General features: G+C 45.8%; 1 long non-coding RNA gene across 1 annotated transcript; it reads left to right on the forward strand.

The window, feature by feature from the left end:
• The first annotated feature begins 21,270 nt into the window (after positions 1–21,270).
• Positions 21,271–32,834, forward strand: LOC310850179. The gene is made up of 4 exons (XR_014567252.1): positions 21,271–22,506; positions 25,765–25,964; positions 31,966–32,088; positions 32,535–32,834. It is a non-coding gene; the product is annotated as an uncharacterized lncRNA (long non-coding RNA).
• Positions 32,835–72,089: the final 39,255 nt, after the last annotated feature.

Below are 72,089 nucleotides of genomic sequence, written 5' to 3' on the forward strand. Positions count from 1 at the left end.
ACTAACTTAGTTGGTCTTTAAGGTGCTACTGGAAGGATTTTTGTTTTGTTTTGACTATGGCAGACCAACACGGCTACCTATCTGTAACTAAATCTGAGAAGTGAATAAGTTGTCGTGCAATGGAAGCCATACAAGGTACCTGGTTTGATGGCATCATTATCATCTACTTATTTATAAACCGTATAAACCATCACCCTGCATCTGAACAGAGAGGCATATGCAAAATTGTAAATTACAAGAACAGAGCAGTGAGACTAAGCTGAATAAAGCTGTCCAACCAGCTGAAAACACGATCTAAAATGCCAGGGCAAACAAAAAGGTGTTAGCCTGAATGCAGCGCTTGTGCCAGGGGAAGCACCTCCCTTGGGACAGAGGGCATTTCAGAGCTGGTGCACCACCTCTCCTTTGCAGATGCATGAGGAACGTCTTCTAAACATGGAACACCCAGAGGTGTCTCCTCACCTGACAATCGTAATGCACAGCTTGGTACAGGAAGAAGGGATCCTTCAGGTATCCTTTAGGGCTTTCAGGCAAAGGACGCTCACCTTGAACTGGGCTCAGGAGCATACAAGGAGAAAACATAATTCCTTTAGAACTGGTGTCACATAGCATCAAATGGCTCACATGACTCCACCTTGGGAAGCCGTTCCCAGGATGCAGGAGGAGACTAAGGACTCATCCACACTTCCCTTTGTCCCACAATTTCTTCCTTTTGGTCCATGGCTTCTAAGCACGGCTCCAAGACGTTTTTCTTTCGTCCCACTCGTTTCCCCAGAAAACTAGCTATTTACTGCTGAATCAGAACAAACGGCAGTTCTCAGAAAACTCAGTTGATATTTGCTCCAATTAAGCAGTAAATAGTGGGTTTTCCCTGGGAAACAAAGCAAAACTTCTTAAACCCATGCTCAGAAGTCAGGGACCAAACAGAAGTTTGGACTAGCCCTAAGTCATTTTGTCCTCTCCTGCTCTGTTTGGTTGTGAGAATCTCAGTGGTGCTGCTCACCTCTTGCAAAGCTTATCTCAGTTCCCGGGCAGAGCTCCTCTAATCACTCAATGACTTGATTCAGCAGCTCAGCTCTTGCGATTCAGATCTTGCGAGAATTTGCACATGACTGCTGGCCTGATGGTTTTAGAGAAGGAGAGAGTTGCTCTACAGCAATTTAAATGGAGCGGAAATGAAAGCAAGTGACAAATTCGTCAGGAGGGTAGCTGAACAATTGTATCAATAATGTAATATCCAAAGAGGTCAGCTTAACAGGTCTCCCATACATAATACATTTTTCAGTGCCTGCGTGATTCTGGGATGCAAGCCGCAGCCTTGAAGAGAAAACCCTGAGGGAGAAGTTTCATGGCAGCTTTCTTAAAAGTGTGGCATTTGCGCAACCAGGAGCCTCCTTCTCTCTGCTCTGTTTAAATTAGTAGGAAGTAATTTAGAGTGAGGAAAATAAACCCTCTGGATGCTATAAATTAAGAAAGCAAGCGTTCCACATTTCCCAACATAACTTTAAATAAAAGCAAACCCTCCCTCAACCCCACACCAGCCTTTTGTGCATGTTGCCAAGAGATTTTAGCAGGAGAAGGACTTTATAGTCGAAAATCCCATATAACGTACTCCAAATTACCTAGCACTCATTTAAAACAATTACAGTTTTTATCCTTGGATATTTTTTTAAAAAAGATTGTTCACTGTGGTTTAAAGAAAAAACAAAAACTGGAGGCTTAGAAAAACCCACTGTTTAATTTTTATAGCTCTAAGGGGGAGAGTGTTGCTGCATGATATGGAACGTTGACTACTACCTCAAACAATGCAGGCGATGGAGAGGGTCTGAGTAAGTTCCACTGAACAGGAATTGGACCTGGGAACCTGGGTGTCCAGAGGGGGAGGCACCCCCAGAATAAATAATGTTCCCCAGATATCCAGCTTCATTTCTTTTTTCAAAGAGTTAGTTTCTTAGCATTTGTAGAAGAATTATTCTTCTGGTTCCCCCCCCCCTTTTTTGGTTGTGATACTAGCCAGCTTCCCCTTTCAGTATTTTCCCTTGCCCTCCCTCCCTGGGGAAATCCCTGCAGATGTCCAGAAATTCGTCCATTGATCAGCTCAGCAATTGACACACATTATTTTGTAAATTTGGCAACAACACTGTAGAGTAGGGCAGTGTTATTACTCCCGCACAACAGGATTTGAAACAGGGGTTTTCCAATTTGTGTCAGACTTTTATATAATAATAATAATAATAATAATAATAATAATAATAATAATTTATTATTTATACCACGCCTATCTGGCTGGGTTTCCCCAGCCACTCTGGGCGGCTTCCGACAACATATTAAAATACAATAGTGTGTCAAACATTAAAAGTTTCCCTAAACAGGGCTGCCTTCAGATGTCTTTGGGGGTGCTTTTTTTGATGTAAAACCATGAACATCTGGAGGGGACTGTACCAGGATCCCTTCCAAAGACACAGAAGATGTAAGCTGGGGATACACTTCTGGGATTCCCACTTTGGGTTAGATCAGCTTTCCTCAACCTGGTAACCTTCTGGCTGTTCTGGATTACAACTACGACCCGGCCTCAGACAGCACAGCTGATGGGAGTTCAAAACAGCGAGAGGGTTCTGGGTTGGGGAAGCCTGGCTTACACTATAACAAAATGTGCTGGTCCTTAGGGTGCCATATGACTCTTGGTAATTTCAGAACAGGGATGGGGAACCCCAGTCCTCAGGTGGAATGTGGTCCTCTAAGCCTCTCTATTTGGCCCTTGGGAATATTTCTAGGTCACAACTCCTCCCAGGCCACCTCCTCTTGTCTGCAGGCCCCACCCCTCACTGTCCCTGCTTCGCACCTTCTTTGTGTGCTTTTGCCTGGCTGGGATGTGGCCTTGAAGACTGACAATGTCTCTTCATTGCCTGGATGGAGAATGGAGAGGTGTGTATCTATCAATCAATCAATCAATCAATCAATCTACGGTACAAAGTTAAAACTCGCACCCATTGCTCTGCCCATTTTGACTACTAACCCCGCCCACCATGGCATGTGGCCCTTGGCATGAGAAAGGGGACCCCACCCCTGTTTTGGAGCAAGAGAGTCTAACAGCTGCATATCAAGCACCAGCCTCCAACTGCCCCACTTGGCTTCAGTGCCCTTTGACCGGGAGATCCATTTGGTTAGGCTGCCCACCGCCTCACCCTGGAGAGCAGTGCTGCCAGAGCCCTCCAATCCCTCTATTTGCCCATCCCCAGACGGCTTCTGTCCTGCCGGCTGTTACTCTTCTAATCTTGAGTAATTGGATTTACAGGGAGTGCTGTATCCAATTACGGAATCCTAATTAAAGGACCAAAGTTACAAGTGTGATGTGTCTTGCTTTCAGCAATTATGATTAATTTTGCCAGAATACACACGCAGACGTTGATTATGGGATCTGCAGGCAAACAGGAGCTGAATGCTGATAATTGAGCCATCAGCAGGGGGAAGAAAAGTACTCTGGCACCCAGGGGGATGATGGCATTTCTGTATAGGCCTCTGTTTCTGTGGGGTGGGAGGAGGAGGGGGAAGAGAGCCCCCCCTGATGCTGTCAACATGGATGGTGCAAAGGGACAAAGTGGTGGTGCAGCTCAAGCAGCTGACTTCTTGAAACATCACGTCTCCTTTTCACAGACTTTGCAATGTGGCAACTGGAAAAGCCTGAGGGGGAAAGGGTCACGGAAAAGAAGATTTGGCAAATGGGTTTTCCACATGCTCACAGGCTGACAGTCTTCCACCATCTCAGTCTGGCTAATAGCTTTGGTGTTTGGTGTTGTGGTTTTGCCTCTGCCTGCCCCATGGAGAGCCACTTCTAGTCAGTGTGGACAGTACTGAGCTAGATGGACTGTTGGTCTGACTCAGTATAAGGCAGCTTCCTATATTCCCATGCAAAATAAGCTTGGGCTATTGGCATGAAAAAGCATCTTAAAAAGCAGAGACATCACCTTTTAGTTAAAGCTATGGTTTTCCCAGTAGTGATGTATGGAAGTGAGAGCTGGACCATCAAGAAGGCTGATCGCCGAAGAATTGATGCTTTTGAATTATGGTGCTGGAGGAGACTCTTGAGAGTCCCATGGACTGCAAGAAGATCAAACCTATCCATTCTGAAGGAAATCAGCCCTGAGTGCTCACTGGAAAGACAGAACCTGAAGCTGAGGCTCCAGTACTTTGGCCACCTCATGAGAAGACCCTGGAAAAGACCCTGATGTTGGGAAAGATGGAGGGCACAAGGAGAAGGGGACGACAGAGGATGAGATGGTTGGATAGTGTTCTTGAAGCTACCAGCATGAGTTTGACCAAACTGCGGGAGGCAGTGGAAGACAGGAGTGCCTGGCGTGCTCTGGTCCATGGGGTCACGAAGAGTCGGACACGACTAAACGACTAAATAACAACATTGGCATGAAGGATATAAGCAGAACCTTCCTGCTTATGACACATCCTGGAACGGACAGTGCAGGTGGTTATTGTAAAGGTCTTCTGACTCCTATCTGCATCTTCAGTCCAGCAGTCTCCTCACATGTGATTCCTTTTTTTATGGGTTTCCTATTTCATGCTAGCAATTTTAAATGGTAACACTTTTAGAGCATGTACTTCTAATGAAAAGCTAAAGGCTGCCTCAGAGATATTTTCAAGCTCATTGTGCTTTACCAGTTGAACTTCTGCAGCCAGAAGAAAGGACCACTTATTCCCAGGAAACCATGCATAACATTGCAGCCAATTTGGTTCTAATAAACTGGCTGTTGTGCTCTGTTCATCTGCTGTTTGGTGTGGATACCAACACAGCTGCTTTTCTGGCCTCTACTTGGAGACAGAGAGATAAGATTTGTCCTGATGAGCTCCAGCACTTCAGAATTTGCCACTATCCCCCTGTGATTCTGAAAGGAGCCATGTTGAACCAGCAGTTCCAAAGGTTGCATTTTTTAGAGATGGGAATGGAAGAGAAGAAACCATGGACAGCTCTCTTGTGTCAAAACAGTCTGGTGTTGCTCAACATATTCTGCACCATTTCTTTCTAGTGTAAAGAGAGAGGCCTAGTGCGTAAGCAGAAGGCACAACAGCTTCCTCACCCTTGATGCAAACCCAGCAACTCCTGACCACCATAATTTACATGTCAGGAAGAAGAAAAAAGCTGGTTCAGCCACCATTCTTGCCAGCTTGCCGCCCCCCAATACTTCAGGCATATTCAAAAAATATGCTTTTGGAACCAGCACATGAATGTTTATCACCACCCACCATATGCATGTTTAAAAGAAACATTTTTTAAAGGAGCTGCAAAAACTGATCCAGGGATTTCAAGGCGGATGGTTGGTTGGTGACATCATGGGCACCAGCCAGTTGGAACTGTTCACAGCCTCCTTCTGCTATAAACTTGCAGAACAGAAGGCATATTTGAAATAGTGAAGCTGCTTCCTAACCACCCCCAGATGTTACACCTGCCTTCTCCCGAGATGTACATGTAAGGCCAACCCTCTCCTTGCCATAATTATACCTGTGTATATGTGCATTTAGAGGGTTTAGCCATCTGGCATTTACCTTTATTCTCTATAAAAAACCCCAGCCTGCTTCTGAAGCGGAAGGGTGGGTTGCAACATCTCAAAGCAATCATGTTTTCAAGAGCCCCCGTGGCCCCGACGGCATCTTCTCCCAGAATCAGTCCCAGGTATTGTGTGATCCTGGCAAAAGGATTACAAGTGAAGTGGGTTGCTGAGGGATTTCGGTGCTGGAGAAGAAAGGGCAGTGCAGGCGTTGGGTGCCTTGAAACATTTGTTTGGGGGAGGTGGGGAAGGGGTAGGCATGCGAGATGGTTCACCAACGTCTCAATAATGGATGTAAAATAAAAAGGATGGGAGAGGAAGAACACCCCCACATTTTATCTGTTTTCTCCTCCCCTTCCCCCTGTTTTCAAATAGACAATTTGATCGAAACAAAGGAGCAGGCAGAGCCTTTGGATGCAGGCAGGTAATTATAGTTCTTGCCTGGTCTGATTTGGGTAAGCGCTGCCTTCATCAAAGGAAGGGAACTTTGGGGAGTTGGGGAGGGGGGAATCTTTTGTTCTTCATAGCAGGCTAGGATCAGGCGGGATGGGCTGTGGGGAGCAAACAGCAACACAAAGCAAAATGAAGGCTCAAAACGATGTCTTCTAGCTCACAAAAGAAATAAGGAATGAAGTGGGGGCACCCAGGAAAAAAACCAGGAACCTCAGTGGAATACAGAACAGCGGAGGACAGGATTCTGGCAGGAGAATGAGCAGCTCCTCAGAAGGTCTGAAATAGAAAACAAGGAGGTGAAGGTGGGGGAGAGTGTTTTAGAGGCACAATTTGAATTACTGCAGTGTGGTGTAGTGGTTAGAGCAATCTGCCCCAACGTAGTGTTTTGGACTACAACTCCCACCAACCCCAGACAGCAAATGGGGAGTGGTCACTCAAAACATCTAGAAGGCACCTGGATGGGGAGGGCTGGGTTAGAGTGTTGGATAAAAGCAAGGGAGAACCTTGTTCAGATCCATGCTCAGTCATGAAGCTCAGCAGACAATGTTGGGTCAATTGCTCTTTCCCAAACTCATCCACCTTGCAGGGTTGTTGTGAGAATAATGTGCAGAAATTGTAGGAGAAAAAGGATAATAATATATACTTGGTTGTTGTCTCACAACCCAATCCTATGCATATTTACTCATAAGTTAAGACCAACTGAATTCAATGGGGCTTACTCCCAACTAAATGTGCATAGGGATTGCAGCCTTGATGGCTGTTTCTGCCACCCCCGCTATCACTCCCCTGCAACATAACTTTGTTCCAACTCTCTGACTCCAGATCTTATTATATACTTACCTGTGACCTTTACTTGCTCTTAGCCACCCAGGGGTCTCCTGCTCTAATAAATTACTCCATTCATTCCTCCTTATTGCTCCTACCTATTGCCTAAAATACTCTCCCAGTTTCTCGATGCAGTGCAAATCAGGTCACCCTGGAAGTCATTGCACCTTCACACTCTCCGTCTGGGCAATTTCTTGCTGAATAAAGGCACAAGCTACCCCTTTGCCCTTCCTGCAGGGCCTGTCCTACTGTTAGGCAGAATGAGGTGGCAACATGTCTTGGTCTGCCCCTGACTTCCAGACAGCTTGCCTGCCTGGCTCAATAGGGGAAGGGCCACACCTCTGGCATCTCTGTATAGGACTGAGAGAGCCCCTTGTCTCAAATCCTGGAGGGTAGCTCCAATATTGTGCTTGATGAACCAATGGTTCCAATTCTGTATAAGGCAGCTTCCTAGATTCCTGCTCCTTTGCTCCACATATGAGCTGCTTTCCCAGAAACTGGAAAACTGTCGCGTGCCTGTACTTGGACCTGGACGCTTACTAGAATGCTTCACAGAAAACCATCCACACACACCCCAACCCAGCCTAGGAAAAGACACTTCAAGAAACAATTGATGCTGCTTTTTATTTATCGAAACAATTGGTGCCTAATTTTATTTATTGAGACAATTGAGGCTTAATTTTATTTATTGAAACAATTGGTGCTTAATTTTATTTATTGATGTAAGATTGCATATAACCCCCTCCCTTTCTATTTGCAAAAGTCCCAGGGTGACTGTCAAATGGAAGATAAAACAATTACAAATACCATAGAAATCCATACGGATAAACCAAAGAAACAGTAAAAATAGATCTGTAGGAGAAGCAGCGTAATCAATACAACCACCAGCTAGATGATGTACCGGGAAGCCTGGACAGATAAGATACATTCACTGGGCATCAGAAAGGCATTAGGTTCAGTGCCAGGTGAGCCACCCTGGGGAGGGCACTCCATTGCATGTGGTGTGTGTGCCACAAATTAGAAGCCCCTTCCCTGGGCACCACTTGCCTAACTTCAGAAAGCTTGAAAAAGGCTCTCTAAAGGCAAGTGTAACATACAGACTGGATTCAGCAGCCTAGTCTTGAGGTTACCACTGTAAGCATGACCAAGATCAAGGGCTTGAGCAGCATTCCCCAAGTTGCTGCCCTCCAGGTGTTTTGGACTACAGCTCCCATCAGCTGTGACAACCAGGGCTGATGGGAATTGTAGTCCAAAACATCAGGAGGGTTTCAGCTTGGGGAAGGCTGCGTATGAGGTCTCTGAAGTTGTCGGTCCACACTGCAGTCTGGAATGTTTGAGTTGACCTGTGAGGATTGGTGGAGATGGTCTTAGCTTTGTGGGTGAGCAAACTGAGATAGATGGCCTTTTGGTCTTTATGAGTTCTTAGCAGTGGCAGCTGGTACCCGCTGGACTGAGCAGGGCTGCCAGGAAGTCACTGGGGCCTGGCCAGTTGTTTGGTTTTCTCTCCATCCCCTTCCCTTCCAAAGACACCATGGACACTTAATTACAGTAAAGGGACCCCTGACCATTAGGTCCAGTCGTGACTGACTCTGGGGTTGTGACGCTCATCTCGCTTTATTGGCCGAGGGAGCTGGCGTACAGCTTCTGGGTCATGTGGCCAGCATGACTAAGCCGCTTCTGGCAAACCAGAGCAGCACACGGAAACACCGTTTACCTTCCTGCCGGAACGGTACCTATTTATCTACTTGCGCTTTGACGTGCTTTCAAACTGCTAGGTTGGCAGGAGCAGGGACCGAGCAACTGGAGCTCACCCCGTTGTGGGGATTCGAACCGCTGACCTTCTGATCGGCAAGTCCTAGGCACTGTGGTTTAACCCACAGCGCCACCCGTGTGCTGTTGTACAAATACTTAGCACCTTAAAAACTCAACAAATTTATTATGACATAAGCTTTCTTGGGCTACAGGTCGTTTCTCAGATGCACCATTCTCGCTAATCCATGAAATCTGACATAATTATACATTTGGTAATAATCATTTTGCTTCTGCTGTAAGCCATAGTTAGTTGGCTACCCCTTTGATTGAAAGTGTACCACAGTAATATACCTCATACCATACAAGGAGACTGTGGCAGAGGGGAGGAATCTTAAATTGGGCCTCTAGATCTTCCAGTGGGCTGGCTTTTTTAAAAAATGTTAAAAGTAAAGACTTTTCTAATTGGCTTACCGAGAAGGAAAATGTGTAGACATGATTAGGAATTATGAACCTTGAAAATAAATTAGCCTTCTACCTGTAGATCTTCTGGTGGGCTCCAATTTTTTTAAGCAACCAATCTCACCTTTCGCCACCATCCCATTGGCTTTTCCTTTTGTTCCTCCAGGCCTACTAAACTGGGTCAGCATATTTTCCTCATGAACCACATCCCATGTGTATTCTTACCTGCTTGCCTTTCCTGTCAATCTCCCTCTCTCCCCTCTGGAGACTAGTTTTCCACCAGTTGAGCCTTGGACCTGTCACACGTGCAGACCACCACCTTGGGGTACCCTTCATTGCACTGGCCAGCCCTTCAAGACTCCAGCTCCCAAAGGGAGGCCCTTTCCTCTGCCCAGGATAACATATTCTGCTTTTGACATCTGCTGCAACCCTCCGGGAAGCCTGACACAAGAGGGAACGGTGGTTGTTGTTTTAACCTGCCTGGAATGAATCTTAAACAGGCACCCTTTGGATATGGACCATGCGCAAAAAAGTTTGGAGGCTTTGAGAAGCTGAGCCCCTGCTGCTGATACTTCCTTACATGCCCCGGCACAGGGAGGGGGCCACTGAGCTACTACCCTGAGGATTTTGGAAGGAGCTTCTCACCTTCGTTTTCCTAGAGCAAGGGCTTTAGAAGATACTCCGGATTTTTCACAGCCTGCTTAGTGGTTTCAGATGATGCTCAGTGCTGGAGCTTATAAGGCGATTAAACTCCTTGATTTATTTAATTCCACTTTGGAGTTTTAGTCAGGGAGATGAGCAACCAATTGCATGTGTCGACATAGGTGCAAATGTGCAAGAGCTGAAGCAAATGGGATACATTCCCAGCGGAGGCGGCGGCTGCTGTATTAGCATTTAGTATTTTAGAGAACCAGGGAGTGTTGTTCAGAGACTCACAAGGACAGCCTCTGGCTTACTAGCATAACACTCAGGGCAGCGGTGATAGCTCCTGGGCTGCTGCTACCTCCTTAAAAGCTTATGCTTTTGGTCAGTCTGGTGAATAAGCAGTCTCCAGATCTGCCTTCATCTATCAGGTGCCCTCCAGATGTTTTAGCCAACAAGCCCCATCAGTCTCAAAAAGCAGAGCTGTGCTCCCATTACCCCCAGCATCATATGGCTGCACTGCCTAGAGTTGTAGACCAAAATTTCCAGAAGGCACCAGGCTGGCAATGGGTGCTCTAGACCAGTGTTCCCCAACCTTGGGCCTCCAGCTGTTTTTGGACTACAACTCCCATCATCCCTTGCTAGCAAGACCAGTGGTCAAGGATGATGGGAGTTGTAGTCCAAAAACAGCTGGAGGCCCAAGGTTGGGGAACACTGCTCTAGACAATCAGGTGGGGGAAGCATGAAAAAAGTAAGTTCTTTTAGTAAAGGGACCCCGACCATTAGGTCCAGTCGTGTCTGACTCTGGGGTTGCAGCGCTCATCTCGCTTTATTGGCCGAGGGAGCCGGCGTACAGCTTCTGGGTCATGCGGCCAGCAGCGCACAGAAATGTCGTTTACCTTCCTGCCAGAGCGATACCTATTTATCTATTTGCACTTTGACGTGCTTTTGAACTGCTAGGTTGGAAGGAGCAGGGACTGAGCAACAGGAGCTCACCCCGTCACAGGGATTCGAACCGCCGACCTTCTGATCGGCAAGTCCTAGGCTCTGTGATTTAACCCACAGCGCCACCCATGTCCCAAGTTCTTTGTAGGTGTCTTTAAAACCAGAAATGACTAACAGGTATACAGCAGTTCTGCAGGGCAGTAACTTATTCAGAGGCCGGCAGATTTCATGTTTGCCAGATCAGCCAAAATAAGTGGGGTGCATAAGACATACGGCAGAGTGCCTCTGAGCCTGTTCTTAGCCTAGGAAATCCACAAGGATCAGAAGGAAGGAGCAATGGTCAGTGGGGTTAATAAGACTTGGCAGCTTCTCTATCACATCTTCAACATATCTGTCAACTATCCTGGGAAAACCAGGATATCCCATTTTTGTGTGTGCAAGAGCACAACAGCCATTTCGGGCAGCATCATCTTGCCCCAAGACCTTGCACCCCCAAGCTCTTTTTCCTGGGGCTGCAACCTCACACAGTGTCCCAAAACATGCACTTTCAGGTGCTGTTCTCTCGTGTCAGAGCATGCCCCTGAAAAAGCACTTTTATTCAGGGCTGCAATCTCACGAGGGTCATGTGACTCACCTGGGAGCATGGTCCAGAAGACATGCATCCCAGTTTTTGGCCTGGACATGTTGGAGAGCGTGCTTTCAGAAAGAAATGCTAATACCAAAATCAGAGGCGACTCCTCCATGCATTCTGAGACTTAAGATCTGGCATTGCAGATAGGGGCCTTGCCGTGAACTTCAGCAGATAGATGGATAGGTCTGTGAAAGAACCTGGTGAAGGCAATCATATAGCTCTGCTCCTCAGTCCTCATGCAAAGAACCACCTGTCTTTTCCTTGATCAGGCCCTTGCAGTTAATTTCCTTAATTTGCCCCCTCCCCCCCAAAAAGCTGGCAAGTGCCCACAAGGCTAAATAACTGTTTCCACACAGAGGAGAAAGGCAGGGTGGAAGGAAAGGCTTCCAAATTAGTGAAAATGGAGAGGGAGAGGATGCCTGGAGCTGATGGACTCACTTTTACTAATAAGGCCACTTGATAGAATTGAGCAAGATTCTCCCTTTTGACTTTGACCTTTAACTCTCACTGGCTAATTAGTCTCCAAGATGACAAAACCTGATGAGGCGCGTTGCCTCCATGGTCTTGCTCTGAGACAGCTCTTTGACAAATGTTGAAGCTAGACGGCACTGAAGGAAACAGGCAGAATGACCCCCTTGAAGGCTTGCCTGCCCCTTGCTCTTCTCTTGATAGAAACAGAAATGCATTTCATTCACCCAGATTACTTTGGCTAATGCCGAGGTTGCCATTTTGTTCTCCCTCCTCCTTTGTGACTACTTTGGTTCCTTATTGCACGATCCCAAATTGTGCTACTTCAGATATAAGCTGGCAGGCAAATGTTTGTTTTTTTGTGGGGTGCTGGTAGCATCCTTTGTTCTCCTCACCGGTCCTCTGCTCATTGCTCCAGCTTCTATAACCTCAGATGGGTCTTACTGTCCACATTGAACATGGCCGGGTTTCTGAGCCTTTGAAAACCAGGACAGAAAGCTTATCCAAGCACAAAGTCATTTAAAATAAAAATTAGATGCACTTTGTTTTTCTGAAGAAATAGCTCTTTCATCTGTAGATTTATCTTATTTCCTGATGGGTGGCAAAATAGTGACTCCAGACAACATCTTGATTGAGATACCTTGTGAGTCCTGAAGTGGACACATTTGTTCCTTGACTTTGGTGTGCTTTCCTCCTTCTGCACCCCTGGAAAATGCCAAAATCTGCATGAAATTGCTCTCCAAACAAGCCAGGGAAGGAAATCTGTAGCTATCAGGCTTCTTGGATGGAAAGCACGGCATCCGTCAGCAGAGGAATGAAGGGAAGCAAAAGCAATCATGGCCTTTGTCAGCTCCAGCTTGCTAAAATGATGTTGCTTTGCGGCGTGTGATGGCTTGTTGGGATTGCTAGTGGAACTGTATGAGATTGCGTCGGAGTGAGTTTGCACAGAGCAGTAATAGAGCTGCTGAGGAGAGAGGAGGAGAAGAACAAAAAGTACAGCAGGTGCAAGTTCCGAGAACACAGATCTTCTCCTGGGTTGCCTCTGATGTTAGGGCTGCAAAAGGAAAGCCACTGTGTGGCGCAATATAAGGGTAACCTGAGTTCAAGTCTCACCTCAGCCCTTAGATTCTGAAGCAAGTGTCGTGTTATGGTCAGCATACTTTGAAAGCAGCATGCTTGGAACATTCACTTCCAGTTTGAAGAAAGAGAAGTTGTTTCGGGTGAGAAGAGATGAATGAGGAGCACATGGCAACCTTGCCTTCTTTTTTCTGCTCTGCAGCAGAGGCTGGAAAAGGGGTGGGGAGAGGGATCCACTGGCCAGAAGTTTTCTGGGTAGCATCTCCCACTGACCAGGCAGTGCGTTGATCTAGGCTTAGGCTTAGGGCTTCCTGAATTGGCAAGTTGGTTCCCACATTTAAAAAGATCCTGAAGGGATTTACAAGGTACAGTAATAAAAATATTCAAAACATAGAATAAAAACAACCAATCACTGGTTGCCCAAATGCCCAGGCAAACAGAAGCATCTATGCCTACCATCAGAATGATGACAAAGTTGGCTCCCCAAGGACAGCACCCCACAGACAGGCAGCATCCCTAAAACAGAGAAGGCTTGTTCTCTCATCACCCCCCTAGAAGAACCTCAGATGCAGATTTCAAGAGTCCAGGTACGAGAAAGGCAGTCCTGAGCTGCATCGGCTTTTAATTGGGCCCAGAAATGCATTTGCAGATACAATCATTCATGTTCTGCACTAGCTGTAGTTTCCGAATCAACTTCAAGGGCAGCCCCAGGTACAAAGCATTTCAGTAGTCTAACCTGGAGGCGTGGACAATGCAAGCCAGGTGGAGATTCAGCCCAGTGAGCCAAATCTTCTCTGCTGTGGCATGAAAGCGAGAGAGCTTCTTCCAGTCTTTCTTGTGCTGCCTGGGCAAGTGATGTTTGCCACTGTTCTTGGAGGGTCTCCTACCGTCTCCGACCTCTGAACAACCCCCTATGCTGTGTCACCCTCAGAAACAGAGTAGGTGACCAGGCAGAGGGGGCTGCTCATAATTTCTCTCCATGCAGCACCAGGGTCCCAATCCTTCCTTTTGCAGTGCCTAGAAAGGGTGAGCAAGAGAGAGGAGGAAGATGCAGGGGCTGCATTCACTTGTTGTCACCTTTCCCCTCCTCTCCCCACAGCAGAACTCAGAGGCAAAGGCTCCATTGGTCTTAACAAAATGTATTTGGCCTTCAGACTGGATAAGATAACCCTGAGCAAATTTCTCTGAAGGCACCTCTAGCTGGCCCGTTTATTGAGCATTCATCCTGATTTGTTTGTGGGGAGGTTATGCCATTCTTCCCCATACTTGTCCCTATCACTTTCCTTATCACAAAATGTCCAGTCTTTTGAAGAAGCAAGTTTCTGTCACAAGACCTCCCAATCAGCCATAATTGCACAGCCTGAATCTGCTGCTATGTGACTGAATCCTTCTTGAAAATAGCTGCGATCTAGGAGTGCCCTCAGTCCAATTTTTTGGTTGGTAAAATGAGAAGGATTGTGATTTGCATATTACCAAAACATCAATATAGGTGCCCTACTGTGATATTGAAGCTGATTATCCAAATATGCAATTTCCCCATTTCGTTTTCAAGATGTTGCCATTGGTTGATTAGATGGGCAAACTATATATAATTCAAAAGGAAAAGGCTATATTTAACATTTTCATCCTTGTTACAGTGAGGGCTACTCTAGGCGGTTGCAGCTGCATGACTTGAAAAGTTTAAAGGACATGTGGAATTGCCACATCCATGTCCAAGTTGGGTTTGAGGAATTCCCTTTTAAAAGTGGAAGGGGCATGAAGAGGAAATGTAGCCAATGATATGGGACTGAATTTCCAATGTTTTAAAGGGGCAAGCACAGCAGTGTCCCCTCCTCCCACTACTGGGAACACCCCACACCAAGATAAAACCACAGCTTTGGAGGAACAATTTGAACCAGGAAAAAAGTTATGGAGAGAAAGCGCTCAAACCCTTCTCCCAAGCACTGCAGCCCCAAACTCAAACCACCCTCCCCCTTTAAAAACAACAACATTTCTCTCTTGTCCAGTTTTTGTTCTGATTATAAAAGCTCTTGGAAAGAGGGGCAGAAGGAGGGTATGACTATGCCACTGGGGGGGGGGAGGAAGGGGGGGGAGGAGGATTTAGTTCCCGTCCCATTACTCAGACCCAAACCTCTTCCCTCCAATGTGCTTGGAGCAGCTTCTGTGTTAAGCTACCAAGCCTAATCAGACCTCAATGCACCAGAAGCAAACAAGCCTCTGAAAATAAATACCTCCCCGTTAATATTGGCTTTGTGGTGTAACCAACTAAAGCACAATCTGCCCATTAAAGCTATTGGCCTTATGAGCTCTTTGAAGACAAAAGACAGCCAAGGGGATCAAGTTGTACCTTTAAATGGGACCTGCTGCAGAGCATAATGATGTATTGCATTTTTTTTATGTATACAGTGGTACCTCAGGTTACAAACACCTTGGGTTACAAACACTTCGGGTTACAGACTCCACTAACCCGGAAGTAGTACCTCAGGTTAAGAACTTTACCTCAGGATGAGAAAAGAAATTGCGTGTGGCGGCATGGTGGCAGCGGGAGGCCCCATTAGCTAAAGTGGTACCTCAGGTTAAGAACGGTTTCAGGTTAAGAACGGACCTCTGGAACGAATTAAGTTCATAACCCAAGGTACCACTGTACAGGGAGATAAGCAAGGTTATTCACTTTTGAAGGTCCAGAACAGGAGGCTTCTTATTTATGAGAAGGCCAACACATAACTACTTAGGAAAAAGGAAGTACAGTAATCTTAAGAACAAGCTAGAAGGTGGTGTCTTAGCTCCAACCTGTTATAAATGGAGACATTGCTACAGTTGCTATGCCTGCCTTTGTACCAGCCACAAACACCAATGGTCTTTAGTTCCCACCCCTGAAGGTACCAAGAAAGGAATGCAGACTTGGGAGGGAAAAGTTCCCTGCCCTTGGTTTCAACAGTTATTGTCTGAAAGCGAAAAAGCAGAATGGAATTTTAACTGCTCTGGTAATAGAGGAGGTGCAATGTCTCAAGCACCAGCCAGTCAGGGCTGTGCACAGCCAGCCAGGCAGCTGCTGCAGCAAACTAGCAAAATGGGTTTCCCTAAACTCAGCCATCAGGGAGATGAGGTACGCATGAGAATAAAGTGGGAATTACATTTCTGCTCAATTCATGTGTTTCTGTACACACCAGATAATATTTTGCATGTTAAAAATGCCATACATAGGAATAGTATTGCTTTATCTTTAAGAATAAAAGATGCGTGCTAATAATCTTACAGCATTCACTGCTAGAATAGGACACAGCCTCTGCGTTGCTTAGCAACCCTCATTATAAGCAGGGTGGGGGGGGGGAGAGCGCCACAGTCTGTCTACACCCGCCATTAAAAATGGACAAGTGCTGCAAACTCTTGTAATATTCCCATGATTCAGTGGGCCTAAATTTTGCCATTCGTTTTGCCTCCAATTCCATTCACTGAGGCCTCACTGGAGCAAGGTTGCCAAATGACGGGGTAAAATTGATCTGGCTTGCTCTTGAGCTATAGAAATAGCTTGATTTGTGGGAAGCAGAAGGCAAAGTTTGTTTTGTTGCCTGGAGATAAACACTTTGTCCTGCTAATGTTGCAGCTCACTCTGCCATTAACAGCAGAGGAGCAAGGAGCCAGCATAAAAGTTGGCAACCCTAAAGCGGAAGTACATAAGCGTAAAATTATTCCGGTGAAATTTTCTTTGCCTTTTTAGGAGTGCTTGCTCTCATAGAATCATAGAATTGTAGAGTTGGAAGGGACCCCCAAGGCTCATCTAGTCCAGCCCCCTGCAATGCGGGAATCACAGCTAATGCAGGAATCACAGATGCCCATCCACCCTCTCCTTTAAAGCTTCCAATGAAGGACAGCCCACCACCTTCTGAGGGAGTCCATTCCACTGGCAAACTGCTCTTGCCACCGGAAAGTTCTTCCTGATGTTTAGTCGGAATCTCCTTTCTTGCAACTTGAAGCCATTGCTTCAGATCCTACCCTCCAGAGCAGGAGAAAACAAGCTTACTCCTTCTTCTTTTTTCAAAAAATATATTTTTATTAAACAATTTCAACAAAACAAATTATCAATCCACAATGTCAATTACATTATTCCCCCCTTTTTATCCCCCTCCCCTCCCTCCCCCTCCTTCCCAAGACTTCCCTCAGCTCCCTTCTCTGATTTGTTTGCGCTTATTATTCTCTGCATGTTAAAAATTGTACATATCATTACCTTATCTGTCATGTATTCTACTAACAAATTTGTGGGTGTTTATTCAAAACCTGCCAAGGAGTCCAAGTCGATTTGTTGTTTTTTAAAATAATTTGTAAAAAGTTCCCAATCTTCTTTGAAGTCATGATTGTCCTTCTCACGTAGTTTATGTGTCAATTTGGCCAATTCCGCATAGCACATCAGTTTTCTTGCCACTGTTCTTTCATTGGGGTTTCCTCGTTCTTCCATCCTTGTGCTAACAAGACTCTTGCTGCTGCTGCTGCATACATAAATAAGTTCTTTATTTTTCTTGGCAGGTCTTGTCCCACAATCCCTAACAAAAATGCTTCCTTTTTTTTTTTTACAAATGTCATTTTAAACATTTTTTTTCAATTCATTATATATCATTTCCCAATTTTTTAAAACTTCTCTACATTCCCACCACATATGATAAAAGTACCTCTTTTTTCTTTACATTTCCAGCATATATTTGACCTGGTCTTTTATATTTTTGCTATTTGTACTGGTGTAAGCTTACTCCATCTTCCATGTGACAGCCCTTGAGATATTTGGAGATGGCTATCATATCTTGTCTCATTCTCCTCTTATCCAGGCGAAGCATAGTCACCTCCCTCAACCATTCCTCTTAAGGCTTAATTTCCAGACCATTGATCATCTTGGTTGCCCTCCTCTTCATCCCTTGCAACTTGTTGATATCCTTGCTAAATTGTGGTGTCAGGAACTGGACAGGTGATCTGTAAAAGCATCCTTTTCTTGTTGCTGTAAGCTCTATTCCACCTGAGGCTGCCCACCCACCCTGTAAGTGATCACATCTGTAAGTGGAAGCTATCAACTGGGGTACTGGCTGTTTGGTTCCCCAATAAACTTTTGATGAGCACAGGAAAGAACATCATTCAGAGTTCTTTGCCACATGTTGGGAGATGCCAGCACTCTTGCTCCTAAATCTGTGGTGTTGATAACATGGTCAATCTCTCACCTCTTCCTTTCTTCCTGCCTCCCTTCCCTCCCCCTCCCCAATCTCCCCACTTTCTCCCAGTTCCTATAGTGTTCAAACAGGGACTTTGATCTCTTCTAGAAAGTCCCTAGCTCACTAGGGCTTGGCGATTTACTTGGGTGCTGACTTATTAAAATAGATGAAGGTTGTGCTTTGATCTTCCTTCATCTTCCCTAGGCTCCCCCCCCCCCCCGCAGCCAGCCACACTCCCACTGTGAGACTACTGGCAAAGGAAGCCTCCCTTCTCTGGGAGGCAAGGGCAAATATTTTTGCTGTGACACTTAGGGCGAACAGACCCTGTTATTGGCAGATGCTTTCAATGCAAGTGATTGAGGCAGGGTGAGGTGGGCAGTAGTGGTTAGTGGTGTGTGGAAAGAACTCTGCATGTGCTCAGAGGAACACTCATTTTATCTTCTAGGACTGACGTTCTTTACAACTAGGGGCTGGGTTCAGCTAAGCCAGCATGCTAGCAGAAGCCAACTCAAGGGCAACAGGGCTTCTTCCATCTTCTCACACTGTGTCCTCCTCCGCCTCCCCCAGATCTGCTCTGGAGGGTGGGGAGAAGCCCTGGACCAGCATGGGGTAGGAAAGAGAGGGGAGATTTTTCTGTCTCGCAAGCAGAAATGCTTCTGCTGACGCAATGATCATCGGAAGAGTGTGACATTGCATCCCTCCCTAGAATGGGATGTAGGTGCAAAATTCAGAGGTGTGAGAGTCTCGGCTTTCTTTGTTTCAAAGCAAGTTTCTAGTCCTCATGGCTATGAAGTGAAATTTTTAAAATGGGGGTTAGGGCAGAGTCAATTTTCATTTGCTCAGGGGCAGAGCTCCAGTGGCAGGCATGATTCTTGCTTCCTCCCCTTGACTTAGCCTAGCCTCTACCAACTGGAGGCTGTCCAGATGTCTGGATCACAGCCAGCCCCAGCCATGTACGTGACACCACAGATTTTCTGAGGAAAATACAATCTTTAAATAATCTTCCCAACAATACTATACTAGCTACTATGGATGTGGAATCTCTGTATACCAACATCCCACACAACGATGGTTTACAAGCTATAAGGAACACCATTTCAGATAAAACCACAGCGGACTTTGCCACCAAACTCTGCCAATTTGTCCTTACCCACAACAACTTCAAATTCGGTGATGACCTATTCCTTCAGATCAGCGGCACAGCAATGGGCACCCGCATGGCCCCACAGTATGCCAACATCTTCATGGCAGATTTAGAACAACGTTTCCTAAACTCCTACCCACTCAAACCTCTCTTGTACCTGCGATACATTGACGATATTTTTATCATCTGGACACATGGTCAACAGACCCTGAACACCTTCCACCAGAAATTCAATGATTTTCACCCCACAATCAACCTAACTATGAATCAATCTATGCAAGAAATACATTTTTTGGACACTACTATAAAAATACAGGATGGGCACATAGACACCACCTTATACCGTAAACCAACTGACCGACAAACATATCTACATGCCTCTAGCTACCATCCCAAACATACCAAACAGTCCATTGTATATAGCCAGGCACTACGTTACAGCCGCATCTGTTCCAATTCTACAGACAGAGACTCTCACCTAAGAGATCTACAGCAAACCTTTTTAGAACTAAAATACCCAACAGATGAAGTTAGACAACAGATCAACAGAGCCAGACTGATACCCAGAGAGAACTTGCTGCAAGACAGACCCAAAAAAGAAAATAACAGAACACCACTAGTCATCACATACAGCTCCCAAGTTAAAACAGTAAAACAGTACAGATCTACAACCTCTCCTGGACAATGACAGTTCTCTTTCTCAAGCTCTGGGAGGAAGACCTTTCATTGCCTATAGACAGCCACCCAGTCTTAAACAACTCCTAACCCACAATAATACTACAACCAGACCTAACACGGACACTGGCACCAGAGCCTGCAATAAACCCAGATGCCAACTTTGCTGCCACATACACCCGGACAACACCATTACTGGCCCCAACAACATCACACATACCATCTCGGGACTATTTAATTGCTCATCGTCTAACATTGTGTATGCCATCAAATGCCAACAGTGTCCTTCAGCTCTCTATATTGGACAAACAGGCCAGACCTTACGCCAAAGAATAAACGGACATAAATCGGACATCAGGAATCACAAGACAGAGAAACCAGTAGGAGAACACTTCAATCTCCCAGGACATTCTATACAAGATCTCAAAGTAGCTGTTTTACTACAAAGGAATTTCAGAAATAGACTGGAAAGAGAAGCTGCTGAATTACAACTTATCACCAAACTTAAAACCATGGAGAAACCTGGCCTGAACAAAGACCTTGGATTCTTATCTCATTATACATGACAAAGCCATTTTTCACCTTTTCACCCCTTGCTTCTTCCTGTAAGACCTATTGCAGTCGTTAAGAGTCGTCAACAGGCTCATCACAGCTATCTGCCCATCACCCATTCCCACCACCCTTCTGAGTAATACCCCTCCCCACCTTCTCACTATATAGAAGGGTCTGGAAACTTCTGTTTCAGTGTATCTGAAAAAGTGTGCATGCACACGAAAGCTCATACCAAGAACTGACTTAGTTGGTCTTTAAGGTGCTACTGGAAGGAATTTTTTTTGTTTTAGCCCCAGCCAGCACAGCCATGCCCGCTGGTGCTGACAGAAGCTGTGGTTTGAAACATCAGGTGGGGACCATGTGGGTGGAGGCTGATGTTGCAGAATACATTATATAAACTATGCAAATATCTGCACACACACATATGTAGGTTTAATTGCAACCCTTAGATAGTCTGTGGATTTTCTTGGTGTAGAATTTGGGATTAATTAGGCACAGAATTTTCAGGTTTTTTAATTTTATAATATACCCTGTCCTGTCCACTGCAGTGAAAGGAAGAGGATGTTTTTTTAAAAAAGCAGAAGGTGAAAATTAAATTAAAAGAAAAGCAGAAACAGGTTTGAAATGTGTGTGTGTGTGTGTGTGTGTGTGTGTGTAAAGGAAGGACCTGTGGTGAGGAACATCGCTTTGAGGACTGGAACAACTTGTTAGAACTTTAAATACGACACACGTCTGGATTTGCTAAAATATGAATAATTAACCGGAACCCCTGTGGGCTGCGCACTTCATGTATTAGCGGCCAAGTGTGATCCTGCCGGGAGTGACCCCCTGCCTGGCTCGTCTGATTAATCTCTGCTGCCGCCGCCGCCTTTGTACAGACTGCGCCATGAAAGAGGCCCAAATCTGCCGTAAACGCCAGACAAAAGTGGCGGCAGAAGCTGCCTTCAAAGGGGGCCAAGGGCTCTTTCTTTGCTTTAGCTTTGAGCAACAATAAAATAAAATAAAATCGTTAATCAGCCACTGAGTGCAGCGGGGAGCCTGGATGGGTTTTGAGGCAGAACAAGAGGCTCCGCTGCAGTGGGAAGTCTAGACTGCTGCTCTGAGACTTTGGCTGAGCGGGGGTGACAGTTTTTCAAAGGCTTGGATGAGGGGAGCATGGCAGGATCATTGTGGCCTGAGGCACACCCAGGGGTCTCCCCCCAGTCCTGCTGCAGTGTGTGGCTCTCAAAGAGATGTTGCAATGTTTTAAAGCATCATCATCAGCAATAAGAACAACAACAAAAACTCCTACAAAATCTGTTTGACCAAAGAGCAAGACCCTGCTAGACCTGTTTGACCAGAGATCAAGATCCTGCTAGACCTGTTTGACCAGAGAAGACTAGGACAGAGAAGTCTGCCTGTGAGTACTGCAGGTAACCATGGTTCTCTCATACCACTTTCATTTGCATTATCCCCACCCAGGAAAAGCATCCTCCTTGTGCCCTGCCAGCCATACTGGAGCTGAGCCAAGGCAGGATGGGAACTGATCAGGTGAACAAGGAGACCAAAAAACTGCTGGCTGGTGGAGACAAATTGTGAGACCTCTTGAGTGTGAGGTTTCTCCACCCTCCTGTGCTGGAGAAGAAAAGTAGGGTGAGAGAAGGCCTGAGGGAATGTTGCCATGAGCAGACACCACGTTCTGATGTCCACTGAAATGAATTGCCTTGATAGCCAGGAGGAGGCGAATCGTCCAAGTTACAGATGATTCACAGCTGGAAGGTCGTAATTTCCGTTTCCTGTAGAAAAGGCTGTGAGGTGCTTTGCAGAGTGTGACTTGGCAAGCCGGCTGTTCATTATCCCTGTGTGACAGTGTGTTGCGGCGGTTTCTGTTTCTGGGCTACACACGGCTGTCGTTGCCTTGACGGTGCTGCCCTCAACCTGCCTCTGAGCTGTGCAGGGAGCAGCAAGGAACACAGAGGGTGTGTGATGGCATGTGCAGAAGAAAAATTGAAGTGAAGTGTCATCAATATGTATCTCTGTCTCTCTGTTCCACCTGAATCAGGAGAGGCAGCTGAGGTGTTAGACCACAGTGGCTTGGAGGCAGTGATGGGCTGGGTGTGGGCCAGTAAATGGAAGCTGAATCCTGAAAAGAGAAAGGTGTTACATGTTCTGAGTTCTCATGTCAGGGAAGTGGGCAGACAGCCTGTTATGGAAGGGATCATACCCTCCTGGGGTGCTCCTGGATTCAATGCTGTCGCAGAAGCTCAGGTGGTCTTGGTAGCCTATCTCTGGTTCCAGCTGCCTTGCCAGCTATTGCTCCTTTCGGACAGAATTGTCTTGGCCACTGTGCCCATACTTTGGCAACTTCCAGACTGTGGGTGTCATGCTCTTGGGCAATTATCTTTTTGTAGTAAGGAAAGAGATGGGAAAATGCACTGGGAAGTGTTGAGTAATCATTTGAGGGAATGTGTAACAAATCAGGATGAACGTTCAGTATACAGGTTGGAAGTGACCTCTGTGTCTTGCAAACTGCTGTTTTCATACCACACAAACACCCACCCCCATCTCCTTGAGTTTTTGATGGGTATCTCAAGCAAAGGCACCTCTCAGGAAACCATCTCCTAACAGCCATTGACAAGACAATCAGCTGATTATCTGGACTATTAACCAGCAATCTGCCTAACAAAGGAATGGTTGGCCATAACAATATATGGTACTTAATCCAGAGGGATTGCCACATGGCTTTCCCCACAAATAGCCAGTATAGATGTATCCCCCATCCAGCTATTCTGCTACAAGTGGAGGTTATTTATGCCTCCTCACACACTGTCCAAGTTCTACTTCAGGGCCACTTCAGGGCTCTGTGAGCATGTACTCCAATGTGTAAACTCTGAATATGGGATCCATACTGCGGAAAAATTCAGCACACTCATGAGCATACATGCACACATGCACACGAATGGCAATCCTGCCTGAAGATCAACTTCAGAGGCTCTGCCTTTTGCCCCCCCCCCCCATTAAGAGAGAGGTGATTGGACCCAGCACTTCCATTTTGGTTTAGATGATTATATTAAGGAAGCTGCTGGTTTGCAGATTATAGACTTTTAGACTGTTAGGTTTGGGATTCTTGTGTGAGCTGGTTGATTAGCCATTAATGTGTCAAAGTTTTTATCCACTGTAGTTATTGCTCTTGGTCTCCAATATCTGAAGTTGGTGTTTTAGATTGTGTTTTACTGAAGTTGTGGTTTTATTATATATATGCAATGCAAGCTGACTTGAGAGGATGTGAGTTTTGTCTTTTAAGAAGAGAATAACCCTCCACCTTAATATAAATAAAGATTCTAATGGCAGGTGAGAGGTGTCTGTCTTGCATGAACCAAGGCCCATCTATCATAAGGATGCCTCTGATGTGCAGAGAAAAGGACCTGTCCAGGGGAAGAGTTCCACCTTGGTCTTCTCTTTGATATGCTAGATTTCTCAAAGCAAGGATTCTACTTCTGTCCTCCCCATCATCTGTAGACTGAAATTGAGCTGTCCAGGAACAGTTTTACCACCTTTGTGTAGTTTATGTGAATTGTTGTTGAAAGGATTCTAGGGTTGAAGGCTGCCTCTATTTGAGCTCTCAGTTGAGACCCCCCACCCTGCACCAGGCAAATCCTTCAGTTAGACTAGATCAGGCATAGGCAAACTCAGCCCTCCAGAAGTTTTGGGACTACAATTCCCATCATCCCTGACCACTGGTCCTGTTAACTAGGGATGATGAGAGTCCAAGTTTGCCTATGCCTGGACTAGATGACCCTCATGGCCCCTTCCAACTCTGCAATACTATAATTCCCCACACCTCTTTTTCTTCAACACCCTGAAGATCCTGATATTATTTACAGCACTATGGAGCTGGCAATGCCTCCTTGTGCTGACAGACGGCTTTTCTGTAGACATCTAAGGAGCAGTGTGCCCTGCTGTGTGCAGGTGGGGGCCCTGAGAACTCTGCTTTCCTTTAACCATGGAGAAGCCTGCCCTGGGATACTCAAAGGTCAGGGCCTGCAGCTGGAAGCATCTCTACATTAAGGAGACTGCCTGTTGCCTGTTTGACAGTTGCCTTTGTTCCATGGAAAAAGGGAGAGAAGGGAGCACACACAAATAACAGGCAACGGGGTGGCTCATGTCTGCCATGTGTTGCCCCTCCTTCCTCTCTCCTTCAGTCTCCTTTGATGGACCCTGTTGCAGGAGGCCTTGTTGACCCCAAAATGGAGATGATAGAGGGAGAGGCAGAACACAGCGTTAACTCAACAGAGCAAGTGAAGTTTGGGAAGAAATGCTTCTGCTTATTAGCTCAATTACCCTACTGGGCTTTTATTGTCTGCTCTGCTTGGGGGCTGCTGTGTTTTGGAGGAGGTTTGGCTGGAGAGGCTCCGGATCTGCTGCATACAAAGCCTTTCAGGAGTCTGTTTTAGGTGGATACATTGGCTAACTATATATGCAGGTGAGCTGCTCACCCAAACAGTTCAGCCTTAGCGCTGTGAGCCTCGCAAGCAGTGGGGATGGCTGCTCTCAACTCTGTCAGCCAGCAGCATTGTGCCAGGCTGACCCTCCATCGTGGAAGCCCAATGGGCAGGTTTCTCCCCATGCTACATCTCCAAGGAGGAAGTGAGTGTATTTTCTGGCATATTTCTTTCCCTTGTCTGGGCCACAGTTCTGGACAATGTTCAAACTCTGTGGGGTCCAGCACCATCTGATTTGTTGCTGTTTGCTTTGCCACTGCACTGTGGTTCCCTTCTCCCTTTCCTGGTGTTTTTTGTCATGCATGATGCTAGAAGTTTATAAAATTATATATAGCATGGAGAAAGAGGGTAGAGAAAAGACGTCGCTCCTTCTCACTAGTGAACATCAAATAAAGCTGAATGTTGGAAGGCACAAAAACAAGTCCTCCTTCACATGGTCTTTACATGAATGTCTTTAAAAGAGGATTAGACAAATTCATGGAGAACTATCAATGGCTACTAGCTTTGACAGCTATGCCCTGACACTATGGTTGGGGGAAGCAATGCTTCTGAACACCAGCTGCTGGAAGCTGCCTGAGGGCAGAGTGCTCTTGTGCTTGGATCTGTTTGCAGGTTTGCACAGGCATCTGGATGGCCACTGTGAGAACAAGATCCTGAATTCATATGTTTTTATGCAAACGTAGGACCTGAATTACCATTAGAGGCTTTGCGCAGAGTGTACCCCATCCACCCTGACAAGAATCTATGAACACAGTTTTTAAAAACCCTGATGGTAGGTATCAATTGTTCAGTAAGATGCAACTGATGCCCTGTGGGAAAAAAAGTGGTCTGCTGTTGAATGCTGCAGAGAACTTGAATACCTTAAAACAAATGTCAGGAGACAGCTGGTTGTTTGTTTGTTTGTTTTAAAAAGGTGATTAAACCCATGGCCTCCCCTGCTGAAGGGTCTGTCTATCTTTGAGAACTTTCAGGCCAGATTCACAACCCGTGTGGGACAATGAGGAAGCTGATCTAAGATGATGTAATGTGGTAAGAAGGTGTCTGAAATTGTGTGAGCCAGGCTTGAATCCCTCTAGCAGGCAAAGCTCTCTGGGTACCAGGGAAAGGCTACAGGTAAGCGGATGGCAAAGGGCATTCTTTTCCTTCCTGGACAGATGGTTTCTTCCAACTTCTACCTCCCTCACGTGTGTCTCTCTGTGTGCCACCCACAAACATTTGGACTCCTGTCATTTTGTTCCGTTAACATTCCTGCTTTTTCTGAACATTTTTTGCTGCTTTATGTGCATTCACAGGCAAATGCCTCACTGGATTATTATCCTCACAGCAAATGCAAGTGAGCTGGTGCCTGCATGCAGAAAGTGCTCTGGCACTACTGAGGCCAAGCTTGTTAAACCCACTAGTAAATTTTGCTACCATACATTATGCCTAAATAGGTGTCTTTTCTATGGATGAGCACAGGCCCACTGTATCTGTGCATTAAAACACACACACAAACACACCCTAATCTGTTTCTGCATCCCTCTGTGCTGCCTCTGCTTTCATCTGTAATTCTGGTTCTGAGCTGCTCAGTATAAGACAAAGTTCTGGTTTCCCCATGCACTATACCAAGGAATCTAAAAATGGTTATCACTCCCACCCCCCTTTGACCAAAGTGGATGAAATATACAGGCAAATGTGCTCCTTCAGAGTGGATTAAGCTTGCCAAACTGCAGACAAATAGGCACAGGGGCTTTCTGAGGGGGAAGTGAAAGGGATTAGCTTTCCTCCACAATCCTGTCATGACTCTGGTCCAGCAGCAATCAAGATTGCAGAAGCTGCAGAGTCTCCATCTGAGAAGCCAGACAAGGCACCAGGCCAAGTCAAGGGCTCTGAGCTTGCTGGTGGAGTTTGTGGCTTGAGTACCTCAAAACGATTATGAGGTGCTACGTATTTTTGCTTGTGCATTTTAAAACTTTGCAGCTGCACACTAACTTCCCTTTGCAGTGCTTGAGTCTTCCAATGTGCCTTAAGCATGAGAAGCAACACACCCCCTTCCTGACCAATTTTGGAAATGGATAAAGTTGCACCGTATCGAGGAAAAACATCTCAGGTTTTCCTTCTCCCTTTAATGTTCTTATTTAATGAATTAATTTTTCAGCAGTGGCTATTTTGCACACGTTTTTGTAGCGATGCTTTGATCTCCAAGCTCTGTAGTGCTCTTCCAACTTTGGGTAATCAAAAGACGTGCTTCTGTCAAAGGCTTCTTGACAGGAGCCAAGACCCCCATGAGGGATCTTTGATCCATTTCCTCCACTGGTGAAGCAACCTGTCAGGGCTGGTAGAAGGTCACCATCTTTGATCTTCTCCATCCGCTAAGTCAGCTGCTGCTACCTCCACCGACTCCCCTTTCCTGAGGACAGGAAAGTTCTTTTCCTTGCCACAATGATGCCACATTACCCTAAATTGTCTCTCCTTTCTCCAGTCATTGAAAACGGTTCGCATCACTTCACAAGCTATTGACAAAAGCATCTTCAACCCATCCACTCTTCTTCCCCACAATGAATAAAGCGAAAAGCTGAAATGCTTTCCTTCCCAGAGGATGATAGAAAGATAGTCTAAATGGTAAATGATGGTTGTAGGTTCTAAAAAAAGAAAGAAAAAGCAATGGTACATTCTGCAGTGCTTTCTAAATTAATTTTCCTGGGAATAATAGGAAACTTTTAGGGGGGTATGGGACTTTAGGGGGGTATGCTCAGTCCCTGCTCCTGCCAACCTAGCAGTTTGAAAGCACGTCAAAGTGCAAGTAGATAAATAGGTAGCGCTCTGGCGGGAAGGTAAACGGCATTTCCGTGCGCTGCTCTGGTTCGCCAGAAGCAGCTTAGTCATGCTGGCCACATGACCTGGAAGCTGTACGCTGGCTCCCTTGGCCAATAAAGCGAGATGAGCATTGCAACCCCAGAGTCGTCCGTGACTGGACCTAATGGTCAGGGGTCCCTTTACCTTTACTTTAGGGGGGGTATAAAGTTTTCCCCCAATCAAAATTCAGCATAAGGAAAGCTGTATTCAGAATCTCATATTCCATCCATGGAGGGTGTCTTCAGTCTTTTGCAAAGAGGGTGCCATAAATTCCCCTCATTTTTGTCACTGCCTTGTTCTCTCTTAATTTCATTAAATTTTGAAGCCCCGAGAGCTATCCCCAAATCCACTTCCACACTTGGAGCCATTTTCATTCTGCAATTTATGGCAGTCCAGAAACCTTTAATAGCACTAAAAACCTGAAGCTGAGGAACACACAGGTGGGCAGGGGCTGTTGCTGGAAGTGAGTGATTTATGACAGTTCACAGAGAATATTGCAGGTCAGGCTCTAACTGGTTTATAACAACCCTCCAGTGCTGCCCAGAAGTGTTAGAGCCCCTATTGCAGGCTGGGGCTTAGGCTGAAGCTGAAAGAGTAAGCTAAAACAACCCTGAGGCGTTATCCACTGCCTTTATTGCAGCTTGGGTTCAGAGAACAGCATACTACAGTTCTGCAGGATAGTTTGCTATTATACTCCTATGCAGACCAGGCAGCTGTACGAAGAGAACGTGTTGTACAGCAGCTCTGCTAGGTAGTCTACTGTTAATACTATAAGTCAGAAGTGAGGGTGAGTTTGGCCAAAAAAATTAAAATTAACCCCCCCCCAATACTAAAAATGCCCTCTTGGGCTCCTAGGAAAAATCATGCATACAGAAGACTCATGGTTTCAGGCCGACTGGCTGCATATTTAAGTGTTCAAAAACTAACTAAAACAAAATTACCCACAAAGTAAGATTTAAGTTAGAGGATGTTAGAACAACCTTCACTGCTAACTCCCCCCCCCCCCAATTCACTCAACCACAGGCTGAGGTAAAGCACATGCAGCAGAGTTATGCTGCAAAAATTTATTGCAGCACTCCAGTATTGTAGTCTAATTTTCCTTAGGTCATGGAGCTGGAGCCGAAACCACTCATGTGCAGAAGGGAAACATCCGCAGACTTGGGCTCACCCTGAGGTTTGCAGAGCTCCACAAATCCACCCCTCGCCCAAACACTACTATAACTCAATGGCACAAATTGTTGAGGGCAGGGGGAGTTGATAACCAGGTGTGTGTGTGTGTGAAGAATAAAGTGAAGCAGCTGGAACAGGGACACAGGGATAAAGGACAGAAAGGACTATCTCTTTGCCTGGATAGGGCACTTCCTAGTTCTCACCGGGAAGCTATTTTTAAATGAATAAGTGTGATCTCCAGTCCATGCAGATGATCCTATGCACATACAGCATTATGGGCTCCTTTTGGTGCATGCAGCCAAATCTGATGACCGGATCACCCAGGGAAGCTCCTGCCGTAATAAATGTGTTAATCTCGGAGCGTCACAAGACTCTTTGTTGTGGGAATATGAGACTCAAAAAGCTGAATCACTGGCAGGGGTATTTTGCTCCTTTGCTTACCTGAATGGGGGCCTTTAGACAGAAGAGGGCACTTTAATCTCAAAGATTTAGCATCTTGAAGGGAAGACAGGAAATTAAGAATATGAACAAAGTAAAAATAGGAAGTGTTGAATATTCTGAAATATAGACATGATCTAACTTTAGCTAGGCAGAGTGTGGTACTACTGAATGGAAGGTTTAAGGTTCTGTCCTTGCGGGATGACAGCAAAGCTTGTTGGGTGGTGAAGATAAAGAGAAAAGGTGGATTAATATGAAGGCAGCAAAATCTTTATCTGCCGCTTTATCCTTAAGCCACCTTCCTCCCTCATCCATTCTTCACATCCCACCCCATTCCTCTGCAACAGCTTTGTTTACCTTATTCATTTATGTTTATTTGTTGCATTTATATCCCACCTTTTTCTCCAAGAAGCTCAAGGTGGGACACATGGTTCTTCCCCTTCCTCATTTAATCCCCATAAGAACCCTGTGAGGTAGATCACCCAGTGAGCTTACAAAAAGATGGAAGAGTTCTGGAGAGTTCAAAAACCTGCTCACAATTTCATGGATTTTGATTCATCCTAATAAATATATTTAGGGACATGGGTGGTGCTGTGGGTTAAACCACAGAGCCTAGGGCTTGCTGATCAGGAGGTCGGCGGTTCAAATCCCCGCGATGGGGTGAGCTACCGTTGCTCGGTCCCTGCTCCTGCCAACCTAGCAGTTCAAAAGCAAGTCAAAGTGCAAGTAGATAAATAAGTAACTGCTCTGGTGGGCAGGTAAACGGCATTTCCGTGTGCTGCTCTGGTTCGCCAGAAGCGGCTTAGTCATGCTGGCCGCATGACCTGGAAGCTGTATGCCGGGTCCCTCGGCCAATAAAGCGAGATGAGCACCGCAACGCCAGAGTCGGCCACGATTGGACCTAACGGTCCTTTACCCTTTAATAAAGATATTTATTTAAGCATGGATTCCTTCCCCCTTCAACAAACACGCCTTCCTTTAGCATACATCCCCCCCCCCCCCCGTCCAGGAAGACTCCTTTCTGGAGTAACACAGGCAAAAAAACTGAAGATAGCGTTAGATGGGAAGGGGTGGATTGCAAAGCAGTGAGGCTGACCCTGCTGTTCTGCAGGTTGAGGCAGCAGCTGTCTCAGTCAACTGGTTTTGTGTGAAAACAAAAAGTTCATTATTTAATTTATTCTAGTTTGAGTTTTGCTTCTGAAAAGAGGTCCTGTGAGCTGAGTGATAAAGCGTTTGTTTGGCATGCAAAAGATTCCAGGTTCCATCCCCGGCAATCCCTGGTAGGTCAGGGGAAAAATAAGTTGGCAGAGCACTGGGGTGATATCCACCACAGCTCTGATGGCGATGCAAATTGACATCTTAAAACAACAACTAAAAACTGAATATATCACAATGAAGCCATGCTTGAGAAGCATTTCAGTCCCAGCATAGCTCCTCAGGGGATGTGAAAGCATATCAGGCCACCATCTGGCTTAAACTAAGCTGGTCTGGGTCTGGCTGGTGCCTGGAAGCACATGCATGATGGCTTGGGTTCTGTGCTGGAAGAAAATAAACCAAATAAATAAAAGTCAGCCTTGTAAAATCCTAAGATATATATGCTATCATCCACACCTAGGGCAAACTTTTTTCTTTTAATCTCGACTTGGCACACCTCTGAGGTAAAGTGTTGGTATAAATTGCTGCTGATATTATCAGTGTTTTCATAAAATATTTTCTTGTGGAACTCCTTGGGAGATTCAGCCCCTGTGAGGGGCTTACGGCACCTAGGAAATAAATGGGCCTCTCTAAATCTCTTTTGTCATCATGGTGGTCTTTGGCTGAAACGCTTCAAAGCTTTGTTCTCACCTTTACAGAAGCAAAATGAAGTTCTCTTTCCAACGGCTTTCAAGTTCCACCTAGTCCTGGGCCAAGGTTAACGTAAAGGAAGAACAGCCCTGGGGTTTTCACATTGTACAAAGTGAGGAGGAGGAGCCTGTACAAACTTAACTAAATGGGTTTGAGGGAAGGGAAGATGTGAATAAAAGTCAGACATTCAGGAAGGAAGAAACAGGAAAATCACAGAGAGAGAGAGATAAAGATGGACCTGCAGAACAGCTGAAGAACAAACTAGTTGTGCCAAACAGGAATAAATACTGTAATCCCCAAAGGATTCTGCTGGAGGTTGCAGTGCAGAGGAACCAAGAGACAATACAGTGGTACCTCAGGTTACATACGCTTCAGGTTACAGACTCCGCTAACCCAGAAATAGTACCTTGGGTTAAGAACTTTGCTTCAGGATGAGAACAGAAATTGTGCTCCAGCGGCGCGGCAGCAGCAGCAGCAGCAGGAGGCCTCATTAGCTAAAGTGGTGCTTCAGGTTAAGAACAGTTTCAGGTTAAGAACGGAACTCTGGAACGAATTAAGTAGTTAACTCGAGGTACCACTGTAGAAGGGTCAACCAGGCATTTCAATTTTGAGGGGAAAAAGAGAGTGTGGATTTGCATAAATTTTACATATGCTAATTCATAAGGACAGATGCAAATCTATAACTTAAATAGAAGGCAATGCATCTCACCCTAGTGGGGAAGACCATGTCCAGGTGATGTGCTCGTCTGCCAGCTCAAGCTGCTGCTGTCCAGGTGCTGAAGGCAGATAGGCAACTCCAAGGCAACCTCCCGCTCTCCCTTCTTAGGACTCCTTATGTTTAAACCAGACATGGACTGGGCAGATGATTAAATAGAGGATGCTTCCAAATGGAGAACTGCCTTTGATGAAGTAGGGCACATGGCCACTCTCTGACTGGGCCCATCATGTGGTGAGTCTGCTCATGCTGCCTGGCAGTGCCAGTCTTGGGGCAGAGAGAGAGTCTGGTGGGAATTTCAACCCATTGAAATTGATGCCCTTGCCCGTCATTCTTTGCCAGTGTCACCCCATGGAACTCTTCTCCCCCACTATGCCAGACATCTTGCCAGCCCCCTGCCACGCCTTCTCTTTGCCAACCTGCTGGCAGGACGGCAAGTTAAGTGAGGCTTGTGTTGGGCCCTTAATAAGATGTGATTCACTCGTTGAGCTTAATTAGCAATTCAGCTAACGGTTTGTAATTCAGGCACGACCCTGATTGCATCCGAATGCTACTTTATTTCTTCGCTGCTGTTCGCATTCTGAGCACTAATTATGCTTCTCTGCCTGCTAATTGCTTTCCAGCCTTCCACTGCTGCCTCTTTCCAGTAACATTTATTTTTCATGCCTCTGTGTTTAAAGGTACGAGGGCGGAGGATGAGGGCATCCGGGTGGAGCTGAGCTCAAGCCAAGTTGAAAGGAAGACGGGGAGGACCTCCGACTGGTTCCCCGCTCTCCACTCCTCCCCTGCTCTGTTTCCAAACTCCAAATGCGTCAGAGGAGGGGTGTGTGTGTCAAACAATGCTCCTTTCTGCTTCCTTCAGGCCAGCTGTCAAGGAATTGTTGTCATTAATGCTGCTTGGAAAAATCCTGTTGTTCAAATAATAAAATACAGTGGTACCTCGGTTTAAGAACAGCCCTGCTTACGAACTATTCAGTTTACAAACTCCGCAAAACTGGAAGTAGTTTCCCCGTTTGTGAACTTTACCTTGGTCCAAGAACGGAATCTGAACAGTGGAAGGGCACCGGTGGCAGGAGGCCTCATTAGGGAAAGCACAGAATCACAGAATCACAGAACTGTAGAGTTGGAAGGGACCCTAAGGATCATCTAGTCCAACCCCCCTGCAATGCAGGAATATGCAGCTGGTCCATACAGGGATCGAACCTGCAACCTTGGTGTTATCAGCACCATGGTCTAACCAACTGAGCTATCCAGGCTCAGGTTTATCAGCATATATTTATCAGGTTTATCAGCATATATATATATATATATATATATATATATATATGGTTTATCAGCATATATTTATCAGGCTCAGGTTTATCAGGTTTATCAGCATAGGTTTATGAGCTATCAGCATGCCTCGGTTTAAGAACAGTTTCGGTTAAAGAACAGACTTCCGGAACGGATTATGTTCGTAAACTGAGGTACCACTGTATTACAATGTTACCTACCTGAAAAGTGACTGTTGGGTAATCAGAAATGTCGAAGGTGCCTTCACCTCCTGTTCGGATTAGATTTATTACATATTCTTGCCACTTTTCATTCAAATGAATCTCAAAGCAGCTTACAAACAAAATAACAACAACAAGGTAGAACTTAATAGACCATCACAAACACAGCATAACTCTTATAGAATAATTAACAAATCATCCGTGAAACAATTGCAACATATAAAGCACTGTCAACAAAGCTGCAACTAAAAAAATAAGCTACCGTAAACACCACAATTAAAGCAATTATATGATTAATAAATCAATACAGCATTTATAATCTATAAAAGAAAATTAACAAACAAAATAGCAACCAAAAATAAGACAAACTAAGCACTCTGCTGCTTCAACTGGGGGAAGTGAGGTCATAGTTTCTTTCCTGCACTACTGAACTACTACAAAAAACATCTCCGCTGATGCTCCCAATTGGGTAGGATGACCCTGTTTAGGGCTGCAGTTCCTCAGCTGTTCCTTTGTCCCTGGTACACCCTGAAGCAACTTTAAAGCAAGAAACAACAACCAAGTACATCCCAGGTTTATAAACAAAAACCAAATGGCTGAAAGTCTTGTTCCTTCACTCCTTTGCTCTCCACTTTAGTACCATGGGGATAACAACACCTCCGTCCTTGCAGGGATGTTGTAAGGATTGCAACAAGCAAATGCATGTGAATCATGTTGAGGGCCTGAAAGCACCATATCAAAGCAAGCATTAGTATTGATATTAGCAATACTAAAATACATTTTTCAGGGTTCTGGGGTGAAATAGGGCCAGGGCTGAGCCCTGGCTAAAACAAAGTCTCATTTGGGGCAGTTAGAGTAGGATTCTTTGCTTTGAAACTGAAGCAGTCAAGTTTATCCCCTTTTCTACCCATTTCCTGTGAAGAAGTGGACATGGACAGATGGCAGAAAATGCTTTTCCATTGCATAGCAACAGATTGGAAAATATAATTACTGTGTGGCGTAAGGGCTGTAACAGCTGTGACCCCCCCTGCAAAAAAATCCAGTGTGTGGATTGCAGGAAGCAAGAGGACACAAAACATATAATTCAGCCTGAACTGAAGGGAGAATTGAAAACAGTCAGGGGGGCAGCTGTGTATTGATTCTCCTTGATCAGCCTGTAGGTTGTGCATAACAGGAGAAAACGAGGGCAGCTGGTTCCCTGACATAGATTATCATATTTGAAAAGACTGTGATTGACTGTGGGACTAGTCTTGCAATATTGCTATCAGGGATCATTCTTCTGAGAATGGTTGTCTCCCAGACTAAACTAGCTGAACTGAGGCCTCACTTAAATCCATGAGACTTAAGCTGAGTTGTGACTAAATTGATCATTGATTTCAATGGGATTTAAGTTCAGCTAATTTAGGGCTCATCCAGAGTTTCATTTAGTGCTGAGATCTGTAGTCACAGGTCTGTGATTTCCAGATGTGGGTCTGGGCAGTTTTCCTTTTGTCCCTTTGCTTTCCCTGGAAAAACTTGATGTTTACTGCTGAATCAGAACAAATGTTTATCAGGTTTCCCTCAGATAGATATTTGTTCTGATTCAGTGGGTAAACAGTGGGTTTTCCTGGGGAATGTGGCAGGACCCAAAAAATACAAACAAAAACCTGCTCAGAGTTGTGCCTGGAAATCATGGAGCTGTGCCTACAAATCACAGCATGGACAGAAGTATGGGTGCTCTTCTGTCCCAGGGCAACACTGAGCTGGAGTGAAGTGTTCTTTGTTTTATTATATTGCATTTTCTCCGCAGAGCACAAGGTGACATACATAGTTCTCTCCTTCCTCATCTAATCAGCACAAAGTTAGGTTGAGAGGCAGTGACTGCTCCGAGGTCACTCAGGGAGCTTCATCACTGAGTGAAGATTCGAACCCTGATCTCCCAGGTCCTAGTCTGAGATTGGAGTCGTTACACCACCCTGACTCAATAGCAGCACATGTGCGAAGCAAGTTTCTTCCAGCTGTTCCTCCTCTGGCAGTTGGATTTTAATTTAACCATGAACCAATTAACAGCTTCAGGCCCAGTGATGACACACTGTACGCTGGTGGAGGTGGAGGGACAGGGGAAGCTGCCTGATATTGTCAGACCATTAATAGTGTGATGTCATAGAAGTCATAGACTTGCATGATCATCCATCCAGACTTGAGGATCATCCAGTCCAACTCCCTGCAATGCAGGAATATGCAGCTAGCCTGCAACCTTGGTGTTCAGCACCAAACTCCAACCAACTGAGCTATCAAGGTCTACACAGGAGATGGAGAACCTGTGGTCCTCCAGATGTTGCTGGACTACAACGCCCATCATCCTTGAGCATTGACCATGTGGGCTGAGACTGGTGGAATTTAGGAGTCTAGCACCAGCTGGAGGGCCACAGGTTCCTTGTTTCTGGTCAACACTGACTGGCTCTTCAGGGTTTTAGAACCTGGGATGTTCTGCTTGCAGAGCATCCTGCTTGGCTGCTGCTGGCATTTCTTTCTGTATGCATGGAAGCTGGGAGGATAAAGATGTATGCTCCAGGTGGCTCCAAGATTCATCTGTGCCAAGCAGAGCATGAAATCACCAGTTAGCTCAAGACAATTAAGTCCTGATCTGATCAAAAGGTCCATCATCCAATAGCTCCCTCTGAAAATGGCCCAGTCTCCTCCTCTTCATTTTGATCCATTTAGCTTCCCATAGTTAGTGGGATATGCACTCGCGGGGCTGCTCTCCAAACACCTTCTTCCTAGTTGATCAGGAAGAAGATTCATATCGGAAAGAAGGAGAGAGAGAGAGAAAGAAAGAAGGGGAAAAAATTGAGCAGGAGAAGCCAGCCCACCCAAGCCAATTATAATGCTGTAAAAAGAGCCAACCAGCGAGAGAAGCCCCAGGAAGCCAGCAGTCCCTATTGATCCTTCAAATCTCCCATCTTCAAACAGGGAGAGAGGTGTAATGGTCGGAGCAGGGACCGCTGGTGCTTCAAAACCAAAATTAGCATTGTAAACTCTCTCTCGCTTTTCAGCTTCAAAGATCTGCAATTCAAAACGTGGGAAGTGGAAGCTTGTTAAATGGAGGCAAACTTCAAGAGAATCCCTGGTTGAAACACTTCTCTTTTTTTTATATAAAAAAAATGTTCCCAGAATAATTATATCTGATTTTACTTTTGTGGTAGCTTTCTCTGTTGTCCCTCTTTGACATATCTGCGCCATTTAATGGGGCATAGTGTTTTACAAGCGACATTACTTTCATGTTTGTGACGCTCCTCTGAGGTAGACCGCTCTTGAGGGCTCATCCACACTTACCTTTCGCTCAGCACTTTCTAGGCATAGGTTTGTGGTTTAAAAGGCTGTGTCTGTCTTCTTCTTCTTCTTCTTCTTCTTCTTCTTCTTCTTCTTCTTCTTCTTCCTCTTCCTCTTCCTCTTCCTCTTCCTCTTCCTCTTCTTCTTCCCTCAGTGCTTTCCTTTCAAAAACCCACTCTTTAATATTGAATTGGAACAAACGGCAACTCAGGTTTTCCACATATTGCTGATTGCTCCGATTCAGCTAACTTTGTTTTATATTTGGTTTCACTTATCTGTGGAAGGTGTTGCACACAATTCCTTTCCCCACACATTTTTTTTCTTTACAACAATCCTTTGAGGTAGGTGCGGTGGAGAGAGGTTGTAATTGGCTCAAGGTGACAGATGGAAATGCGAATATGACATCTATGTGTGCAGCAAGATCAAATGTGGGAGAGGCTTCCTGATGTAGAATAGGATGTCCCCTTTTTCGTCGGAGAAATGTTGGAGGGCATGGAATGGGCCTATGCTGTAGGGGTGCAGGAAGCCAGATTCAGCTCTGGGGCTGCCTGTTGGCTACTCTAGTTCCACACCCAGATGCATCAACGGTGCTTTTGGTGACACAGAGAAGACAGAAAGAGCTGACTTTGTGTAGGAACCTAAGAAGACTCCTGCTGGTCAAAGGCCCATCTAGCCCAGCATTCTCCTTCCAGCACTGGCCGACCAGTCACCTATGGGAAGCATGCAAGCAGGACCTGAGCACACCAGCACACTTCCCACTTGTGAGTCCCAGTAACTGTCTTTCAGAGACATAATGCCCCCAACACTGGAAATGGTACATAACCATTGAAAGCCTCCTTCCCCATGATTGTGTCTGAAACCATCCAAGCTGAAGGCCATCTGTGCCCAGGGACCCGCTCCTCATCAATTGCCTATAATTATTGCCATATATTATGTTGTTGTTCCCTAAGCTGGTGACCTTGAGATGTTCTGGGTAGTGACTCCCATCAGCCCCAGGATCAAGCAGCAGTGCTGTCTGGGCCTGATGGAGTTTGTGGTCCATCTGAAGGGAACAGCCTGGGTAAGGCTGGTCTATTTCTTTAAAGAGGAGGATGCAGTTAAATGCAGGTGGCTACAGGAGGCATGTTGAGCCACAAGCCCAATGCTGATGCCCGTGAGAGATGCTGTTGCTTCCCTGCCCCTGCTACCCTCTTCAAAGGGAAGGACTGATTCATCAGCTGCCTCCCTCAGATGTCTCATCTGTGTCTCTGCAGGTGGAGGGAACAGTAATGAAAGTGACAGGATTTTATTGGGCAGGTAATTGATTCAAGGTGGCCGCCGTGGTGCCAGGTCTACCTCACCTGTGCAAATCATGTAAAGAGGGGATATCTGGGCCAAGAACACATGGTGTGTGTGTGTGTGTGTGTGTGTATACACAGTGCGCCAGGTGCTCTCCGCGCTGAAAACACAGCTTCTGAATGTGCAAATATTTTAGTTGGCAACTTGGTAGTGGCTCCCTCGGGAATGTCATGATGAAGGGTGTGATGTATGCAGTGGAGAGAATTGGATTCCACATGCCACCCGAATTATTATGGCTGGGAAAACCCTCCAGAAAACCCGTGATCACAATTAATTATGTCACATTTAGTCTGTTAGGGATTTACTGGCTGTGCATAATTTACTCCAACCTGCTTCAATACACAGGGTTGCCAACTTTTCAGCAGACCACTGTAGTTGTGCCTTTAGTAGCAGTTTGATCTACTCATCAAGCTGGTCAGTTGGCTGGGTCCTCTGGCAAAAGTAAATCCCCATAGACATTCTCTATGCTGCAACTCAAATTTCAGTGGTGCCCTGCATGACTCCAAAATCCAGAGCCCCCGCCTCTCACCCTCCAGTGGACTTCATTATTGTGGCACCTGCTGTGGTACCCCAGAAGCTCCATGCCCTGTGTGACTGAACCAGTTGGGCTCCCCTAGGTCCACTTTTGACAGCCAACAGGCGAGTGCAGCAGCCACAGCGCCGCCACCGCTTTGCTCTGTCTTTTCCTTCTCTGGCCCTTGTCTGGAACAAATCCCTCCCCCCCCCATCCCTGGTCCTCTTTCCCCCTTTACGATCTGAGCAATCAATAACCCGTCTTTCCAGTGCGCTCCCTCGCCAGCTTAAGAGGCCCATAATCGCTACTTTGTTCACACACGGTGGCATCTCCTGCTAAAGGGGGAGCCAATTCGTTATTGCCTTATCTTTTTGTCTGGCAGAGAAGCCAAAAGGGTCACACTCCCGAGCAGCTACAAAACAGCTGGAATAAATCATTAGGAAAGAAGAGAAAACAGACAAACATCTTAAGTGGATTGTGAATAAGGTTGCCAACTGACTAGGGGGGGAAAAAACAACTTGATCCAGACTTTTCTTGTGTCTTTATTTATTTATTTATTTATTGGCATGTGCTTTATTGCACTCCCCCGTTTCATCATGCAATTCCATGGCAGAGCACAGTACAATTAAAATACAAAAGCAGTATGTTTTAACATCTACCGGATGTGCAGAAATCTGCATGGGAAGCTACTAACAGTATGGAGATAAGCACCAGTGCTACACTAGAATGCCAGCACTAGAACTGGCAGACATCCAAGGTAGCTGAATGTTGGAGGATTTGGGACAGATGAAAGTATTTCTTATTCTAGCACATAGCTAAACTATGGAACTCGCTTCCACCAGAAGCAGGGATGGCTACCAGCCTGGATGGCTTTAAAAGCGATTGGCTCAATTCATGGAGGAGAAGGCTATCAATGGCTACTAGCCATGGCTGGAGGCACCAATGCTTCTGGATTCCAGTTTCTGGAAGCCACAGGAGGGGAGAAGGCTCTTGTGCTTGGATTCCGCTTGCTGGTTTCACACAGGCATCTGGTTGGCCACTGTGAGAACAGGATGCTGGGCTAGATGGGCCACTGGCCTGAACCAGCAGGCTCTGTGTGATTAATAGCAGGATGTGTCAGAGAACCAAAAACTTGGCAACCCTAGGTGCCCAGCTGCATCAGTCCAGAGAAGAATCATGACTCAGTTGCCCATCCCAGTCAGGTTAGCTGATGGGATCATGGCCTTCTGTCTCCCCCTGCTCCTGCCCTCTCCCTATAAGAAGGCAGAAACTGAGCAGGCCCAGCTTTTTTGCGCCGCTTTGGGCTTCGGTCACATACCAGCAAATTCAGGTTGTGCATTGAAAGGTGTTGCAGGGGCCTTGCACAACAAACCAGCTTCCCCAATACATCAGACATTTTTTTGCAATAAGGTAAGCAGCAAGGGGTGGGACGCAGGTGGCGCTGTGGGTTAAAGCCTCAGCGCCTAGGACTTGCCAATTGAAAGGTCGGCGGTTCGAATCCCTGCGGCGGGGTACGCTCCCGCTGCTCGGTCCCAGCGCCTGCCAACCTAGCAGTTCGAAAGCACCTCCGGGTGCAAGTAGATAAATAGGGACCGCTTACCAGCGGGAAGGTAAACGGCGTTTCCGTGTGTGGCTCTGGCTCGCCAGATGCAGCTTTGTCACGCTGGCCACGTGACCCGGAAGTGTCTTCGGACAGCGCTGGCCCCTGGCCTCTTGAGTGAGATGGGCGCACAACCCCAGAGTCTGTCAAGACTGGCCCATACCAGCAGGGGTACCTTTACCTTTACCTTTAAGCAGCAAGGGAAAAGTCCTGGGAAGTTTGGGATACGACTTGCTTTGCTTTGCTGCAATTGCCATCTAACCTCCCCACAAATGAAGCAGAATGAATGCTCATTAAACAACCAGCTTCATTTTCTTTCCCTGCAAACAAAGCAGGATTCTCAGGAAACAGATGGTCTGGAAGCATCTCTGATCTCCATATCAAGAATAGCTTTACCTCCTTGATTTGGGTCCACTGGGAAGGGCAAGGAGAACAAAAGCCCTTTGCCATGGTTCAGTTTGGCTTGCAAACCTAGCCCTCTGCCCTAGGAGAAGCCCTGTTCTCTTAATCTCAGGTCTGCAGTGTTTGGGTTTTTCTTTAATAAATAGAGACAGCAGAGCTCAGCCCTGCCTGGAGATGAATATAGGTGCTTCCACACCACAGCTTATTGTGGATTCAGTTCTGCTCTTGCATGGAAGTTTTGCATGCCACCACCATCAACATTCAATCCCATGTCCCCCACTTTTAGACTGGATTTACTGTTTCCATGGAAAATCCATTAAGTAAAAAAGCCCAGAGAAACAGTAAACTCAGACTAAACGGTGGGGGGTAGGGGTGGGCATGGAACAGCATTTTGATGAGCATTGTGTGGATGCTGCTGAGTCCACAATCAATTGTGGCGTGGAAGCAGCGCTGAGCACTTAGCACCGAAAACAAAGCACCGAAAAGGAGGCATGAGGGAGAAAATTGATTCCGTTTGCATTTACAGGCGAATCGATCAAATCTGCGCTTTCTGAAACAATTTGAGCCAAAACGCAGCTATCCTTCAAAATTCCAAATTTTGTGATGTGTGTCTCCAACCAAAGAACATGCACAAAAATGCATATATTTGGGGAAAGTGTGTATGAAAATTAATATATTACTGAAAAGAACATACAGAATTACATTATATTAGGGGAAGCTGACTGCAAAAATGTGTACATTAGTCAAAGGTGCATATAAAAATGTGTATAACGGGAGAAATTCACACTAGGATGCTGATGAATTTTCATGTGAATTAATTTGTGTGTGTGTGTGTAAATTGCTGCAAGATGTGAACTGGATTTAAGACTGGAAAAATGAGAAGCCGAGCGAACAGAAATGGACATATGCTTCCATCCCTACTAAAAAAGAGGCCTGTTAAGACAAGTTTTTCTGGGGGGAGGGGATGCACTCTGTCCAGGCTGAAAGATTCAAGAGATATTCTCCCTGTGGGGGTTACTGAGTGTGCCAGGTGCATGCATGGGAGGAAGGGAGGGAGGCTAGCTGCCATTTGGATTTTCCATGGCAGGCAGTAATAATATTGCAAGGCAGGATCCGCGAGGCTTGCCAGAGTGTGATCCTTGGTGGGGAGCAGTTTGTAACTACAGTCAAGAGCAGGTGCTTAACCTTCTTTGGGTCGGCTGATCTCATCAAGGGGTTCAGAGGCCTCTTACAATGCTTCTAGCTCCACATTTTTTCATGTGTTTTCAGACAAGATGTCCTCTGAGGGCCCCTTACCCTCTCTTTTTCCAGATAAGGCCAACAAGCGTGGGGTTTGAGGTGGCCAGACCCTGACACCAGCCTTCTTTCATGTACAAAGCAGGGCAAGAGGAGGTGTCCAATTGTGTGTGGGTGAGGGGCCATGGCCTCTTTCTCCTCTTACCCCTTTATGGTCTGTTGCTCTAAACTGTTTTCTCTTAGAAGTGCAGGGAAGTAATGGCAGGAGGAGCAGGGAGTGGCTCAGGTCATTTCCCCTCTGCACTTCTTTGGATTTGCAACACCCCCCTCCTCTGTCCAGTCTCTCTCTGGCTAGCTTCTTCCCACAAGGCCCCAGGCCATGAGCTTACACAGCTTTGAAAGAGGTTTAGACAAATTCATGAGACCCATTGCTCCATTTCATTAAAAAAACAACACCTGACATCTAGCCTACTTTCCAAGGAATTCAAGGCCACTAACAAATCAAAATGCCCAAAGAATGAGACTATTCTATGGTAGCTGTCTCCCCATCCTACCCAAAGGATTTTTCTTGTTCTCTTGTAGGATTCTGCTTCTTCAAAGTAACATTTCATGCTCTCCATTATGGTGAGCAATGAGGAATTTCCATGAGTTGTCAGTTTCCTTGAAAAAGAGACAGCGCTGGAGACGATTGTGTTTCTCCAACAGCTGCTTATTTACTAGTGTGCAGGTACAGTGGGTGGGAAGCCTAACAGTCACTTGGGTTTGGACATTGGTCCTAAAGCAGCAGCAGCCTTCCCTGCACCCCCACCCTGGGAAGCACCCAAGGGTGCTCTTTCTTCCTCTGTGTCCACCCTACCGATGGACGAGGGGGAAAGATGTGGATTGGGAGAGACGGGCACAGTGAAAGGGAAAAGTTGCAGGGCTGAAAGAGGAGTGAGCTTCTGGGAGACCCAGTTCCACATCTGGCAGAACCTTGCAGTGATTTCCCCATGCAGGCCATTGAATTGCTGTGGCTAACAAGGTTTTTCTTTAATGAACATGGGAAGCTCCCTGCTTGCCCGGGGGAGTTTGTAATGAGGAAGGGATCGCATTCAACCTGCAGGTGTATTGTTCCTCCAGACCAAATGACTCCTCTCAAATATTACTTTCCAAATATGTTTGTTTTTGCAGATAATTAAACTGCAATTACCTTACAAATAACGCTAACGAAGCAATTAGACAGAGTGAGGGGGAGAAGGAGAGCAGGCAGGCAGGAGACTTGCTCTTAGCTTTTGCAGTAAATGCTTTGTTTGGGCACATTCAGGTGTTCAGTTCTTCTAAAGCTTTGGAAACAACACAACCCTCAGGGTTTAAGCACTTTGGCGGTTCTGGCAAAATTGTTTACTGGGTTCTTCTTCATTCCTGAGCCCTAACAGGGGACCTACACTTCATTTCTGTAAACAGGGAATTCCATCCACGATAATTAAACATTTATGTAAGTATGGGGAAGGAGTTTCCCACTCCCATATCCCTGATTTTAAGCTTGTTACATGACTAATTATAAGGCTACGTCAGCTGAATCTCATTCTGACATTATAATGAAAAATTTGGCAGCGGGGAGCAGGTTCTATAATATATAGTTAGGAAATGGTTCAGTTAACTGATTTGAAATTTGGCAGTGAAAGAGAAGTAGGTTTGAGGACAGTCCATGCCATGATCGGGGTAGAAAGTGTTGGATGAGTTCAATGTTTGGTGAGGGACTCTGGCATGTGGACAAGTGCTGTGTGTGTTTTCTTCATAGATTCTGCTGGGGTGGTTTTTCCTGGAAAGAGGTATCTGTTTGTGCTGTCTGTTGTTTTTAGGTCAGTGGGAATATCTAGTAAGTGCTTCTACCATGAGTTCTTATTAAAAAGCTATTGTCCTGGTCATTGTAAGTCAATGGACTTGCTTATTCCTCTGTTGCTAGACAAGAATTCCAGCCAATCTTAGCCACAGGAAATTTAGACAGCTAGAGTTCTTATTAAAAAGCCATTGTCCTGGTCATTGTAACTCAATGGACTTGATTATTCCTCTGTTGCTAGACAAGACTTCAGGCCAATCTTAGCCACAGGAAATTTAGACAGCTAGACTGTTGCTAGGCAAGATTCTCACAGAGCAGGCATTAACCTTGAAGAGTTTACAGTTGAGGTAGAAGGTAGGTGTGGAAGAAAACAGGAGGAAGAAATCACAAGAAATAAGTAAAACAGTGTATGAGTCATGGGCGGAGGGGGAATACATCTGAGTTGCATAGTGGCTGGATTTCAGACAGGCAGTTTTTGAAAAATGGGGGGGGGGAGTAAAGTGGGAAGGAAGATTCATGGGGGCACCGTGTGGCTGTGTGCTTTGTCTGCTGAGTGCCCTCTTTTCCACCGTAACCTTTGAAGGCTAGGCTTGCCAATTGACCTGATAAGCTCAGCTAGGCCTGTTTCTACAACTTTACCACCCATACAATGCACATGTCAAGAAAAAAAATAAGCCCCACTGAGTAGAGTAATAGAAATGTAGAGTTAGAAGGGACCCAAAAGGTCATCGAATTCAACCCCCTGCAATGCAGGAATCACTGCTAAAGTAAACATGCATACGCTTGCAGCTTAATTTAATATGGCACATGCTTTCAAGCATTACAGTTCATTTCATCAGACATGATCCTGAGCTGCATGTATATATAGTTGGCAGGGATTTCAAATGGTTAGGTCAGCAGGAAATGAAATGCAAAAAAGTTCAGATGGTGATAATTACCTTATTAGCAGTGGGCATTGACAAAACCAGTTTCTGATGCTAAGAAGTACATCCTGGCATTGGTGAGCTAATTGATACATGTACTTTGATTTTCATTTGATTTAATATTTGCATTCAGTTTTTCCAACCACAATGTTGAGCTCAAAGTGACTCAGAATCATAACAATAGCATTAAAATTTTACTAAAATTGAAATTGCTGCAATTGGAACCCCCCCCACAATAGCATATTAAAAGGCAAAAACATACAAATCGAACAATGAATTCCATTCAATACGAACTTGTAATGATTAAAAACATCAGAAAGAGCTGCTCAGCACCAGGGCTGTGGCCCACTTGACCTCCTCTTTTTGCGAAGGGGCTTCATCACCCAGTGTACCAGCATCAACTAATGCCCAGACAGCAAGTTCCCTCATAGCATTTAATGTTGACTTCTTTTTCACCCTCAAAGAGAGAAACTGATCACTTCTAAGTTGTTTTAGGAGGAGCAAGGCAACAGGTTCCATTGAAGACCCGCATTGTCTATGGTCTTTCCCCCGTGTGTTATATTTAAGATCACTCTTTCCCACAGTCCCTTTGGAGGAGTGCCCTGTGTTCTCTCCCCATTGGGGGATCAAGTCCTTTACCCCTTCCCCTCTGTTCACGCCAATTCAATCCACACATGGCAGCACTGAAGCTCTTGTTGAATTGCAATTCAGTGGTTTCAGATTGCAGTCTACGTTTGAAGCTCTTTTGTTCCATTATGGCCACCTTAAGGTCAGTTACAGAATGTCCTGGAAAGGTGAAATATTCTCTCACTGGGTTTTGGATATTGGTATTTTTCATCATGTCAGGTTTGGGTCCATTTATTCTGTCTTGAAAGGAGATGTAGTCATGCCACAAACAATACTAAAACTTGTTATCCTGTCTTTCATTTAGCCTCTGTTTAGTCTTATGGCTAAAGTGGCTGCCGGGATGATCTTCTCCACATCCAAATTGACTGCAGAATAGTCTCCGTGCGTTCAGGCCTGTGACATTTGCAGCAGCCTGTATTTCAATTCTGGCCAAAGAGACACCTGCTGGAGGGGCCCTGATGACTTGCGGAGCCCTGAATCCACGCGGACATCTTTACTGCTGAAACCAAAGCCTCATTTTTCACGAATAATTATCCTAGGGGACGTGACTCTAATCTCATTGCCCTTGTGTTTGCTCAAGGAATCTCCAATGAGCTCAGCCTTTGTCTTGTGACTAATGAACACACCAAATCAAATTAGAAGCAAGACTAATTGTCTGGAAATGCACTGGGGTTTGTAGGGCTCCTGGAATGAGTTGCAGCAAGGATGAAGGACCTTCCAAAAGGATCCTTCCTGTTCCTTTTGTGAAAGAGGCACCAGCTGCCCTTGGCCGACTTGCAGTTGCCTTCATAATAAGTTGCAGGATGGATTGCTGTCAACAACTAAATTTGCTTCTGCAGAGTGCTGTGTCCCTGATTGATCCAGTCTTGGTACCTGGTCAGACAGCTATTCTGCTGACTTTGAAAGCACCTTGGCTTGGCAATCACGGTGTATCTGGAAATGCCAGGGATTGAATTTGGAACCTTCTGCATATGAACCATGGAGGTGTGGCTCAACTAGATTGGCTACAGCTTCAGTCAACGGTACCTAAAGAGCGAAAGAGGAACTGAAAAAGATGGCAGGCAAACATGAATGACAAATTAGATTTGCTGAGGACCATATGACTGTTTTGTGGTACAGCACCACCACCACCCCACTCCGCCAGCTGCATACAGAGGTACAAACTCACTTTCAAGAAACCTCATTTTCCTTTTGTGGCTTCTGCTTTAAGGTGATGCCTGTACTAAAGTTATGATTTAGAAGCCAGTTGGTCTCTGCTTTTTAACCATTAGCCCACGCCTGTGGCATAAATGATAGAGCAGTAGAGTTAGTTGAATGCCGCCAAGCTGTACTGAAAAGCATGAAGTGCAATGCATCTAATCATCAGCAGGTGGAGCTCTTGCTTTACAGTAAAGACTATGTGTTTGGTGTGTATTTTTCTTTCCTAGTCAGGACTCTGTAAAATTATGTATGGGAGGGAGGGGAAACCGCAACACTTGCCCACATATGCTATTTAGTTCACTCCCAACAAAGTATACTACTCAAATAGAGAGTGCGTTAGACAAAGGAGAACTTTGCACCAGGAGGGAGTTTGGAAAAACAGTGAGTGAGGAAAATGGGAGGATGGGAGACTTCGATTATTTTATTTTGTAATATTGCCCATTAACCATGTCGTCTGAGCAGTTGACAAAAAAATTAAAGTAATAAAATATGAAACAATCAAATAGCTTAGAACTACATCAATACAAAAATCCACATAAACCCAATATAAATAGCATAAAATAATTATTAAACAGCATTGGGACTTAGCCAATAATAATTTGACTAAAATACAATGAGCATAGTTTTAAAATTCCTGGTGGAACAAAGGTCTCCTTGACTGAGAAAGCCAAACCAAGAGTGTGTGTGGCCACATGGCATGTTGGGTCCCTCTCACAGTTGCTGGGACAGCCATGAAATTGGGAGCTGCTCTAGGATTGATGGCTATGGAATATGTTGAAACACCCAAGAACAGCCAGATCAGAAATTCTCTCCACCACTCCTGAGATCATCTCCATCATGGAATCATAGAATTGTAGCGTTGGAAAGGATACCAAGGGTCATCTAATCCAACCCCTTTGCAGTGCACGAATCGCAACTAAAGAATCCCTGATAAATGGCCACTCAGCAAAAAATAAGAAACCATTCCCTCCTCTTGAAGGTAATCAGGGTGGCCCTCACCCAGGAATCAATGAATCTTATCAACTTTGGTATCTCAGTTTCTGATCTTAAAGCCACATTTCTGCAGCCATTTGCATTGAAAAAACAAAAAATGCTCATAAAAATTCAGCAGTGATTTAGTGTGAATTTCTCTTTGCGAACACATTTTTATTTGCCATTTGGACTAATACACACATTTATGCAAGCATTTCCCCCATATATTTTCCTGTATTGCTTTCTCTACAGTGTGAAGTTTCTCACACCTCCCCCCCCCCATAATGTATGCAATTCTGCATGCAATCCTGTTTGGAGAACTGCATTGCAAAATTCAGAGAAATGTGAAGTTCAAAGGATTCCTCTGTTTTGGTTCACATATTGGTTTGGGAAGTGTAAATTAGGCAGTTTCTCATTAAAATCCAAATGAAGTTGAATTTCCCCCCCATCCCATCTCTCCCCCTTGTATTACTCCAAGGTGGCAAAGGAGGAAATGTGTTTCTTTTAAATCACTGGTCTTCAACTGTTGGGTTATGTACTTACCAAACTGGATTATATCAGAAGCAGTAACGACTGTCCTTTGGTGACTGACAGAGAGACAGTGTAGGAGAGGAAGAGGCACAGTGATGGATCTCATAGACAAACAGATATAGAAAATGCTGACAAACCGTCACTTGTGTAAAATAACTAACTAACTGTGGCTCCTTTGTTTTCTGGGCCTGGAAAGGTTGATTGCCAGCGTTATCCACGGCAAGTCTTTTAGATGGGTAGAAATAACATGAAATAATGCAGGGGAGCTGACTATCACAATGAAAGACGTTAAACAACCTGCTGCAGAACGACCACAGCAGGGGTTTCTGGAAATCAGAACCTTAAAATGCTTCACAGCACCAGGCTATGCAATAGATTTGAGCCTTTATTGCTCTACTCTTGTCTAAGTGTCTGACAACAAAGTAAGCAAGAGGCACTTAGATCACAACTTGACAACCAACAAGCTAAGGTCCTGCAATGCTCCTACATCACAGCTACATAGCAGCTCAGGTTTAGCAACATTCATCTTCATTTGCCTGCTGCAAATGTGTTGAAGCCTCAGAAAGAGCTGCTGCCACTTTGATCTGGCTGCTCCGATTCTGCCAGCTGAGCAGGACTAAGTCAGGATGGCAAAGCAAGATAAGGGACGGCAACCTGAGAATCTGCCGTTTCCTGCACACAGTGGGAGAGCTGGCTGGTGGGGGACAGACATCCTTCTTGGCCAAGCCCATTGAACAGATCAAATAGCATGACTGGCCTCAAGCAAGCTGCGTCTTGCAGCCTGACCTAGCAGGGGTGCTCTTCCACTGACACTTGTCCCTTGCTTGATTTTTCTCCCTGTGGAGAGAATACAGAAACTGTCAAAGGCAGGTGATGGGTGAATAGCTATTGTCAACGTTGGGGTGTGCATGTGAGCTGTCATTCCATCCTGGGGTTCCCTCTGGGGCCTAGTGAGGCTGAACTCAGTGGAAACTCCATGGCTTGATAATTAGACTAGCTGAATCGGCCAAGCCATTTAGTGAAAACTCCCCCTCCCGCCCCCATGAATGAGGAGAAAAGTTTTGTACTTGTAAGAACGTTTTGAATCGCTCTCTGCTGCCCTGTCCCATTTTGAGGAATAGATTTACAAATTACCCTCCTTTCAGCTTTTTCAGGCCACAAGTGTGCCAAGGTGAACAGAAAGCCCACAGCTCAGTGGGCCTTTCCACGAGCGGCTTCTTTGCTATGGCTTGTGCTGGCCTATGTTCTGAGGTAATTTCATGTGTCAAGATTTTGACTGTGTAACAATGGCCCATTTTCAGACTTGTCCACTTATTTATTTTCATTTACTTGCTACATTTACACCCCACCTTTTACCTCAAGGAGCTCAAGGCAACGCACAACGCTTCCCTTCTCCTTTTCCCCCATGCAACAACTCTGTGAGGTTAGTCTGAGAGGCAGTGACTGGCTCAAGGTCAACCAGTGAGCTTCATAGCTAAGTGGGGATTTGAACCCAGGTTTCCTAGAGTCTAGTCTGACACTCTAGCCACTCTAGGGACCGATGTGAATTACGTTCGTAGCTAAAGTTGTCTAGCAGAGTGGTGTGAAAAATCCTTCTGTGCACCCCATGCCCCTCATTTTGAAGGAAATATGTCCAAAAATGTTCAGTGTCAAGACCTTTCTTGTAATCTATATTGTGCAGAAACACATTGGCAATTTCTGTTTCCCTGTGAGAGAACAAGTGAGGTCCAATTCTTTCTTGGCTTCAGTGCAGAGACTCAACTTCTCTCTCTCTCTCTCTCTCTACTCCACTCTCCCCACCCCTCCAGCCTTGCAGTATCTCTATAGCAACTACTGCCTTCACTTGAGCCTGCTCGTCTTCCACATGGTGCACACAGAACTCAATAGACAGAAGGATTCCTCTCCGCTCTGTACTTAACATCCCTTGGGGAATAAACTCCAATATGTGTGGTCTCTGGCTTATCCGGCATTAGAGATGATACAGCTGAATGAAAGCTGCACAAAGGAGGGACAGGCCTGAACTATGGAGGCTGTTGATTTTCATAAGCAAACTAGGGAGCAGTGGTGGACTTTGGGGTCTCTAACTTCAGTGACGCCCTGTGTGCCCCCTGCTTCTTGTGCTCCATTCTAAATCATGGCTGCTGTGTCCTCCTGCAGCACCCCTGATACTCTGTGACCAGTGTGACCGAACCGGTCATGCTCCCCTAAACCCGTCTCTGTAGGGAGACACTTTCTCTATCACCATTGTCCTATGCAATTTGGATTCCTCTCTAGGAAAGTCCAAGGTGCTTTTTCCAGTTCTGGAATCTGGCCACACCTTCTACCATAAAGATCTACTTTTAGAGTGCCTTCAGAGGAGACCACTCACTGTGCTTCTTTGTATGCCACTGCTGTGTGTGTGTGTCTTCTCTGACAGATGGTGATCCTCCTGCAACTTGTGTGTCAGGGAGTGACTGCAGAATCCAAAATCACCCTGCCCCCAGTGAAGGTCATTGGGAACGAGGCAAGGTCAGAACAGTGACTCATACACAGAAGCAGTGGGCAGACTCCTTGGGGAGTGGCTAGTTCTGTAGCAGAGGTGGGGAAACCTTGGCCTTATTATATGCTCCAGCCCATTCTCTCCTGCTCCTTCTATCTGCCTTGCAGTGATTTAGCTGTTAACAAGTGGGGTAAGAGAGGCTGGCATGTTGGCTTACATGTGAGGCCCAACCCCAGAGCACAACAATTGGAGTGCTGTGGCACCCATGATCTGGTCCATTCACACCCAACACTGATTATTTATCCCTAGTGAGCCTGATGGGAAAGGGTTGAGGCCAGGTCAGGGAATCATTCAGAGACACAGCAGGCCTCCTCCCTTGTGGGTCCTTGGCAGTTCTCTCTGTCAGCTTTCTGAGAGGGGTCAAAAACAAGCAAGCTGGAAGAATCCACTGGCTCTGTTTGGGCCAATTGTCACCTACACACACACACACACACACACAGAGAGAGAGAGAGAGAGAGAGAGAGAGAGAGAGAGAGAGAGAGAGATATGGCAAGCCCAGGTCTCCTAATCGTGTAACTCAGCAGTGTCCCTCCTCTGATTGTGTTTGTTTCTAACGCACACCTCCCAATTTTCAGTCCTTGGAGCTCTTTACTAAATTGAATCGATTTCCTTTGAGCAGCGAGCTGAGTTTTATTTAAGGGCAATTAGGCAGGAGGGGAGAGGCGGCTTCGGCTTGATGACACGATCCCTGCCGACTCCTGGGGGAAGGTGGAGGGTCAAAGCAGGCGTAAAGAGGGAGATCTGCATACACTGGGATTTTTAAGCAAAAACAAAGCCCCAGGGACACATTTTTGTGCGCGCTGATTTTTATTGGAGCAGAAATGCCCAGGTAGGGTGGGGTGGGGGAGGGTTTTTAATCTGCTCCTTTTGCACCACTTTTCAGATCTAAATCATCCCCCAAGGATCCTATGAGCACCCACAGTGTCCACAAAATAGATTGCATGTTACAGAAACCTCTATTTTTCCACTGGGTTGGGGGACTATTGGCAACATTGGGGATACTTTAAATTGTGGAAATTTCATGGAGAAGTGGGGGCAGTTTAGATAGGGGGAAAGAGTAGCTCCCCTTGTTCTCCCATGGCCACTGCTCTAATCAGATCTGCAGTCCCCCACCCCACAGCTGTTTTGAAATAAACTTGAAAGCCTTGGGGGAACAACTCGTGGATCTTCCACATCTCATCTGGTTTGGTCGAGAGAGAGGAGGGGGCTTATTTTAAACTAGGGCTGGGCAGACTTAAGGTTTTTGGGGTCTACTTAAAATAACAAAAAAACTGGAAACTGCCAGCTAGTGCAAATCCCACAACATGGTGTCCTGTGACGACCCCAAACTTTTGCAGCTGCAAAATAGAAATCAATCAATCAATCAATCAATCAATCAATCAGTTTGCATACCACCCTTCCTCTGAAGATCTCAAGGCAGTTCACAAAATAAAAACACAAAATACATAATAAAAATAAGAACAAACCAAACTAAACAAATAACTTCACTCCCAATAAACACAACACAAGCAAAGACACAGCATTAAAAGCAGGGCTCCATATGACTGCCTCAACAGCACCATGAACACAAATCTTCATGAATGCACAATTCAAAGGAAGCCTGTAGGGCTCCCAAGTTTCTACTGAGGCTCTTCAGTTTCCTTCATGCCCTCCTCTCCACCAGTGCTGGTATTTATAAACCTTTTCTCCAGGGTGTTTCACCTCTCAGCTTTTTGAACTGGCTGTGAGTATCTCCAGTGCATGTACACACACACATGTGTACGAGAAGCTTGGTCTTTCCAAAGCAAGATCTCTCCAGTGCCAGAAAGGCAAACCGAGAGAGAGGTCAGAGAGAAGCCCTCTGAAGTTCCACAAGGATGTTTGATGGACAGCTGACATTCCAATCTGCCCTCACTGGCCTCCTTGTCCAGCTTGTCTCCACACCAGAGCAGAAGGGTCGAGGTCAGTGCAGGAGGTGATGCTTGCCCAGAACCTTTGTGTCTGTGGGGGATGGCAGATGCATGGAATGGTGGGAGAACAGACTCGAGGTTGGTAAAGAGACGGTGGCACATTTGAACTGCATCTGCCCATGCAAAATTGAGGCATGCCCCACGTTGCTGCTGACTTCATGTGGTTTTTAATACTCAATGCTTTTAAGGAACGTTTTGGTAGGATTGAATTAAATCCTAGCATCTTTGGGGAAAATTTTCAGACTGAAAATTGGAAACCATTTGGCCCAGGCCTTTGGACATCACTTGCCTGGAGACAAAGCCAGGAACAAGGTGATGGGACTGTGACTATTTCACTCTGTGAAATAGTGAAATACAGTTACTGACTTACACTTGCATGCATGCAAGGGTTAACTTGAGCTCAGGTTGCCAGTGAGGGGTGGTGGGGGTGGTGGAACCTAACAGGTTTCCTGCAGCATTTTGTTTTCTCCCTCCCATTCTCTCTCTCTCTCTCTCTCTCTCTCTCTCTCTCTCTCTGCTTTCTGGAACAAGGAAGGAGCCATGTGGCTATGGCTCCCAACAGCAAGAAAAACCAAGTGAACTGAATCTCCCCAAAGGGAGGTTTTAAAGCATGCATCTTTGCTAACCTAAAGAGTGCATGATGCTTTTGGTAAGGAAACAAAGTTGTTTTTCTTTTTAAGTCATTTGGAAGCTTTTTTCATTTTCACTTTACAGTACTGCCAATGGATGGCAACTTGTTTGCTGTTACTTCTTGAAGCTCTTTAAGTAAAACATTCACTTATTTGCAAAGCTAAGTGTGTGATTTATTTTAGCTGAAGTATTTTCATGGGGAATGTTTGTTTAAAGTTGGATTAGGGCAGATGTAAATCTAGCAAAGTTTTAATGTGCCTGGAGTAATCACCATTGTGCTAACTCTGCTAAGAAGAATCTCTTTTCCAAACCTCTCTCTGCAACACACTCTGTGCTTTCCTGAACATTGTAGTTGAATTTCTATGGCATTTTGCCTGCATTTAGTTTAATCCAAGGTTTACCATGGTTTGGCCCTAGAAGTACTTTTCAGTGCCAAGTTGCATTCCTGGGATGCAGGGTGAGAATGAGAAAATGAAATAAAACAGAAACCTCTTTCAGGGAGGAATAAAACTTTTGGGAAATTGAAGGACAGGGTTTGGCACATTACTAATCTGAATGGTGGAAGGAGAGACTGGTATAGGGGGAGCCCGACTGGCAGGCTGTGATCTCCTTGTGAGCTGCCCAGAACCATCTAGCTGGCTGCTGGATCTGACCCAGCAGGACTCTTCTTCTGAATGGTGTGTGTATGTGTGGAAAGGGGAAGCTGGTAAGGACTGGACCAATCCCTCCACAGCCCCTTTCCTACCTCTTTTCTGCTTGAGCTTTGCACATATTAGAAGACAGGTGGAGACATCTGTCTTGCTGCAAGATGCTGATGAGTTTGATCTCTTCCTTACAAGGTCTCCCCTGCCTGCCTGCCTTTGTGTGCGCGCAAACAGCCTTTCTCAAGGATTCTGGGAGTGATGAAGAAGAATGCAGGCCTGGGAGGTGTGTGGGATGAGAGTGGGGACACATACAGCTGACAGTTCCTTTTATCGCCCCCGTTAAATGACTGTTTCACTAACTGATGTTTAATTATCTCGCAGAGGCTTGTTAATGGGATTTTGGTGGCCTTGAGTTGCTTGCAATTCAAAGGCTTCTAAATGTGTGATTATCACTCTTGTATGAGGCATAAAAAGCAGCTGCCTCTCTTTGCTGCTGTTGCCACAATCACAAAAATGGTTGTTGTTTTGAGGGGCCTAGCTGTAACTTACAATTGCTAGAGATGAGCTGAGGATTCAGGGTGGTTTCTTTCCCCATTAGGGGTGAAGAATAACTTGCAAAGGAAACAAGCACAGTTGTGTGTCACCTAGAAATCAGTCCCATGGTTGCAAGCTTTGCCTAAATATACATACTTCCAACATTTTGCAGATGAACAGTCTTTTTAACACTCTTCCTTCTCTCCCCTCGCCCCCCACTTTCACTAAGGTAAGCTGCTGAAAGCTCATTTCTCTCTTTCTGTTCTACATGTAGGGTCGTCACCTTTTCATTGGCTCTTGCTGTTGTGTCTTGGTCATATGGTATGGCAACAGCAAAATGTCACATTGCTGGCTCCATACTGCAGATCAAGTCTCTATTAAAGGCACAGCTACAAGGGCAAAGAGAAAAGTTGGCCACCTTGGCTGTAGGCATTCCTGCTTTCCTATGCAAGAGCCTGTTGTGCTTTTGAACTGGGGGGGTCAGTACACGGAAAGACTGGAGAAGCATCCTTATACAGTGGTACCTCAGGTTACAGACGCTTCAGGTTACGGACTCCGCTAACCCAGAAATAGTACCTTGGATTAAGAACTTTGCTTCAGGATGAGAACAGAAATCGTGCGGTGGTGGCGCGGTGACAGCAGGAGGCCCCGTTAGCTAAAGTGGTGCTTCAGGTTAAGAACAGTTTCAGGTTAAGAACGGACCTCCAGAACGAATTAAGTTCTTAACCTGAGGTACCACTGTATTTTCCCTTTGCTAACCCCAAGGAAGGAAAACTAGGCCATTAAAAATAAAAAGCTCCCCTGAATGGCAAAATAGGGACAGAGAATTGTGACTCCCCTGGGTCAATAGGGATGAGAACACGGGCAGTTGAAATTCTGTCCATCATTGGGTGACTGACTGCTCACCTTGGGGTGTAAGACCATAAGAAGAGCCTGCTGGATCAGGCCCATGGCCCATCTCGTCCAGCATCCTGTTCTCACAGTGGCCAACCAGGTGACTGTGGAAAACTGATAAGGAAGACTTAAGCACATCAGCATTCTTCCCTCCTGTGGTTTCCAGCAAGCAGTGCTCGGGAACACGATTGCCTCTGATCATGGAAGCAGAACATAGCCATTGTGGCTAGCAGAAACTGATAGCCTTATCCTTCATGAATTTGTCCAATCCTCTTTTAAAGTCATCCAAGCTGGTGGCTATCATTGCCTCCTGTGGGAGTGAGTTCCATAGTTAAAGTAGGAATGGATTTAGACACTAGGAGAGGATATATTGTTTAGTTATTATCTATCCTTGCTCATGTTAGTGAGATCAGCAGAGTAGTATCCTTTGCAGCTTAAACTTGGAAGCTAAGCCAAGGTTGATTTAACCTTCTAGAAACAATAATCCAGGATGCTTTGAGGCAGACTGAATTTTCCTGGTATTGCAATCACACACACATTGTTTTGGGAAGAAATAAAAGGAGTATTTAATTACATAATCTAGATCTCGAAGCAGCAATTACAGTAGCAAAATAAAGGCAGGCTTATAGGTAATATCTACGTTACGAAAGTACAAAATCTAAGTTCAAAAATGGTGTCTGAGCTACAGAGCTCAGACATGCATGTATGGCCAGCTTTGAAGCATGATGAAGAAAGAAAAAGGGAGCAGGTGATGATGGGAAAGGTCAGCTTCCAGTCAGAGTAGACAAGCTTGGCTTTGATGGACCTATAAGTTGGCTCCCTTTGTTCTTTACTTAAGCAGACCAAAACACCCAGGTCTCTGCCAGTGAGCTAATCATCTAAATTTGGGCGTGGAAGGAACAGGAGAGAAAGGAAGGACCTGATCCATGCTGTGTCATGGCATGCATGGAAGCCTTGACTAGCTGATATGTGGGGATACCCAGAGGCCTCTAACTGTAAGGTCTGTCTCAGTGGAGAGGCCTTCAGAATGTGGCAGAAGCCATGGAATTTTTGCTCTCCTTTCAAAATGTGACCCAGATTTTAAAAAGCAGGTGTAGGCGCAAAGAACAAGGTGCGCTCCAAGCAAGAGGCAGGCAGTGGTAGCAATGTTAGCCTTGCCATCCAGGGGGCACCATGATGGGAATTACCCCTGCTAAGAGTGTCAGGTTCCCACTAGGGGACACTGCCATGCAAACACAGAAGTGGTCTATTTGATAATGCTGTTTTGAACACTGCAGAATATTAGGATGCAACAGTTGGCCTTTTCCTTACCCCCCCCACTTCCTTTTGCCACTTATCCTCTGAAGTTTCCTTTCACAAACTGAACCACTGTCAAAACCACTGTCTTTGTGAGCTGGTTTCTCTCCCAGGGGACTCCCCCTCCCTTTGAAGAGGCTTCTCTGCTGATTTAACAGTAATTCTTTGTTTGCATTTTTTCCTGAACTGCTCATCCGAGGCTCTCCAAACATTTTGCTGATGTTAATTAAGCCTCATGGCACCCCACTCTGTGAGGCCAGGTAAGGCTGACTGCCACAGGGGGCATGGATTCTCAAGGATACTTGGAGTGCTGGGCTGGGGACAAAGTTTGGAAGGAGAGCCTTGTGGCATCTTGAGCTTCAGTGGCTCTGGCCCATGTCAAGAATCCACCCTTACTTGGAGCAAGGAGAACAGCATCATTATCATAATCATTGTTGTTAGTGTTGCATGATTTCCCCTTTTTGAAATGGTTATGTGGTCTAAGACTTCAAGGCAGCCTTACAATATACGGTATTTTTTGCCCTATAGGACACACCGGCCCATAGGATGCACCTATTTTTTTTTGGAGGGGGAATAAAGGGGAAAAAAATATTTCCCCCCCAGGTGCAGGGCAGAACAGGCAGCTCCCCGCAAGCCATGGGAGCCCAGCGCTGGGTTCCCACAGCTTGCGGAGAGCTGCGTGAAGCTAAGCCTGGGTGTGCTGCGCCTCCCCGCTGTCCCCCAGCTTCTCCCCGCCGCCAGCCTCCAAACCAGGTCCGGGGACAGCGGGATGGCGCGCTGCATTCGCCCCATAGGACGCACACACATTTCCCCTTCATTTTTGGAGGGGAAAAAGTGCGTCCTATAGGGCAAAAAATATGTTATTCTTATACCAACCCCATTCTCTAAGTGGCAAGAGAGCCAGAAAATCAAAAAGTTGGAAGGGACCGCGACCAGGAGTTTTTGCACAGGGTTCAGGTTTTTGGAATGAAGGACAATGGAGACTGTGGTGTCCTTCGAATATATGGTTTTATTTACACATAAATACAACCTGAGCATAGGATGAAGGGGTCCAAAGCATGAATGTTTCAACTGATCTTGCCCCTCTATTAGGTTTTCGGGGAAGCCCCTGGCCATGGCTTTTTGTGTTGATGCAGACAGATTTTGCTCAGTACAAATGACGAAACAATGCTTTCCCTGTATATGAAGAAAAAGAACATCTTTGTGGGGCATTAGAACAATTCTTGCAGGCATTGCCTCCTATCCTATCTATGTGAAACATATGTTTGTGGTTTTTTGTCAAGGTAAAAAGTAAAGGTAAAGGACCCCTGCGCTCCTCTTTGTGTGTTTGTGTTTGTGTGTGTGTGTGTGTGTGTGTGTTTGTGGTTACCCCTTGATGAGGGAAAGGTATTTTGCATACGCTCAAAATCACCCTTTTCTTCACAGTTCCTGAAGGCCTTCCTAGCTGAGACCTAGCACTGAAATTAGGTTTTGGGGCTAAGCCCTTGTGGTGCTGACCCCAATGAAGCTCTGCTCTGCCCCAGTGCCAGAGACAGTGCTATGAGGAGGCACCCTTGTTTTTTCATGCAGGGACTTTAATGCTGCAGTGGGGATGGAGGAAGTGAAGGGGACCAGAGGGAGGGAGGAAGGTGGCAATTGGCTTTGTGTTGCCTGTGGAATGTGCCCACCAGACTGTTCACTGTCAGGGCATAATTGTCTGAGAAACGCTTGAAATCTCCACTTAATAAGCCAGCAATCTGCCAAAGTAATTAGTATTTACATGTTAGCCTGGTGTATTCTATGAATAGTTAATGGGCCGGGTGCCCATCAAGAGACCCCCTCAGAGCCTCCACAATGCTGACACAAACATATGAATATTCATGCTGTGGGAACCCGAGTGCTTGAGCAGAGAAGGAGATTGACAGGTGTCAGTCTCTCTCCACTGGGGCATGGAGGTTGGCACAAGGGACTTTGCCCAGGGTTATTTTAGGTGTGTTTGGATTGACCCAGAGCACTATCCATAAAACCCTCAGCCTGACGTGCAAATGTTGATGTGGAGTGTCTGATGGATGGTGCCTCACCAGGGCTGGGCTTGGACTATTCTTCTGTACATCAGAAATAGGTGATAATTTCTGATGTCCAGACGGAGCTCCAGAGCAGGGTTTTCAAGAGGAGGCATGCAAACTAAGCTTCAAATCCCCATTGGGTCATGACGCTGACTGGGTGGCCTTGAGCTAGTCACCAAAGCTCAGCCTAACCTTCCCCACAGGGTTGTTGTATGGATAAAAATGGTGAAGAGCAATTTGGAGGAAAGGTAGGATAGAAAAGTAATAGGTAGGTAGGTAGGTAGGAAGGAAGGAAGGAAGGAAGGAAGGAAAAGCTCTTTCTGATGTCTCTGAGTATCCCATGCAAAGTGGGAATGATGTTGGGACAGCTGGTTCACTTGCCAAGGGAATGGCAAAGCTCTCTGTTCTAGTCTCTCATTGAGTGCGGAGTAGTAATGTGAAGAAAAGGGTGCCTCTGAGTGGAAATGTTTGGGGTCTAAGCTCAGGTGCACCCTGACTCCAATTGGGCCTTGGAGCCCCCTGTTTCTAGCATCTCACATAGGCAGGAAAGAGCCCATTTCCCATCAGACCCGGCCCTTCAGCTGTGGGGCTCCTGGTCTGAGAATTATAGGGAGGGTCTGACCATGAGGAAACAGGTGGGGCCCATGACCTCTGTGGGTGGATCTGGTGGCCCTCTTTCCCCATGCTTTCCTGCTCCTTTTCTTTCTGTCCTGGAGAGTATTTGAAGCCTGACATCCAGGAAATAAATGGGAAATTACAGGCCTATTGACTGCTTCTGAGATGGAGCAGACAGCTCCTTTATTAAAGCAAAGCCGGCTGATGGATTCCTTGGCTTTGCACTGGGGGCCTGCTGCTTGCTGCCCTTGTGGACCTGATGGGACGTGCGCAACACCTTGCACCCTCCCCTTTCCCCATTTGCAGCTGGAATTATTGTCCATTGATTTCCTGGCTCTCATTTTTAATGGGCATTGATGCTTCAGGCCACAGGATAGTGGGTTGCGTACTGGTGTGTGAGGGGCCGTTTCTGCTCCCAGCACCTCCAAGTTGCAGGAAGCTGAGAAGTTTCTGGTGCTCAGGTATAAGAGGTGACACATGTCCCTGGGTACAGAAGCTGGGGCAGCCTTCTTCAGCCATGGATTGTTTCAACTGGGGAAGACAGTAGATCTAGAGGCTTTATAGCAGACAGTGCCACTAGATTGGTTCACTTGTACCAGCTGATTCCTAGGACCAGGAGGATTCTGGGATGTCTTGCTAGTGTGGTAACTCAGAACCAAAAGGCTCCTGGGTAGACAGACTCGCTACACCTGCTGCCACAGGGAGGCAGGATGAGTAATAGGGAAGGGGGCTGATGCCCAGGTAGAAGGGAGTTAGAAGTCACAGTGGGTGATGCAGCATGGGGCAGAACCTCACCTAAGCCATGGGCTCACTAGGTGATAAGGGGCACTCTTCTCTCTGGTGATAATAATGCTATCCTGCTTTGGAGGGTATTTTTAAAATAACTGAGAAATTGTGAGCACTGGGCTTTGCAAACTTGAAATGCTCTCCATCAGTGGTTCCCAATTATCTAAGTACTGCGGGCCCCAGTTTTTCAAAGGCCAAGCCATGAACCCCCTACTTTTGAAATTGCTGATATCTCTATAGCAGTTTTTGTTATGTGAATGGTACCAAGGATTCCCTAGGTGGTTTACGTGAACCCCCTGGGGTCCACAGACCACCAGTTGGGGACCACTGCTCTATATCATGGGTGGGAAGCCTCCCATCGACCTCCATTTCCCATCGTTCCTGACCAATGACCATTCTGCCTGGGGCTGATGGGAGTTGGAGTCCAACAACATCTAGAAGGCTGCAGGCTTCTCACATCTGCAAATTCTGATGGTAGATATTTTACAGCTGTTTTCTGGGTGTGCTCTTCTGTGAATATCAACTCTTTAGAACCGGCATTTGACATCCAACAACTTTTTGCACAGCGCTCGGTATTTGGCTTTGTTTGACAAGTGACATACAGTGATATCTGACATGCAGCAATGAAAATCTGATGGTATCTGACAGCAAGCTGAGATGCTTTGCATTATTCTCATATATTTGGCGAGCAAAACATTAAAAAAAGATAGCAAATCCCAACATCAGTCTATAAATTTTGAAATTCCCTATGTCTCAGAGGTTTTTGAAATTTTAATTTCATCTCTGATAGGAGCAGCTGAGCATCACCTTTTCAACCACACCTTAGGCCAGTTTAAGGACTAGCAGCGTGCTCTGTTATGCAGCTCTTCCCCTTGTATTGTGTAGAATAAAGGTCTCAAGAGGCACCTTGTCTTGAGGCACATCCTGGATTCCCACTGCCCAGGTTGCACCTCTTCCTTGTGATTGTCTGCCCCTCCCAACTGTGGGTGAGTTATCTGAGCTGGATCAATGTTGTTGTGAGGAACAAGAGGTTCATTGATCCTCAAGAATAATCCCCCCCTTAGAATGCAGCCAATTAAGTCCGTCTAATTAAAACAAACGGCCTAGTATGTTTCAATCTGAACAGCTCCCCTGAGAAGGTCAATGACATCCGGAAAATGACTGTGGGTTATTTGGAAGGGTGGGGTGGAGTGGAGGCAGCACAGATATTTGTCTCTGCATGAGCCGAATTGGAAGGTGTGTTCACATGAAAAAGAGCTGAGCTGAGCTTTATCTCAAGTCTAGGGGGTGAATCTGGGTGAAGATTCTCAAAAGATTCTCTGATAACCTGGTGTCCTCCAGGCATTTTGGACTGTAAGTCCCAGCAGCCCCCACAAACTGCAATAAAATTCAGCCCTGAAACCACCCAACCTTGCAGCGACCCCTGAGAACTTGGACTGAGAGGGGTTTGTGAGTAATTCCATGATGAATAATTTGGAGTGTGTGAGAACTCTTTGGCACAAAAGGATCCCTGGAAGATCTCAAATATTCCCCCTTTACATTTTTTTTGGTGCCCATTCAGTTCTCTTTGCCGACCCCCTGTGTCAGTAGCTTCAGTGTCATTTTAAAAACGTTGTTGTTGTTTACCTTGGGTGTGTGTTAAACAAGATCCTAGACAATCAGGGATGACCAACATGTTTTTGTCACGTTGTCAATCTATTGTGCCTCTGTAATGATGTCACTGGGGGCTAATGGAACCCTTGTAAAATTGCCCCCTTTTTGAACTGGGTGGCGGGGGTGTGGAGAGACCTTCAGCCCATTTCCCTTCCAACCCAAAAACCATTTTGCTCAAGTCCAAGGAAAGATATCTGTATGCAAACCATGTGCTGTAGAGAGGAACCAATGTTGTGAACCTCAACACACATGGGAGTGAGAATAATGTTTATCTGTGCTACATTGTATTCAAAGGGATGTGAATATGAATACATCAGCCATAGGAACATAAGAAGAGCCCTGTTGGATCAGACCAGCATCCTGCCTTTACACTGGCCAACCAGAGGCCTATGGGAAACACACAAGTAGACTCTGAGCCCCAGAACAGTCTCCCCTCCTTCAGTTTCCTGCAGCTGGTTTACAGAAGCATTATTGCCTCTGACCATGTAGGCAGGGCATAGCCATCATGGCTAGTAGCCATAGAATCATAGCCGTCATAAGACCATAGAAACGTAGATTTTGAAGGTGCCCCATGAGTCATCTAGTCCAACCTCCTGCAGTGCAGGAATCTCAGCTGAAGCATCCATGGCAGATGGCCACCCAACGTCTGCTTAAAAACCTTCAATGAAGGAGAGTCCACAACTTCCTAAGGGAGTCTGTTCCTCTGTCACTGTCTCCATGAGTATCCCCAGAATGTGGGCAGGATACACTTTGCTGCCTCAGACTGAGGACAAGATGGCGGCCTCACCTGAATGCAACCAGAGTAGTTGTTGACTCATAATTAACACTGGCAAGGAGACAGCATTATCTACTGCACCTGAGGGCGCCATTCTAGTTTCGGGCAGCAGGGCAGGCTATAAGGTGTGCACACCCCAACACCCCACTGCTCCTGCCTGCCTCCCAGCATTTCCCTCCTGAGGCCTCCTCCTCACTCTGTCTAATGGTAGAGCCAGCCCTTAATGGGGGAGAGCAGGCACAGATCAAAGTGCAGAGATCTCTTTAGTTCTTTTGCTGGGGTGGTGTTTTCATTGCCCACCCTTGCAGCCTACCCAGGAGCTTAAGCTGAGATTTCCTGGCAATGGGTCAAGGCAAAACCCTGCCGCCTCAAATTTCTGAAGCATGTCCCTCCCTCCACAAACAGCCCAAAGGTAGGTGTTCCACTTCTCTGTCACAGAAAGCTTTGGTAAACACTGATGTTCTCATGTTTATTTAAGATATTTGGAAAGTTTCAGCAGACATATTCAACAATGCACTGAATTCCTACTCGATACCCCTCCTTTCCACTCTAGCAACAGCTCACCAATTAAATATCCATCAACAGTGAGGAAAACAAACTTGCAGAGCTGTTAATGTGCCACATTAAAAAGTTAATAATACCATCCAGCACCTGCGGCAAGCCGCACGAATTAAGAGCAACGACAATGTAATCCAGCAAATAGAAGAGTCGTGTAATTAACACTCATAAAATGACCGAGCAACGGCTCTTTGGTGTGCCTGTGTATACAAACATGCAGGTACACAGGAACTTCAAAAAAACCAGACCAAGAAGCAGCTGTGTGGGGTTTAATAACATCTCAGCTGCACTGAGGGGGTGGACAATTCTTCTCATCTTCATATTGTGCTCTCTCCTGGAAATGGATTTCAGAATACCCTGAGAAGCAAATAAGGCAGGGACATATGTTAGATCTATTGTGTCTCTGATTAGGAAGGTGCGCGCCACATTTAGAGCAGAGTATTTGTGGAGGTGATGGTTCAAGAGGCCACCAACTAAGATTCTGACAACACCCCCAACCTGGTGCCTTCCAGATGTTTTCCCTTTGAAACCCTTTATTATTTGCCTACTAGTCAATGCCAGGCTAATCATCATCTCCAGTTGGAAAGATGCTTCATTTATCATTTGGGAAAGATGAGAAACTTACACACCACCTCAAAGTCCTCAGGGATGTTGCCAAGCCAGAAGACTTTGCTGCATATAGGGAGGGGCTGTAGATCAGTGGCAGAGCATCTGCCTTATATGTAGAAGGTCCCAAATTTTTTTATCACGTGTGGTGGACTTGCAGTAAGGTAAAAGCTTACTGGGAAATGATATATAATGAGATAAAGAAAATGTTTAAAAATACATTTGTGAAAAAACCAGAGGCATTTCTGTTAGGTATAGTAGGGAATGAGATCCCAAAGAGAGATATAAAACTGTTTATGTATGCGATAACAGCAGCAAGAACTCTTTTAGTCCAAAAATGGAAGCAACGGGAAATTCCATCGCTAGAAGAGAGACAGACAAAGATTTATGCAGAATTGGCAAGGCTGACTGGGAAAATCCAAAACCAGTGTGATCAAGCTTTCCAAAAAGACTGGAGTAAATTTGTACAATATCTGAAGGACAATTGTAAACAATTAACAACACTAGCAGGGTTGTTGTAAGGAAACTTGCAATGTTGAGGATTTGTACCTTTTTATATTTATTTAAAAATTTGTGATTAACGGAAAGAGTGTAACGTAAATGGGAAAATGTATAAATGCTATGAAGTAATAATGAATTATGGAAACCATGAGACGAGAGGGAGGGAAGTCGAAGCTCGATTGAGCAAATATATAATGAATATAATAAGGATTTGTTTAAATGTGATATAAATAAAGGTAAAAGTAAAGGGACCCCTGACCATTAGGTCCAGTCGTGGACAACTCTGGGGTTGCGGCGCTCATCTCGCTTTATTAGCCAAGGAGCCGGCATACAGCTTCTGGGTCATGTGGCCAGCATGACTAAGCCGCTTCTGACGAACCAAAGCAGCACACGGAAACGCCGTTTACCTTCCTGCTGGAGCAGTACCTATTTATCTACTTCCACTTTGACGTGCTTTTGAACTGCTAGGTTGGCAGGAGCAGGGACCGAGCAACGGGAGCTCACCCCGTCGCGGGGATTCGAACTGCCGACCATCTGATCGGCAAGTCCTAGGCTCTGTGCTTTAACCCACAGCGCCATCCGCGTCCCATATATATATATATATATATGCAGGTTTTGGTGTCCTCGGGTGTCTTCCCGTGTAAAAGTTGGGGTGTCTAGGCGACGTTTCGACGAGGTCTCACTCGTCATCTTCAGGCTGGTGCTTTCGGCTTCTTGTTACTGGAACAGAGCGGGATCTCAATGTTTGAGTTCCTATAAATACTGTAGAGGGGGTGTGGTGTCTAGCCTCCAATGTTCTGGGCAGAGAGGAAGTTCCCAGGCTAGTGTGCCTTTTCTTCTTTTGTTCACACCACACCCCCTCTACAGTATTTATAGGAACTCAAACATTGAGATCCCGCTCTGTTCCAGTAACAAGAAGCCGAAAGCACCAGCCTGAAGATGACGAGTGAGACCTCGTCGAAACGTCGCCTAGACACCCCAACTTTTACACGGGAAGACACCCGAGGACACCAAAACCTGCATTCCTGTACCCGTGAAAATCTACGAAAGCAAATATATATATTTATATATATATATATATATGCAGAAGGTCCCAAGTTCTGTCCTCAATGGCATCTCCTGGTAGGGCTAGGAGAGAACCTTGCCTGAAACCCTGGAGAACCACTGCAGTCAGTGGAGACAGTATTGAGCTTGGGGGACTGATGGTTTTGACTCCTTATAGGAAGCTTCTTTTGTTCCTTCCTGTACAACATCTCAGACCTTTAATTTTGCCTAAAAGTGAGTTTATTGGAGAGGCATGTAATTTCTTTTTGATGTCCTTGTCCACTTGGCTTCTCTCCTTGGCCTGAACAGACTTTCATCCTCCTGTTGTTTTCTGTATAATTTTCCTTTGTCCTTGTCATCTTGCCCTTGCCTCTGACCTGCTTTTCTTTTGTTCACAGCCTTGATCTTTTCTTTGATCTTCCTTTTCAAATGGCTCATTCAGCGACTTGATGTATGTCAACTGCTGTTCATGTTTTTGTACCTGTTTTTCACTTAATCTTTTTTTTTTTTTAAAAAAAGACAAATAAAAAAGAAGTCCTGAGTAGAGGTCGACTTCAGCATGCAAGTCACAGCAATGTGTGGCTCACAGAGGTGCAGTTGTCAATTGCCCCCACCCCTCAGGTGTCTATTTTGCGCCTGGCTGGCTGCCTCTTCCCTCAGCCATCGTTTGGCAGAGTTTTGCATCAGGTCTGGTTAGCAGAGCATGGAGTTGTAGTAAAGACAACATATACTCATTTATTTTCAGCCAGGGAGGCTTACAGCCTTATAAAGGAGGAGAAAAAGGCACAAAGGGAAAAAGGGACAGGGAGGGAAGAGGAGAGCAAGCAAACTCAGACATCCATCCCTAATGCTATCTAGTTCTTTTAATAGGCTTTGGTGGGCCTGCAAGAAATAACCTGTGATCCAGCTAGTAGTTGTTGCCCAAGCATGTTGGGTTGGGGGCACAGAGGGAGACCTTTAGAGGCCCAGGTGGCATCTGCTGGCTTCTTGTCAGGCCAGTGTGACAGTTAAGGTCTACCGGGGACCAGCGAATGCCATAACCTCCAGAGCAGAGGGTTCTCCTCCTTCTTTCTAACAGAGGACTTGAAACTAAGGCCTGGTGAGGGAGGACCCCACCCTCCAGCACTGTTGGCAACAGCAGGAGTGAGTGGTCCAGTCAGCATGGAGAGTGGTGAACGTTGATGTAAGTTGTAGTTCAACCATATCTGGATGGCCATGAGACCATCACAATCCTGCCTCAAAACCTCCTGTCATTCAGGAAAAGAGGGCAGGTCCCAGGGGCACCTCTAGATTAATGTCAATCCATCTAATATTTATTTGGCACCTTGTAGACCTAACAAATGTATTGCCGCATTAGCTTTTATGGCTGATAGCTCACATTGTCAAATTCATGAAGTGTTCTTCTTGGATATAAAAATATACCCAGTGAATATAGGGGAAAAGGTTAAGGAAATTCAAGTTGCCCCATTTCAAAAGGTGGAAACGTTTTGCAGAGAAATGTCTCAGACATTCTTTCCAGCTCCTTTTGTCGCTTTTGTGCTCCTGATCCCACTATTGTTTCTCTTTGCCTGCGTGTGGGTGTGCAGGCATGTGTGCACATATATATCTGCAAATCAAGGCCAATGTTTCACGCACCTGAAGAAGCTGCCTCCAGTGCATATATGTTTCTGCCACAATAGGAACAAAGGAAGCTGCCTTATACAGAGGTAGGCCAATCCTCCATCAAGCTCAGTATTATCCATTCTGACTGGCAGTGGCTCTCCAGGGTTTCAGGCAAGGTTCTCTCCCAGCCCCAAGAGGGATTGAACCCGGGACCTTCTGCATGCAAAGCAAATGCTCTACCACTGAGCTATGGCCCTTCCCACAAATGTGTCCAGTCTGTAAGCCACAAAACCCTTTGTGGGTTTTGCTGCAACAGGCCCACGCCTCTAGGATTAGCCACATGCCAAAATTGCTGCCTCCAAGAAACTGAAAGTATTTCGAGGATTTTTTCTCCATCCTTCCTTTGGGCAAGAAGCCACTAAACACACCAGCTGTCATTTCGGTCTCCCTGTCCCTCTTCCGTTCCTGTTCTGCCCCCTCTTTTCCCTACCTTGTATTGATTTGATGTATTAAGCCTTTCAATTATTTTGCTGTTTGAAGCCCAAGTCAATAAACTCTAAAGCTATCCAGCGGGATGACCTTTTCCAGGGGCCTTTGCCTTCAGTGGAAGAAAACTGCGTTTCTATTGACCAGTGTGCAGCCTTCAAATATCATTCTGTGACCTGTCTCCCTGGCTTGTGAAATATTTGCCCTAAAGGGGGAGGGAAGCAAAGGGTTGCTACCCGCCAGCCCTTTCCTCCCCACTTGAGCCACAGAAATAAAATTGCCACCTTTTATTCCAACAGAGCACCTCTTCTTGAGGCCAGACAGTCTCTTGGCTCTGTGAGAATGGGAGAACAATATCAGTCTACCTTACTGGGGTGTTGTAAGACAGGAAGGGGAACAAGAAGTCATGGGGGCCAAATACACCTCTAATCAGCTTTGTGGGGGCCCTCACTAGGCCACACCCTTCCTTGGGCCACACCTCTCACTGGCCCCTTCTTTGTTGCACAACTCCTCAAGCACTTCTGTTTGGCTGAGATGAGCCATTGATCTGTCTGTGATGAGGCCTTTTGTTGCCGGGATGGATGGAGGTCTGAATATGTGTGGAAAACTGAGCTTTGTGTGACTGAAATGTGACTCCCTAGTGATTCTTCCACCACACCCAAAGTCTTGCCGAGCTTATGCAGGCACTTGTTTAATTGTGGGGTGGAGTGGGGGCATGGATAGGTGAGTATACCAGCTCCTGGGCTGGTATTCTCCACTGCCCCATTCCAGGTGCGTGCCTAGAGAAGGAGGAGTTTGGGGATATGATGGTTCTAAAGCCTTCCCTGACCCACCCTCATATCACCTGGGATGATGTCACCATATTTCAAGGCAAATCTATCAAATTTGCATTTTCTGAAACAACTGAAATACAGTTGAAAATGGGAACTGAAATACAGACATTCTTCAAAATTCACACTTACCCAAATTTTGTGGTGCGCTTCTCCAGCCAACCAATGTTTCCAAAAGTGCATATATTACAGAAAAGTGTGCCTAAAAGTTAATATACACCAGGCACATTTAAAAACTGAGTATCACAAACAGGGGCAGAAATATGCAGAACTGAATTTAAGTTTGGAAAAATGAGAAAACAGAGAGAAGTGAAATGGACCGATCCTTCCATCCTCATGTGATGTTCTGATGTACACAATATGCAAACAGTATTTTGCAAATATTAGAGTTATTATGACAAACTAGTGTGTGACAGTATGTATTGTGTTAGGTGTGTAGGTAATTCCATTATGTGAATTGGGGTAATTGGATGGGTGCAAGAGAGAGTGTGATTGGAAGCCTGGAAGTGAATGGTGATTGGATGAGAGTTTTGAAAGGGAGTTTGAACACTGATGGGGGTGGCAGGTGGATGTGGATGTGGGAGAGGGTGTTTGGAGGGTTGTGGCAGGGTTAGTGAGACTGAGTAGGGTCAGCTTTGTTCTTGGTTATGGTTTAGGGATAAATGGTGAGGGAGGAATTAGCTTAGGTCAGTGGTTTTCAACCAGTGTGCTGTGGCACCCTTGGGTACCTTGAATGATGGTCAGGGGTGCTGTGGGCAACACTGGCCTCTGTCCCTTTTTCCTTCCCTCCTTCCTCTTATGCTGTCTCACGTCTCTGCCTCCCAAAGGCTTGTGCAGCTGTTTTTTTGCAGTGGACCTGGCCACAACCTTCCTCTAGGCGAATGGTTTGGATTTGATATCCCACTTTATCACTACCCTAAGGAGTCTCAAAGTGGCTAACATTCTCCTTTCCCTTCCTCCCCCACAACAAGCACTCTGTGAGGTGAGAGACTTCAGAGAAGTGTGACTGGCCCAAGGTCACCCAGCAGCTGCATGTGGAGGAGCGGGGAATCGAACCCAGTTCACCAGATTACGAGACTACCACTCTTAACCACTACACCACACTGGCTCTCATGGTTCCTCTGGGGCTGGCCAGGGAGTGCTGGTTGCCAGGAACTGAGGTGACCACGGTGTAAGTAAGCAAGTGGGTGAGGTAACCCAGCCAGCCAGTTCACCAGCCCTTGCTGTTGGGAATGGGCAGACTAGTGGGAGCCTGGGCAGGCAGGCAGGTGCTGCACTGGCATTTATTTTGCTTGCTGTGTGCAAGGCCTGCCTGGGAGCTGAGTGTCCAGTGCTGAAGGGGAGCCTTGCCACCATGCAGACCCAGTGGTGCCTGCTACCGCCACTGCTGCCTCCCAAGGTAAGGTGCTAGCCTAACATTCACCTTTGGCCAGTCTCCATTGGGCCACTAAGGCTGGGGGTATCCTCTTCCTAGGCCCTTGTGGGGCTGTGGGAGGAGGCACCTCTCTTTGGGGTGTGTGTGCCATTCAGACCAGGGGCGGCAGCAGCGGCTGCCCAGAGGACTCCCAAGGAGAGGAGGCTGAGGAAACCCTCCACAAAGGTGTTCGAAAAAGGGTGAGAAGCTGCCAGTACATAACTGAAAGTACATGCTTCTCTGCACTGAATTATCATAAAACCTTTCATTCCTTTTGTTACCAATGAAATCCCCAGCTCCTCACGGGACACTGTGGAACGACACTTTTGTTTGATCTAGTCTTGTTGTATGGCATTACTTTAAACCTTGATTCAAATGAATCAAATTATTCCCTGTACTTTGGAGAGGGGCTGGGTTGGAAATAACTGTTGTTGTTGTTTTCTTAATTTTGTTATACTTGAAAATCAATAGTTTTTTAAGAATAAAATTTAAAAAATGTTGCCTTGTACACATGTGCCACTAGACTAGCTCTGCTAGAGGTGGGAATCATTCAGCTACTTGGTATCTGCAGTGGCAGCAGACAGAGAGAGTTTAAAAGACCAAGTGGCAACCGAGATGAGGGCTGCACACCCTAGAGCAGCCTTTCTCAAGCTGTGGGTCCCCAGATGTTGTTGAACTACAACTCCCATCACCCCTAGCCAGCAAAGTCCAGAGCTCAGGGATGATGGGAGTTGTAGTCCAACAACATCTGGAGACCCACAGCTTGAGAACCACTGCCTTAGAGAAAGAGATAAGTTGTTACACAGAAGCTGAGATGGATCTGAGGGTGGTGCCAGAGAACCACATAGCTGAGGGGGACAGTGGGTGTGACACCCTATTTTTCAATCAGGGAAAGAGTGGGCCACACTGTCCTAATGGTATTATAGGAAGCATGATATTATTATCTATTAATTACATTTTTATCCCAACTTTCCTCCAAGAAGTTCAAGGTGGCATACAATCTTCTCCCTGCTCTCCATTTTATCCTAATCCCTGTGAGGTAGGTTAGTCTGAGACAGTGACTGGCCCCAAGGTTACTCATGGATGAATGGGGATTTGGATCCAGGCCTCCCATATGCTAGTCCAACACTCTTGCACTCTGACTAATAGCTTTTATTAATAGCTGCACAACAGGCAGAAATTCATCTGGCATGGCTTCTCTTGGCATTGGGATGTGGTGAGGGGAAATGCTTTAATCAGATGAACCCTCCAGATGATTGGCGACAATGCACCATTATGATTGCTGGATGTTGGGGGCAGACAATGGTGAATAGCAACTGCATCTTGTGACCTTCCCAGAAGCATCCTGGCTGGATCCTGCTGGACCAGAAGGGTCCTTGGTCTGATGTAGCCCAGCAATTCTTCTAATTTATATTATATTATTTATTAAACTTATATCTCACACTTTCCTCCAAATACAATTAAAATGGCTAGAAAGCAGTTCGAAACAATCTTCTAAAAACAGTTAAAAACTCATAAAAGCAACCTCTCAAACTAATAATTTCAGGAATGCCAGGGACAGAACTTTCAACCATCAAATGCCTGGGTAAATGGGAATAATATTAAATTTCTCCTAAAAGATAATAGTGAGGAGACAGTCATTTTTCTGCGACATTACTCACTGGTATGGAGCATTTTCACCTCTTCTCTTTTTCTGCTTCCTCTGGCAGCCATTTTGTACTGGTACCCATAGCCCCTTTACAGGAATCAAACAGCCATGTGGGGATGATGAAGCAATTAATTTTGTTCAAATTGTAATGCAAAACTACCTAATTCACACTTTCCAAATAGATAAGGGAACTGAAACACAACTGCCTTTTGAAATGCAAATTTCTCTGAATAGCGAATGCATATGCTAGTGAAAATGATGTACAAAACTGCATTGTGTTAGGGAAAGCTACTTGCAAAATGCACATGAATTTCCAGACTTAATAAAAGAGAAAAATCTGTCCATGTCTAATAGTTTCCCAAAAGTTTCATCTGCACATCAGATGATCTTGAAATGATATTCAGCAAAAATATGAACATTCACAGGCTATGTGGTGAATATTTGACAAGGGAATAATTTGCAAGATGTTGTTGTTGTTGTTGTTGTTGTTGCTGCTTTTGTTGTTATTATTATTATTGATTTTCCCATAATATAGTAAAATTGCAACTACAGAAGATACAAATCAAATAAGTAAAATATGAAGTCCTCTCATAAAAGTAATTTTTGGCCCTTGGCATCCACAGAGCACAATAGCTCCTCCCAGCTCTCACCTGGGATTTTTCCTTTCTCCTCCCAGCCTCTCATCCTGGGATACCAACATTTCCCTGTCTCTCACCCAGGGTCCTCAATCAACTCTCTATCTCCCCTATGAGTTTACAATCTCTGGACCCTAATAAAGGCCCAGACATAGGATTGCAAATAAATAAGAGAAAGGAGAAAAACAAAGAATTCATCCACTTTGTCAATTTTTGACAAAAGCTGAAGTCCAGTTTCACAGTCCTCCTGTTTTGCAAACAGCTTCTGCTTTTTGCTTTTGGGTCACCAAGGACCGAGAAAGGAGAAGGGGGGGAAGGGAGGGACAGAGCTCATACTGAAGTCACTGTCAGACTCCTGAAGATGCCCAGATGCTCCTGCATGTCACTATTGATCGCCCTGTCCCCGACAGTTTGCTCCAGTGGAATCTCAGTCCCACATCACTAATTGGGGGAGACAGGCCTGTTTTTTCATTGCCAGTTCAGTTTATTGGGGCCATCAATTGTGGAAGGCCGCAGATGGGGAACGGCAGGAGAAGAGGGCTCTGCATGGGTCCCATCAGCACAGTCAATTTGCATCCCAGCCC

The sequence above is a fragment of the Podarcis gaigeae genome (assembly GCF_964106915.1).
Source record: "Podarcis gaigeae genome assembly, chromosome: 8".
Taxonomy (NCBI): Eukaryota; Metazoa; Chordata; class Lepidosauria; order Squamata; family Lacertidae; genus Podarcis; species Podarcis gaigeae.